We start from the raw sequence: 60,948 nt of genomic DNA on the forward strand, positions 1-60,948 counted from the left end.
TTCCTTCCATCTTCTTTTGGTGCTTCCTGGGTTGTTTAATATTCTCCCAATAGAATCCTTCAATATTGCAACTTGAGGCTTGAATTTTTTCTTCAGTTCTTTCAGCTTCAGGAATTCCAAGCATTTTCTTCTATTGTGGTTTCCCAACTGCAGGTCTTTGCACATTTCATTATAATACTTGGTCTTCTCAAGCTGCCTTTCGAAATCTGTTCAGCTCTCTTACTTCATCATTTCTTCCTTTTGCTTTAGGTATCCTTCGTTCAAGAATAAGCTTCAGAGTCTCTTCTGACATTCATTTTGGTCTTTTCTTTCTTTTCAATGACCTCTTGCTTTCTTCATGTACGATGTCCTTGATATCATTGTACAACTCTTCTGGTCCTTGGTCGCTAGTGTTCAATGCACCAAATCTATTCTTGAGATGGTTTCTAAATTCAAGTGGGATACACTCAAGTTCATACTTTGGCTCTGATGGACTTGTCCTAAGTTTCTTCAGCTTAAACTTGAACTTGCATATGAGCAATTAATGGTTTCTTCTGCAGTCAGCCCCTGACCTTGTTCTGACTGATGATATTGACCTTTTCCATTGTCTCTTTCCAGAGATGTAGTTGATTTGATTCCCATGTATTCCATTTGGTGAGGTCCACAAGTATAGTTGCCATTTACGTTGTTTGAAAAAAAGGTATTTGCAATGAAGAAGTCGTCGGTCTTGCAAAATTCTATCATGCAGTCCCTGGCATCATTTCTATCATCAAGGCCATGTTTTCCAACCACTGTTAACTCTTCTTTGTTTCCAATTTTCACATTCCAATCACCAGTAATTATCAATGCATCTTGATTGCATGTTTGATCAATCTCAGACTGAAGAAGTTGGTAAAAATCTTCAATTTCTTCATTTTTGGCCTTAGTGATTGGTGTGTAAATTTGAATAATAATCATATTATCTGGTCATCCTTGTAGGCATATGGATATTATCCTATCACTGACGGTGTTGTACTTCAGGATAGATCTTGAAATGTTCTTTTTGAAGATGAATGCAACACTTTTCCTTTTCAATTTTTCATTCTGAGCACAGTAGACCATACAACTGTTCAATTCAAAACGGCCAATACCAGCCCATTTCAGATCACTAACGCCTAGAATGTTGATCTTTATGTGTTCCATTTCATTTTTGACAATTTCCAATTTTCCTAGACTCATATTTCATACATTCTATGTCCCTCTTAATAATAGATGTTTGCAGCTGGTTCTTCTCATTTTAAGTTGTGCCACATCAACAAATGAAGGTCTCGAACGCTTGACTCTATTCATATCATTAAAGTCGACTCTACTTTGAGGAGGCAGCTCTTCATCGTCTTTTGAGTGCCTTCCAACCTGAGAGGCCCATCTTCTGGCACTGTATCAATGTTCCACTGCTATTCATAAAATTTTCATTGGCTAATTTTTTTCAGAAGCAGACTTCCAGGTCCTTCTTCCTAGTCTGTCTTAGTCTGGAAGCTTAGCTGAAACCTATATACCATGGATCACCCTGTTGGTATTGAAATACTAGTGGCATAGCTTCCAGCATCACAGCAACATGGAAGCCACCACAGTACAACAAACGGACATACCCATGACCATCTTTCAGTCAAGCCATAGACAGGCCCATAATATAAACAATAGCACCCAAGAGGAACATGCTCCCTAGAACAATCAATTATATAAGATCAAAACAGCAGTATTTGCCCCAAAGGAAAGGTAAGAAGGCAGGAAAGGTTACAAAATCAGTACAAAAGGATCAGAGAAGCTAGGGCAGAAATGGGGAGAGTGCTGACCCATTGTGGGAAATAAAGCCAATGTCATGGAACACTTCATGTACAAACTATCGAATGGGAAGTTAATTTGCTCTGTAAACTTTCACCTAATGCACAATAAAAAATAAAAACTTACCTATAGTTTAGAGTTGATTCCTCAGTAGCAGAGCAACCCACTATCCATCCGGTCGCTCTGGGTTAGTGTTATCCTGTGGGAAAAGGGTGCGGGGAGCTAACCCTGCACTGATCTTGCTGTGCCTGTCTAAGTAATAAAAAGAATCCACTTTGGCTTGTTGTCTCCTTAGCGGCCAAATCTATGGAAGTGTTACAAGCAGCTTTGGCAGCCACAACACTGCTGCTTCAAGAAGTCTCAACTTTCCAAAAAAAGGAAGTTCTCCAGGATGAAGGGAGACGATTCCAGATGGAAATTCAGGTTCTTGTTTACGAAAATAAAGCAGAAATCATAAATATCTGGGTAAACAGAAGAGACCATTTTTGTTCCTCTTAATATCTTAAATTACATAGAACTATTGAAAGCAAATACTATGGCATCGTCTTGCAAGCTTTGTAAGTAGATATAATGCATATACTATGTACATAACAGGAGTCCCTGGGTGGTACAAAGGGTTAAGCTTTGGACTACTGGCCAAAAGGTTGGTGGTTCAAAGCCACCCAGATGCACCTCGGAAGACAGGCTTGGAGATCTGCTTCTGAAAACCCTGTGCAGCAGTTCTTCTCTGGACACATGGGGTCATTATGAGCCAGAATTGACTCAACAGCAACTAACAACAACAACAGAATATATAATACATATACTATAGAAAAAAGGACAGAACACCTTTGACCTTTAGGGACTTTTTTTCCCCCTTTAGCCATGATGCCCTTGAACTCCATCCAGAATGTTGCATATATCACTATATCACTAGTTCATTCCTTCTTATTGCCGGCATGCCATGGTATGGATGTACCAGAGTTTATCCATTCACCCACTGAAGGACATTTGCATTGTTTCTGGTTTGGGGCTATTACAAATAAAGCTGCTATGAACACTCGTGTATACATTTTTATGTGTTCATGAGTTTTCATTTCTCTGGGATAAATGCCTAGGAGTGCAGTTGCTGGGTCATATGGCAATTGCATGTTTTGTTTTTAAAAAAATGCCATACTCTTCTCTAAAGTAGCTGTACCATTTTACATTCCTACAAGCAATGTAGGAGAGATCCAATTCTCCATATCCTCACCACTACTTTTTAGTTTAGGCATTCTAATAGGTGTGTAGTGATACATCATTGTAGTTTTCATTTGCGTTCCTTCATGGCTAGTGTTGTTCAGCATCTTTTCATGTCCTTATTTATCATGTGTACATCCTCTCTGGTAAAATGTCTATGTGTTTTGGCCAATTTCAAATTGGATTTTGGTTTTTTTTTTACTGCTGAGTTTTTTTTTTTTTTTTTTTTACTCTTGAGTGTTCTTTATATATTCTAGATATGACTTTCATAGCTAGAGAGGAGAAATCAATGCCTGGCTTCAAAGCTTCAAAGGACAGGCTGAGTCTCTTGTTAGGGGCTAATGCAGCTGGTGACTTTTAAATTGAAGCCAATGCTCATTTACCATTCTGAAAATTCTAGGGCCCTTAAGAATTATGTTAAATCTGCTCTGCCTGTACTCCATAAATGGAAAAACAAAGCCTGGATGACAGCACATGGTTTACTGAATATTTTAAGCCCACTGTTGAGACCTACTGCTCAGAAAAAAAGATTCCTTTCAAAATATGACTGCTCATTGACAGTGCACCTGGTCACTCAAGAGCTATGATAGAGGTGTACAAGGAGATTAATGCTGTTTTCATGCCTGCTAACACAGCATTCATTCTGCAGCCCATGAATCAAGGAATAATTTCAACTTCCAAGACTTATTATTTAAGAAGTATATTTAGTAAGGCTATAGCTGCCATAGATAGTGATTCCTCTGATGGATCTGGGCAAAGTAAATTGAAAACCTTCTGGAAAGGATTCACCATTCTAGATGCCGTTAAGAACAGTCATGATTCATGGGAGGAGATGAAAATACCAACATTAATAGGGGTTTTGAAGAAGTTGATATCAACCCTCATGGATGACCTTGAGAGGTTCAAGACTTCAGCGGAGGAAGTAACTGCGATATGATGGAAATTGCAAGAGAAGTAGAATTAGAAGTGGAGTCTGAAGAAGTGACTGAATGGCTGATATCTCATCAAAAAACTTTAACGGATGAGGAGTTACTTCTATGGATGAGCAAAGAAAGTGGTTTCTTGACATAGAATATACTCCTGGTGAAGATGTTGTGAACATTGTTGAAACAACAACAAAGGATTTAGAATATTACATAAACTTAGTTGATGAAGCAGCAGCAGAGTTTGAGAGGACTGACTCCAATTTTGAAAGACATTCTACTGTGGGTAAGATGCTATCAAATAGCGTTGCATGCTACAGAGAAGTCTTTCATGAAAGGAAGAGTCAATCGATGCAGCAAACTTCATTGTTGTCTTATTTTAAGAAATTGCCACAGCCACCCCAACCTTCAGCAACCACCACCCTAATTGGTCAGCAGCCATCAACATCAAGGCAAAAAGATTATGGTTCACTGAAGGCTCAGATGATGGTTAGCATTTTTTTTAGCAATAAAGTATTTTTAATTAAGGTTTGTACATTTTGTTTAGACTTAATGCCATTGCACACTTAATAGGCTACAGTATAGTGTAAACGTAACTTTTATATGTACTGGAAAACCAAAGAATCCACGTGACTCGCTTTATTGCAGTGGTCTGGAACCGAACTGACAATGTCTCTGAGGTATACTTGTATAGCCCTTTTGGAAAGCAATTTAACATAGGCATCATGAGCCCTGCATCATACCTTTATGCCGGTGATTCCACTTATAAGAACCTATCCTATGAAATGGAAACCCTGGTGGCGTAGTGGTTAAGTGCTACAGCTGCTAACCAAAGGGTTGGCAGTTCAAATCCGCCAGGCAGTCATTGGAAACTCTATGGGGCAGTTCTACTCTGTCCTATCGGGTCGCTATGAGTTGGAATCGACTCGCCGGCAACGGGTTGGTATCCGATGGAAATATTTCAAAAGCTAATAAAAAAAAAATTCAAGTAGATATTCACTGTAGTGTTATTGTAAATACAAAAATAAAGCATAAAACTCAAAATAAAAAAACTAATCATCCAACATTACGGGAACAGTAAACTAGATTACATCCAAAAAAAAAAGGATTGTAAAAATGTGATACAAAAATATATCTATGATTCCCACTCTGTTAGAGCTCATAATAATAAAAGAAAGGAAAAAGACGGTCTCTGTCCTTGCTTTCCATTTCCACTGCCACTCCAGTCCAAGTCATCACCACCCCCTACCTTGACTGTTGCAAGAGCCTCCTAACTGTCCCTTGGACTTTCATCCTGCTCCCCTACAGTCTATTTTCCACACAGCAGACAGGATGATTCCCTTCAAACATAAATCAAATCACGCTATCTTCCTATTTCAAACATCCCAGTTACTTACCATTGTGCTTAGAGTAAAATCCAAACTCTTCAGAATGGCCTAAAAGACCTGGTCTTTGCTGAACTCTTGGACTCCGCTGCTAACCCTTTTCCCTCTCACTATTATGCTCCAGCCTTCCCTGGATCTCTCAAATTGCTCGGGCTCCTCTGTCTCAGGCCTTTGTGCTTGCTGCTACCTCTGTCTGGAACACTCTTCCCTTGGTTTCTTGGTTGGCTGCATCTTCCTCTTCTTTCAGGCCTTTCTTTATAAGGCACCTCCTCGGAGAGACCCGAGCACTACTATCTAAAGGAATTCTCTATCTCAGCACTCCCATCACCTCCTTTAGACGTTTATTCCAATTTGAAATGGTTTTACTTATGTATTAGTTTGCCACTTTACTGTCATCTGTACCATGTGAATGTAAACTCCAGGAAGGCTTGGATCTATGGGCAAGGGACAATCCTTAGTCCAATAAATACTCTGTAAATGTTATTGTTGTTGTCAGGTGCCATCGAGTAGGTTCCGCCTCATGGTGACCCTACGTACAACAGAACAAAACACTGCCCTGTCCTGAGCCATCCTCACAATTGTTCCTATGCTTGAGCCTACTGTTGCAGCCACTGTGTCAATTCATGTCGCTGAGGGTCTTCCTCTGAATGTTAAAATATTTCTTTTGGTCAGGGGATTAATATATTTATTAAGGCTCTTTGAATCTGTAACAGCTTCCCTGCCCCTTTTTATACCATTTTTTTACTGGTGAAATCAAAACATTTGTCCTGTAGAACTCCCCACACTCTGGATTTGGTTGCTTGCATTGCCATGGGGCTGTGGGAGTGGAGGTGTGGATATTGGTGTGATATATGTCTTTGTACTTACTGTATCGAGATTTTTCCCAAAGGCATTAAATACAGCACTCAGTCCACTCCCATGATGGTGGGATAGTTTCTCACCAAGCAGTTCATTTTGAAGATCTACTGGTCTCAATCTACTAAAGAAACAAAAAAAAAAATCAAACCTGCTACTATCGAGTCAATTCTGTCTGACTCATAGCGACTATATAGGACAGAGTAGAACTGCCCCCATAGGGTTTCCAAGGCTGTACTCTTTACAGGAAGCAGATTCCCACATCTCTCTCCCCCAGAGTGGCTGGTGGGTTTGGACTGCCAAACCTTTCGGTTAGCAGACAAGTGCTTTAACCACTGCACCACCAGGGCTCCTTCCAATACACCAGAAAAAAAAGTGTTTTTTAAAGAAAAAAGAAACACAACCACCAAGAGTTGTGCAAATCACAGGAGTACAAAACCAAACATAATAAAGTGAGCATTTCTCAATCTTCCAAAAGGCCACAAGGTGCTGTCTGCTTCTGGCCCTCCATGCACAAAAACACTATTCTGACTGGCGTATACTGTAAAGCTAACGACAAAAATAATTGTCCACAAACACTGCACTCTAGCTAGTAAATTTATTTTCCACAAGGTTATGGATTAGTGATTCTGAAACTGCTGTGTGTTTATTAGAGTTTATCAAATATGTGGATATCTTTTAGATGATGAGTATCAGCTCACTATTGGAGAAAGGAGTTAAAAAATAAGCAAAGGAGAAACGCTGGAATGAGTTCTGTTCTGTTAGATTAAAATCAAAGGTATCAGCATAGGTAGATATGTATACTGAATAGGGAAAGGAGGGCATATAAGAGTATACCCACGTACATATACAGGTTAGGCTATGGATATTTTTACACACGTATTTGTATGTTGTTGTTGTTAGGTGCCACCAAATCGGTTCTGACTCTTAGAGACCCTATAGGACAGAGTAGAATTGCCCCATAGGGTTTCCAAGGAGCGGCTGGTGAATCTGAACTGCCGACCTTTTGGTTAGCAGCCAAGCTCTTAATCACTATGCCACCAGGGCTCCTATTTGTATGTACAGCATGTATATTGATCTATATAATAGATCACAAAGGGGGCAGAGTATAGAAGCTTCCTAGACACATGCAAACACCTTGAGGGACTCAGTTACTGAGGCTGAAGGCTGGGGACCATGGTCTCAAGGAACATTTAGCTCAATTGGCATTACATAAAGAAAATATTGCACATTCTACTTTGGTGAGTAGCGTCTGGGGTCTTAAAACCTTGCAAGCAGCCATCTAAGATACATCTATTGGTCTCATCCCACCCAGAGCAAAGGAGAATGAAGAAAACCAAAGACACAAGGAAAATATTAATCCAGAGGACTAATGGACTACATGAACCACAGCCTCCACCAGCCTGAGCCAGGAAGAACTAGATGGTGCCTGGCTACCACCACTGACCACTCTGACAGGGACCACAATAGGGTAGAACAAAATTCAAATTCACAAAAAAGACCAGACTTACTGTCTGACAGAGCCTAGAGGAACTCTGAGACTACGGTCCCCAGACACCCTTCTAACTCAGTAGTGAAGCCACTCCTGAAGTCCACCTTTCAGCCAAAGATTAGACAGGCCTATAAAACAAACAAAACACACAAGAGGAATGTGCTCCTTAGATCAATAAAGTATACAGAACCAAATGGGCAACATGTGCCCAAAAGCAAAGATGAGATGGCAAGAAGAGACAGGAAACCTGGACGAATGGAAACGGAATCCACAGTAGAAAGGCGGAGAGTGCTGACACAGTGCAGGGACTGCAACCGATGTCTACAAAACAATTTTTGTATAAATTATTGAATAAGAAAATAATTTGCTGTGTAAACTTTCACCTATAAGACACACACACACACAAATTTAGGAATAAAATATACATACTCCAAATGAAAAAGAAAGAAAGAAATTTAGCCCAACAACGTTGGGGTTAATTAGAATTTGACTTGGATTTTTCCTAGTGACAAGGTCATGTAATTCAATCTTTTCTAAAGTCTATAAAATAGCTGGGTTAAACGTGCTTTTATCCTTATTCACAATAAAAGCTATCATATTTTGCCACAGCATTTATTAACATATCTGGGGAAAGGTATTTCATATATGTATAGATTTTAATCCTTTTTGTTTATAATAATAAATGCTGTGTTCTATTAAAATGAATTAAAACAGAGACCCAAATATATCAAAAGATTTCCAAAAAAAATAAATCAAAGGTATCAGTGTAAACTCAGTTTGAAGGTAGATAGATGAATGGATGGATCAACACAGACAGAGCTCTAACACCATACTACAGGAAAAGGAATCAGGGCTCTTTGAGGGAGGTGGTTGATTCCAGGGCTGGGGCGAAGAAAGTACAAGATGAGCCTGGAACATTGTGTGGTGCCAGAAAGTAAAGAAATGCTATTAAAAAAAAAAGCGCCAAAAGGAGCCAATATGAAGGAGCTCTCAATGGCCAAATCTGGGACAATTTAAACAACAAAATAAATAATGATAGTTATCATCCATAAACTAAAATAAACATCTATGAGTCTACAGTGCTACAAAGGAAGGAAAGGAGGAGGGAGGGAACAAAAGAGAAGGGACAGCTCTTCTTTACCATAGAATTCCAATTAATAAATTCAAAAACAATGGAAAGAGAAACACCAGAGTGATAATTGTTGCAAGCAAGAACTGTCAATGGATGCTAAAATTACTGAGCAAAAGTATGGTGATAAAGAAGATATTTGCATAGTCCCAAACAATCTTTCCATGAAATTCTTATTGCCCCGCTTCACCATGTACAAAGGAAGAAATAGTAACTCTAGTGGAGAAACCTGGCAGACACTCCCATAAACAGGTGATCAAAGTTAACATCACCAATAATGAGACACACAGACCTCATGAACTCCCTAATATGATGCACTAAGAACACAACATCTCTTCCATGATCTTCCTGCCAGAAAAGCATAAATTCAATCTAATCGTAAGTAAACATCAGACAAACCCAAACTGAAAAACATTCTTCAAAATAACTGATTGGTACTCTTCAAAAGTGTCAAGGCCATGAAAGCAAAGACTGATGAGCTGCCCCAGGTCAGAATGGGATCCTGGATTGGCTCCTGGACTAGAAAAAGGACATTAGTGGGACAATTAGTGAAATTTGAATAAGGTCTGTAAAGTAGTTAATTATATTGTGTCAACATTAGTTTCCTGGTTTTGAAAATTTGCTCTGATTGTGTAAGAAGTTAACATTTAGCAAAGCTGGAGCAAAGGAGTTCTATCGACTAATTTTACAACTACTTTGCAAGCCTAAAATGAATTCAAAATAAAACATTTTAAAAGGCTTCCACCTGAATCAATTTCATTAAGGGCTCCACAGGTTCTGTTTCATGTGTAGGGTCAAAAACTAGATTGCTGCTTACAGGGTCTGCTACTAAGCATGGCACAGAGTAATCACTCAATACATCGGGACTACTACTAGCCCTAAATGAACCCTATGATTTCTCACCTTGTTACCTTCACTCAAGCTGTTCTTCTACCTCCAGCAATGCCTCTGCCTGCTGAAATTCTATCCATTATATCAGGTGAGTCCCCAAGGCCACCTGCTTTGAAGCTCCTCCCCTGGCCCTTCATTCCCAGTGCTCTGTGTACCTGAGCACTGCCCAGGGCTGGATCTGCACTGAGCAGTGCTCAATGACTACCGAATTAAATCTACATGGTGCCCAAATGTTACATGCTTTCCTGGAATTTTTAGTAAGGATATCAAGTACCCGAGCAGTTACTCAATTACTTACAGATGCCAGAGTCTCTGCTAACAATCTCAAATCAATGTGAAAAACACATGATCAAGAACTGAATTGGGGTGAGAAGGCATAGAGCAGAGGATGGTGGGAAGGAACCCTGCTGGCATTTACTGCTGATGATAATGTTGACCTCTGGGATGTACTTGTGTCATATATATGTTTTGGGGGCTTGCCACTGTCATTTTCTGTTCTGCTTCAGCCCCTTTTCTTCCGGATTTACAACAAAATGATAACTATGGAAAGGTTGAAAAATAGTTCACAGGAAAACACTTTAAACATATACAAATGCTTTTGAGATGGGTGTCAAAGATGGCATTTCCCTATGGAAGGGAATAAAGGAATAACTCTGATGCCCCTCTCAGTCCTGCTGTCTCTTGCTTTCCCTGTCCCCAAACACTAACAAATTATGCCAAGTAAAAGAAAAGTGTGGAATGCTATCCACTCAGGCAACTCTTCCCTGGGTACTACAGGTGTCTGATTCAAGGCCGAGTTGTTAGGGCTTGAATGTCAACAAGTGTGCATTACCCAGTGGGCACTCGTTACACAGTCACAGATGAGCAAAAATAATTGCCTTCTTGAAGAGTAAGGAAGGGAGATTTCCACCAGCTCTATAGCAAAGTTCCACTGCTATTCATAAGGTTTTCACTGGCTAATACTTTTCAGAAGTAGACTGTTGGGTCCTTCTTCCTAGTCTGTCCTAGTCTGGTAAATCTGCTGCAAAGGACCTCTTTAAAGTGTTGAAGAGCAAAGATGTCACCTTGAAGACTAAGGTGTGCCTGACCCAAGCCATGGTATTTTCAATCGCATCGTATGCATGTGAAAGCTGGACAATGAATAAGGAAGACCGAAGAAGAACTGACGCCTTTGAATTGTGGTGTTGGCAAAGAATATTGAATATACCATGGACTGCCAAAAAGAACGAACAAATCTGTCTTGGAAGAAGTACAATCAGAATGCTCCTTAGAAGCAAGGATGGCGAGACTGCGTCTTAAATACTTTGGACATGTTGTCAGGAGGGATCAGTCCCTAGAGAAGGACATCATGCTTGGCAGAGTACAGGGTCAGCGGAAAAGAGGAAGATCCTCAACGAGGTGGATTGACACAGTGTCTGCAACAATGAGCTCGAGCATAGCAACGATTATGAGGATGGTGCAGGACCAGGCACTGTTTTGTTCTGTTGTGCATAGGGTCACTATGAGTCAGAACTGACTCGACGGCACCTAACAACAACAACAACTATGGCAATGCATTGACAATTCCAGACAAAACAAAACCCTTGTGGATTACTTTTTCTTCTTACTCCTGCCTCGGGAATGTTGACTGCCATGCAAGCATATCACTTCCCATCTTGATTGACAGAGGAAGCTTGAGCTCCTGACACTATCATCACACTAAGTCCTGAAAAAAAACAAGTAAATCATTAATTCAAGTGGAGTCAAAATAATCAGATCACCTTTAATATTTTGGTGGTGAAATAATAATGCTCAGTTATCCTCAAGTCACTAACAGACTTAATGCGAGAGCTATGGTCCGCTGCTGTGAAAACTACTGACACACATTCAGATGTCACTCAACTTTTTGTACACAGAATGGAGAGGACAGCTATTCTCTTGAACGGAAGCAGCCCCAGCTTCATGATCCAGACTCAAAATTCTCTCCCTCCTTCCCTTCCTCCCATTCTCTTTCTTCCTTCCTTCATGCCACAGACATTTAGTGAAACCTACCAGGTACAGAGTCCTGTGACAAGCACCACTAGGAATACAGAAGTAAATAAATAATATCGTGTCCTCGGGTAATTCATAGGCTCAGCTGGAGAGATAAAGCTGTCAGAATAAAAGAAATGAATGACTTGAGGTTCCTACAAGACAGATACAAATTCAAGACACTGTCTCCCTCCCTGGAACTGAGTTCTGCAAATGCCACCAAAGTAAGAGGAAAGTTCATGGATCTGAGAAACGAACCGAAACACTTGTGAAAAGCTCACGTGGAAGTCATTTCATTTACAAATATTTTAAGTACTGTTTTATTGGGCTTAATTCAAAGAGAATCTTTGTCTCATAAACTTTCTGAGGCCTTGTATGCCTGAGAATATTTCATTCTTATGTTTAATGACATTTAGCTAGGTATAAAATTCTAGGTTCCAAGTTTTTCCCCTCAACACTTTGAAAAATAACACTCCACTTCTTGCATCTGAGGTGGCTTTTGAGTACTAAGATGTCAATCTAATTTTCTTCCTTTGTAGGTGATCTGCTTTTTCTTGCTAGGAACTCTTAGAGTCTTCTCTTTGTCTTTGATATTTCTAAAAATTTTATGTGTCTAGATATAGATTTGCCCCCACATGTCTGTCAGTTTGTCATACTGTGGGGGCTTGTGTGTTGCTGTTATGCTGGAAGCTATGCCACTGGTATTCAGATACCAGCAGGGTCACCCATGGAGGACAGGTTTCAGCTGAGCTTCCAGACTAAGACAGACTAAGAAGAAGGACCCGGCAGTCTACTTCTGAAAAGCATTACCCAGTGAAAGCTGTATGAATAGCAGCAGAACATTGTCTGATATAGTGCTGGAAGATGAGCCCCTCAGGTTGGAAGGCACTCAAAAGATGACTGGGGAAGAGCTGCCTCCTCAAAGTAGAGTCAACCTTAATGATGTGGATGGAGTACAGCTTCCAGGACCTTCATTTGCTGATGTGGCATGACTCAAAATGAGAAGAAACAGCTGCAAACATCCATTAATAATTGGAACCTGGAATGTATGAAGTATGAATCTGGGAAAATTGGAAATCATCAAAAATGAAATGGAACGCATAAACATCGATATCCTAGGCATTAGTGAGCTGAAATGGACTGGTATTGGCCATTCTGAATCGGACAATCATATAGTCTACTATGCTGGGAATGACAACTCAAAGAGGAATGGTGTCGCATTCGTCATCAAAAAGAATGTTTCAAAATCTATCCTGAAGTACAAGGCTGTCAGTGATAGGATAATATCCATACACCTACAAGGAAGACCAGTTAATACGACTATTATTCAAATTTACACGCCAACCACTAGGGCCAAAGATGAAGAAATAGAAGATTTTTATCAGCTGCTACAGTCTGAAATTGATCGAACATGCAATCAAGTTCCATTGATAATTACTGGTGATTGGAATGTGAAAGTTAGAAACAAAGAAGAAGGATCAGTAGCTGAAAAATATGGCCTTGTGACAGAAAGGATGCCGGAGATCAAATGATAGAATTTTGCAAGACCAATGACTTCTTCATTGCAAATACCTTCTTCACCAATGTAAATGGCAACTATACACATAGACCTTGCCAGATGGAGCACACAGAAATCAAATTGACTACATCTGTGGAAAGAGATGATGGAAAAGCTCAATATCATCAATCAGAACAAGGCCAGGGGCCAACTGTGGAACAGACCATCAATTGCTCATATGCAAGTTCAAGCTGAAACTGCAGAAAATAAGAGCAAGTCCACAAGAGCCAAAATATGACCTTGAGCATATCCCACCTGAATTTAGAGACCATTTGAACAATAGATTTGATGCATTGAACACTAGTGACCGAAGACCAGATGAGTTGTGGAATGACATCAAGGACATCATCCATGAAGAAAGCAAGAGGTCACTGAAAAGACAGGAAAGAAAGAAAAGACCAAGATGGATGTCAGAGGAGACTCTGAAACTTGCTTTTGAGCGTCGAGCAGCTAAAGCAAAAGGAAGAATTGATGAAGTAAAAGAACTGAACAGAAGATTTCAAAGGGCATCTCGAGAAGACAAAGTAAAGTATTATAATGACATGTGCAAAGAGCTGGAGATGGAAAACCAAAAGGGAAGAACACGCTCGGCGTTTCTCAAGCTTTAAGAACTGAAGAAAAAATTCAAGCCTCGAGTTGCAATAGTGAAGGATTCCATGAGGAAAATATTAAACGACGCAGGAAGCATCAAAAGAAGATGGAAGGAATACACAGAGTCATTATACCAAAAAGAATTAATTGATATTCAACCATTTCAAGAGGTGGCATATGATCAGGAACTGATGGTACTGAAGGAAGAAGTCCAAGCTCACCTGAAGGCACTGGCAAAAAACAAGGCTCCAGGAATTGATGGAATATCAACTGAGATGTTTCAACAAACAGATGCAGCGCTGGAGGCGCTCACTCGTCTATGCCAAGAAATAGGGAAGACAGCTTCCTGGCCAACTGACTGGAAGAGATCCATATTTATGCCTATTCCCAAGAAAGGTGATCCAACCAAACGTGGAAATTATAGAACAATATCATTAATATCACATGCAAGCAAAATTTTGCTGACGATCATTCAAAAACAGCGGCAGCAGTATATCTACAGGGAACTGCCAGAAATTCAGGCTGGTTTCAGAAGAGGACGTGGAACCAGGGATATCATTGCTGATGTCAGATGGATCCTGGCTGATAACAGAGAATACCAGAAGGATGTTTACCTGTGTTTTATTGATTATGCAAAGGCATTCCACTGTGTGGATCATAACAAACTATGGATAACACTGCGAAGAATGGGAATTCCAGAACGCTTAATTGTGCTCATGAGGAACCTTTACATGGATCAAGAGGCAGTTGTTCGGACAGAACAAGGGGATACTGATTGGTTTAACGTCAGGAAAGGTGTGCGTCAAGTTGCATTCTTTCACCATACCTATTTAATCTGTATGCTGAACAAATAATGTAAGAAGCTGGGGACTATACGAAGAAGAACAGGGCATCGGGGTTGGAGGAAGACTCATTAACAACCTGCATTATGCAGATGACACAACCTTGCTTGCTGAAAGTGAAGAAGACTTGAAGCACTTACTAATGAAGATCAAAGACCACAGCCTTCAGTACGGATTACACCTCAACATAAAGAAAATGAAAATCCTCACAAATGGACCAATGAGCAACATCATGATAAAGGGAGAAAAGACTGAAGTTGTCAAGGATTTCATTTTACTTGGATCCACAATCAACACCCATGGAAGCAGCAGTCAAGAAATCAAAAGATGCATTGCATTGAGCAAATCTGCTGCAAAGGACCTCTCCAAATTGTTGAAGAGCAAGGATGTCACCCTGAAGAGTAAGGTGCGCCTGACCCAATCCATGGTATTTTCAATCACATCATATGCGTGTGAAGGCTGGACAATGAACAAGGAAGACGGAAGAAGAGTTGACTCCTTTGAATTGTGGTGTTGGTGAAGAATATTGAATATACCATGGACTGCCAAAAGAACGAACAAATCTGTCTTGGAAGAAGTGTGGCCAGAATGCTCCTTAAAGGCAAGGCAAGACTGCGTCTTACATACTTTGGACATGTTGTCAGGAGGGATGAGTCCCTGGAGAAGGACATCATGCTTGGCAGAGTACAGGGTCAGCGGAAAAGAGGAAGACCCTCAACGAGGTGGATTGACACAGTGGCTGCAACAATGAGCTCAAGCATAAGAACAATTGTAAGGATGGTCCAGGACCGGGCAGTGTTTCGTTCTGTTGTGCATAGGGTCGCTATGTTTCAGAACCGACTCGACAGCACCTAACAACAACAACAACAGATATAGATTTGATCTTTCATATTCTGTTTTGTAAATTGTGAATGCTTTCAAACTAAGGTCTTTCATACTCCTTTAAGACTAAGAAATACTTGGTCTTTATTTCTTCAAATACTTTGTTGTTGTTGTTAGGTGCTGTCGAGTCGGTTCTGACTCATAGCGACCCTATGCACAACAGAACGAAACACTGGCCCGTCCTGCGCCATCCTTACAGTCGTTGTTATGTTCAATTACTTACCCCCTCATAAAGCATGTGATTTAAGAGGACCGATGCTCAGCAACATCTAAGGTTGTAACCACAGTTTTTTTTTTTTTTGAATGAACAGACAGGCCCATAAACAAAACAAAATAAGACCAATGGATGTGCCAACCCAGGGGCAAGGACAAGAAGCCAGGAGGGCACAAGAAAGCTGGTAATGGGGAACCTAAGGTCAAGAAAGGGCGAGTGTTGATACTTTTTTTTCCTCTCCTTCTGAGGCCCTTATTATACTGAATTAACACCTCTCATCCCATCCTCCATGTCTATTACCTTTTCCCCCATATTTTCCATTTCTTTATCCCTTCCTAGTGCCTTTGGAGAGAGTTATTCAACCTGGTATTCCAGTTTATTAATTCATTCTTCACATGTATGCATTCTGTTATTAATCCCCCCATCAAGGTATTTATTTGAAGTCTTATATTTTTAGTATTTTGGAATAATTCTTTGTAACTGTCCATTCCTGCTTCACGTTACCAACATCCTCCTTTAGCTCTTCGATGATATTCTAGCTTGTTTTCAATTATTGTTCTGACTGGCTCATTAATTCTGCTTTGTCAGGTACACTCTGTTCAGTTTGTTGTCATTCTTTCAGAGTAGTTGCATTCATCATAAGACATGTGATTTAAGAAGACTGACACTCAGGAACATCTAAGTTTGTAACTACAGTTTTTTTTTTTTGACTCAGCAGACCACCTCGATTATAACTTTTAATTAGATTTTTCACACTAATGTTAGTGACTCTACTTTCATTATATTGGGTTTAGGTTGTACATTCACCCTTCCAGAGGTATGTTCATCCATACAAAGAGATGAACCTACAATTAAGATAAGCCATCACCAAGTTGTAATAATCACCATGATAACAATCTGCAGTAGTATCATTTCTGTGTATGATTGCTTAAAAAAGACAAAAGGTATGTTTTCATAGGTATGTATCTCCAGATATTGCCTTTCTAAAAAAATCTGATTATCATAATATACATATATCAAGAAATGCCTCTTTAACCATATTAAGTGTACAATTTACTGACATTAATTACGTTGACCACCACTTGTCTGTCAGTTTGTCATACTGTGGGGGCTTGTGTGTTGCTGTTATGCTGGAAGCTATGCCACTGGTATTTCAAAAACCAGCAGGGTCACCCATGGTGGACAGGTTTCAGTGGAGCTTCCAGACTAAGACAGACTAGAAAGATGGACCTGGCAAGCTCCTTCTAAAAAATTTGGCCAACCCCAAGAGTTTGGCCCCTGGACACCCTTTTAACTCAGTACTGAAGTCACTGCTGAGGTTCATCCTTCAGCCAAAGATTAGACAGGCACATAAAACAAAATGAGACTAAATGGGCAAACCAACCCTGGGGCAAGGACAAGAAGGCAGGAGGGAACAGGAAAGCTGGTAATGGGGAACTCAGGGTTGAGAATGGGAGACTGGGGCTGACAACCAATGTCACAAAATAATATGTGTATTAATTGTTTAATGAGAAACTAATTTGCTCCATAAACCTTCATCTAAAGCACAGTAAAAAATAAATAAAACATTTTTTAAAAATTGGCCAGTGAAAACCTTATGAGTAGCAGTGGAATGTTGTCTGACATAGTACCATAAGATAAGCCCCTCAGGTTGGAAGGCACGCAAAATATGACTGGGGAAGAGCCATCTCCTCAAAACAGAGTCAACCTTAAAGACATGGATGGAGTAAAGCTTTTTGGGACCTTAATTAGCTGATGTGGCATGACTCAAAATGAGAAGAAACAGCTGCAAACAAGCATTAATAATCAGAATGTAGAGTGTACGAAGTATGAATGCAGAAAAAATGGAATTCTTCAAAATGAAATGGACTGCAAAAATATCAACATTCTAGGCATTAGTGGGCTGAAATCGATTGGTGTTGGCCACTTTGAATCAGAAAATCATATGGTCTACTCTGCCAGTAAGGACAAATTGAAGAGGTATGGCGTCACATTCATCATCAAAAAGAAGATTTCAAGATCTATCCTGAAGTACAACGCTGTCAGTGATAGGATAATATCCATATACCTACAAGGAGGACCAGTTCATACAACTATTATTCAAGTTTATGTACCAACCACTAATGCCAAAGATGAAGAAATTGAAGGTTTTTACCAACTTCTGAAGTCTGAAATTGATCAAACACACAATCAAGATGCACTGATATTACTGGCGATTGGAATGCAAAAGTTGGAAACAAAGAAGGATTGGTAGTTGAAAAATATGACCTTGGTGATAGAAACGACTCTAAAGATAGTATAACAGAATTTTCCAAGACCAATGACTTATTCATTGCAAATACTTTTTTTTCAACAACATAAATGGTGACTATACACATGGACTTTACCGGATGGAATACACAGGAATCAAATCAACTATGTCTGTGGAAAGGGACTATGGAGAAACTCAGTATCATCTGTCAGAATACGGACAGAGGACGACTGCAGAATAAACCATCAATTCCTTATATGCACCTTCAAGTTGAAGCTGAAGAAAATTAAATCAAGTTCACGAGAGACAAAATACAACCTTGAGCATATCCCACCTGAATTCGGAGACCATCTCAAGAATAGATTTGATGCATTGAACACTAATGACCAAAGACCAGACGAGTTGTGGGATATCAAGGATATCATATATGAAGAAAGAAAAAGGTCATTAAAACGACAGGAAAGAAAGAAAAAGATCAAAATCGATGTCGAGGAGACTCTGAAATTTGCTCTTGAACATAGAGTAGCTAAAGCAAATGATGAAGTAAAAGAGCTGAGCATAAGATTTCAAAGGGTGACTCAAGAAGACAAAATAAAGTATTATAATGACACATGCAAAGACCTGGAGTTAGAAAGCCAAAAGGGAAGAACACACTCATCATATCTCAAGCTGAAAGAACTAAAGAAAAAAATTAAAGCCTTGAGTTGGAATAGTGAAGGATTCTGTGGGCAAAATATTGAATGACGCAGGAAGCATCAAAAGAAGATAGAAGGAATACATGGAGTCACTGTACCAAAAAGAATTGGTCGACGTTAAACCATTTCAGGAGGTTGCATGTGATCAAGAACCAGTGGTATTGAAGGAAGAAGTCCAAGCTGCACTGAAGGCACTGGCAAAAATCAAGGCTCCAGGAATTGACAGAATACCAACTGAGATGTTTCAACAAAAGGATGCAGCACTGGAAGCACTCACACATCGATGCCAAGAAATTTGGAACAGAGCTATCTGGCCCACCAACTAGAATAGATCCATACTGGTGCCCATTCCAAAGATAGGTGATCGAAAAGAATGCAAAAATTATTGAACAATATCATTAATATCACACACAAATAAAATTTTGCTGAAGATCATTCAAAAGTGGTTGTAGAGTATATCTACAGGGAACTGTCAGAAATTCAAGCTGGATCCAGAAGAGGACACAGAACAAGGGATACCATTGGTGATATCAGATGGAATTTAGCTAAAAGCAGAGAACACCAGAAAGATGTTTACCTGTGTTATATTGACTATGCAAAGACATTCGACTGTGTGGATCATAAACTACGGATAACACTGTGAAGAATGGGAATTCCAAAGCACTTAATTGTACTCATGAGGAACCTGTACATAGACCAAGAACAATTCAAACAGAACAATGGGTTACTGCATGGTTTAGAGTCAGGAAATGTGTGAGTCAGGGTTGTATCCTTTCACCATACCTACTCAATCTGCATGCTGAGCAAATAATCTGGGAAGCTGGACTATATGAAGAAGAAGAATGCAGCATCAGGACTGCAGGAAGACTCATTAACAACCTATGATACAAAGATGACACAACCTTGCTTCCTGAAAGCAAAGAGGACTTGAAGCACTTACTGATGAAGATCAAAGACTACAGCCTTCAGTATGGATTACACTTCAACATAAAGAAAAGAAAAATCCTCACAACTGGACCAATAAGCAACATCACGATGAACGGAGGAAAGACTGAACTTGTCAAGTATTTCATTGTACTTGGATCCACAACCAACATCTATGGAAGCAGCAGTCAAGAAGTCAAACAACATAGTGCATTGGGCAAATCTGCTACAAAAGACCTCTTTAAAGGGTTAAAAAGCAAAGATGTCACTTTGAGGGCTATGGTGCGCCTGACCCACCCTCTATTTTCGTGTCCATTCAGCCAGCTTCTGTCCCCTTCTGCCTTCACATCTCCCCCCTAGACAGGAGTTGCCCACATAGTCTCATGTGTCTACTTGATCCAAGAAGCTCACTCCTCACCAGTATCATTTTCTATCTTATAGTCCAGTCCAATCCCTGTCTGAAGAGTTGGCTTTGGGAATGGTTCCTGTCTTGGGCTAACAGAAGTTCTGGGGACCATGACCTCTGGGGTCCCTCTAGTCTCAGTCAGACCATTAAGTCTGGTCTTTTGACAAGAATTTGAGGTCTGCATCCCACTGCTCTCCTGCTCCCTCAGTGGTTCTCTGTTGTGTTCCCTGTCAGGGCAGTCCTTGATTGTAGCCGGGCACTACCTAGTTCTTCTGATCTCAGGCTGATATAGTCTCCGGTTTATGTGACCCTTTCTGTCTCGTGGGCTGATAATTATCTTGAGTCTTTGGTGTTCTTCATTCTCTTCTTCTCCAGGTGGGTCGAGACCAATTGATGCATCTTAGATGGCCACTTGCTAGTGTTTAAGACCCCAGACACCATTTTCCAAAGTGGAACACAGAATGATTTCTTAATAGATTTTATTATGCCAGTTGACCCAGATGTCCCCCAAAACCATGGTCCCCAAACCCCCGCCCCTGCTACGCTGGCCTTTGAAGCGTTCAGTTTATTCAGGAAACTTCTTTGCTTTTGGTTTAGTCCAGTTGTGCTGACCTCCCCTGTATTATGTGCTATCTTTCCCTTCACCTAAAGTAGTTCCTATCTACTATCTAATTAGTGAATACTCCTCTTCCTCCCTCCCACCCCACTCTCGTAACCATCAGAGAATATTTTCTTCTGTGTTTAAACTATTTCTTGAGTTCTTATAATAGTGGGCTCATACAATATTTGTCATTTTGCAACTGACTAATTTCACTCAGCATGATGTCTTCCAGATTCTTCCATGTTACGAAATGTTTCCCGGATTCATCATTGTTCTTTATTGATGTATAGTATTCCATTGTGTGAATATACCATAATTTATCCATTCATCCGTTGATGGGCACTTTGGTTGCTTCCATCTTTTTGCTATTGTAAACACTGCTGCAATGAACATGGGTGTGCATATGTCTGTTCGTGTAAAGGCTCTTATTTCTCTAGGATATATTCCAAGGAGCAGGATTGCTGGATCGTATGATAGTTCTATTTCTAGCTTTTTAAGGAACTGCCAAATCTATTTCCAATTCTATTCCAATGCCATTTTACATTCCCACCAGCAATGTATAAGTGTTCCAGTCTCTCCACAACCTCTCCAACACTTATGATTTTGTGTTTTTTGGATTAATGCCAGCCTTGTTGGAGTGAGATGGAATCTCATTGTAGTTTTGAATTTCTCTAATGGTTAATGGTCGTAAGAATTTCCTCATGTATCTGTTAGCTACCTGAATGTCATCCTTAGTGAAGCCAAGGTCACTTGACCTTTGACAAGGGCCCAAAGTCCATAAAATGAGGAAAAGACTGTCTTTTTAACAAATGGTGCTGGCAAAACTGGATGTCCATCTGCAAAAAAATGAAACAGGACCTATACCTCACACCATACACAAAAACTAACTCAAAATGGATCAAAGACCTAAATATAAAACTATAAAGATCATAGAAGAAAAAATTAGGATCAACACTAGAGGCCCTAATACATGGCATTAAAAGGATACAAACCATACAAACAAACAAACTCCAGAAGATAAGCTAGGTAACTGGAATCTTCCAAAAATTAAACACTTATACTCATCAAAAGACTTCACTAAAAGAGTATAAAGAGAACCTACAGACTGGGAAAAAAAATTTGGCTATTACAAATCTGACAAAGTTGTAATCTCTAAATCTACAAGAAAATCCAACACTTCTACAACAAAAAGACAAAAATCCAATTAAAAAATGGGCAAAGGAAATGAACAGACACTTCACCAAAGAAGACATTCAAGTGGCTAACAGACACATGAGGAAATGCTCTGGAATGCAAATCAAAACCACAATGAGATACTATGTCACCCCGCCATTACTGGCACGAATAAAAAAAAAACAAAGAAACAGAAAATAATAAATGTTCAAGAGGCTGCGGGGTGATTGGAGCTCTTATGCACTGCCGGTGGGAATGCAAAATGGTACAACCACTTTGGAAATCGATATGGCACTTCCTTAAAAAGCTAGAAATATAAATACCATATGATTTAACAATCCCACTCCTAGGAATATATCCTAGAGAAATGAGTCATCACATGAATAGACATATGCACATTCATGTTCACTGCAGCACTGTTCACAATAGCAAAAAGATGGAAACAACCTAGATGTCCACCAACAGATGAATGGATAAACAAACGGTGATACATACACACAAGGGAGTATTACCCAGCAATAAAGAACAAAGATGAATCTGTGAAGCATCTTATAATATGGATGAATCTCGAGGGCATTATGCTGAGTAAAATAGGGCAATCATGAAAGGACAAATATTGTATGAGACCACAACTATAGAAACTCATGAAAAGGTTCACACACAAAAAGAAACAATCTTTGATGGTTATGAGGGAGGGGAGGGGTAGGGATGGAAAAACACTAAATAGACGATAGATATGTGGTAGCTTTGGTGAAGAGTAAGACAGTACTGGGGAAGGCAGCACAACTTGTACAAGGCAAGGTCATGGAAGCTCTACAGACACATCAAAATTCCCCCATGGACCAAATTATTGGTCGTGGGGAACATCTAGCTCAATTGGCGTAACATAGTTTATAAAGAAAATGTTCTACATTTTACTTTGGTGAGTAGTGTCTGGGGTCTTAAAAGCCTGTAAGTGGCCATTTAAGACACTCCACTGGTCTAACCCCTTCGGAAGCAAGGGAGAATGAAGAAAACTAAAGACACAAGGGAAAGATTAGTCCAAAGGACTAATGGACCACATCTACCACGGCCTGCACCAGACTGAGTCCAGTACAACCAGATGGTGCCTGGCTCCCACCACTGACTGCTCTGACAGGGATCACAATACAGGGTCCCGGACAGGGCTAGAGAAAAATGTAGAACAAAATTCTAACTCAAAAAGAAAGACTAGACTTGCTGGCCTGACAGAGGCTGGAGAAACCCTGAGAGTATGGCCCCTAGACACCCTTCCAGCTCAGTAATGAGGTCATGAGGTTCACTCTTCAGCCAAAGATTGAACATGACCATGGAACAAAACAAGACGAAAGGGGCGCACCAGCCCTGAGGCAGGGACTGGAAAGTAGGAGGGAACAGGAAAGCTGGTAATAGGGAACCCAGGGTTAAGAAGGGAGAGTGTTGACATGTTGTGAGGTTGTTAACCAATACCATATAACAATGTGTGTACTAATTGTTTGATGAGAAACTACTTTGTTCTGTAAACCTTTATCTAAAGTTCAATTTTAAAAAATTGCTGTTGACAAATGGAAATACTATGTCCAATTTTAAGTAGACTTTACAGCATAAGTAATCCAACATCAAATAGCATTCCAGTGACCAGAGGCCAAGCCCAAAGGGGTTACACTGGTGTGAAGACCCATGGGTTAGGGTGAGTTTGAACCACATCTCACTCGGTATAAAAGTTTTCCAATTGACACAAACAGATTTCATATAGTCCATTAAAAAAAAAAGTCTTAAACAGGCACACTTTACTCTAAAAACCCTTTGTTGGATATCTGTATACATACAAGGACACAATCAAGAGCAAGAAAGAGGCTCTATCTCATTTGCACAATACATTTTCCCCAACACGTCTCCAATCAGCAGTACTCTACCTCTGGAATTCCAGGCTCAACTTGTATCTAAGCACTTACAAAGAAAAAGGAGACAATAAAATTACTAGCGTGTTGCAAGGTGATTAAATTTACATAATGACTCTCAATTTGATTAAATGCCAGATCCTGCCTTCAAAAAAAAATTACCTGTAGAGCCATTAAATTGTACAGCCACACACACTTCACTGCGCTTACGCTTTCTCCAGAGAAGCTCCGGTGTATCTTTGCAGAGGTTACTGCCACCCCTCCGCAGGAACACAGCATGCAGGTAATGCCTGGAAATTCATTCAGGAGAGTGGGAGGGTCTCACGAGGCTGATATGCAGAATAAATATCAGAAAAATGTGAGCAAGACAGTCACTGTGTTCATCCAGAGAAAAGAACATGCCATAGGCTCAAGTGCAGACTTTTCTACTCCACTGAAAATAGAATGTCTTCTTAAAAGGCCATCCAGATACTTTCCCCTGAATCCCAAGGCTTCCCTCCCACTAACAAACGCAAGGAAGCTCACCATGGGCTCCCCCTTCCAGGAACACATTGGTGAGGAGTGAGGCCATGACGCGTCAGATTTGGAACCCATTCCTGTCAAGTTGGTAGGTAACTAATGCATGTTCTCTCATATTAAATATCATCCCAGTCAGGGATGACATAGTGTGGTATCTTCTCATTGCTCATTTGGTTGCTGCACGGCGTTGGATGGCAGGCTTTGAAATAAAAATATTCACAGTAACAAGTTGAAGACCTATGCATTATAGTCATGACACGCACCTAAAGCAAAAGGCATCATGATACGGCTTCCAGAGTATCTGCCACACCTATGGAAAAGAGCACATGACAAAAGCACTCTTAAACATCGTTTGCCTCTAGACAAAACCATTGGAAAGGGGATGGAGGTACCCGCTCAGAAAGGAAAGACGCCTTACCACTTTCCAATGAAACATCAAGGAAAGGGACTGCAGCATCAGCATGTTGCTCGCTGGATCCAAACTGCTTCAGGCGATGGAAAACTGATTACTCCTCTACCATGACTGATGGATAGTTGGCTGGCCCACACATTCTTAGCTTCCGTAATACACAGACTCTTGGCTAGGCAACTTTAGAAACCTAAACCCCACCAAAGCTCTTGGTGTTGTTCAGTGAATGCTCTATGCATCCGTCTCTTTCAAGGCATTCTACTGACTGCTATCAAACGCTCATTGATCTCTTGCCAGTCATTTCCAAAGACGGAGAGGTAGGTATAGCCCACCTACAGTCCACCGACAGTGCACCTGTACTGCATTCGGTGAGGGTCTCAGGTCAGTGCATTATTGGGGAGCTGGACATATGAACAGCAATTGCAAGCGGGTTGCCTCAGCAACCTGAAAGAGTACCTTAGCATATGGCCCACCGACAGTACTTAGAAAATAACCTTTTCAAAAGTGCCATTATTCAGCTGTTTTTCAACTGTGCAACAATCCGAATATAAAAAGACTCAATTTCCAGTTGCCAGCATAAAGTAAGGACTATAAACTAGTGGATTAACATTTTCTAGGCATCTGCATGACACTTAAAAATATGTATGAGTGCAATAAATAGTTTTAACAGGATGTCTTTTCATATTTCAAAAATAATTTTATTTGCTAATTTTTATAATAATCATTTGGAAGGCAAAAACTGAAATTGGTTTCCCTGCAGATTTGTTCTTCTTTTTCACACTGCTCTATTACGGTAAGAGTGGTGATGAGTCATGAAACCGCCTTGTTCCGTTTTTCATAAAAAAAAAAAAAGTCCTCAGAGAACTCAGGGAATTAAAGTCACAAATTTAATTTCAATATCTGGTAAGCTGTGAGGACAGTTATTAAGGCAGTCATTTATGAGTACCTAGGGAAAACCCGAGTGATAAACAGTAGTCAATACGGCTTCTTCAAACACAAATCATACCAAACGAAGCTCCTTCCTGTTCAAGACAGGAGGACAAGCTGAATGGTGAGAGAGGATGGAGCAGAGGTATCATATCTTATCAAGACAGAAGCATCTGATGTAATTTAGTCTGACATTCTTAGAGGAATAGCAGAGAAAGAAAATAGAGCTAGTAAACGAGACTCCCTCGTATCTGTCAGTTTGTCGTACTGTGGGGGCTTGCGTGTTGCTGTGATGCTGGAAGCTATGCCACTGGTATTGAGATACCAGCAGGGTCACCCATGGAGGACAGGTTTCAGCTGAGCTTCCAGACTAAGACAGACCAGGAAGAAGGGCCTGGCAGTCTAATTCTAAAAAGCATTAGCCAGTGAAAACCTTATAAATAGCAGCGGAACATTGTCTGATGTAATGCTGGAAGATGAGCCCCCGAGGTTGCAAGGCACTCAAAAGATGACTAGGGAAGAGCCGCCTCCTCAAAATAGAGTCAACCTTAATGACATGGATGGAATCAAGCCTTCTGGACCTTCATTTTCTGATGTGGCACGACTCAAAATGAGAAGAAACAGCTGCAAACATCCATTAATAATAATCCATTAAAAATACTGTTTGCGGATCTCTGAGAGAGTATAAAAGAAAAGACTCTTTACGTGCTGGGCTCCAAAGGAAAGGAGCAGAGCAGAGGTTAACTGCCTTCTCCTGCCCACGAAAGATCCATTGCCACGAGGCTGAGCCTGGGGAGGAGCCTGGGGATGCCACAGAAAGTGCAGAAAAACGCCCCACATTGGTATAATATACAGCGCTAGCAGAACCCTGCTTTTCCAAATATGATAGCTTATTAGAGAAATGCCTTTCCACTAAGGACAGTAGCAATGAGAGGTAGAAAACCCGACATCATCCACTCTCTCTTAGAGAGCCCAAGGCAGATGACATTCCTCCTCTAGAAATCCTAACGCTTCCAATGATGTATGAGGGAGATTTACACTAACAAGTCCTAAATGAGAAACACACAAGGCAGCAATACAGAACGCAAAGGGGAAAAGAAAAGAGGACCACCTTTACTGGCTCATCCTGATGCATTGCGAAGTAATTATGAATTGCCAGCACACTTTGCAATTTATATTTTTAAAAATAATTACAACTTCATTTAAAGTTTAACGGAGGAAGGTATCAGAGTCAAGTTAAAACAAATGAACATATACGCCATGGTCTTAGAGATCAATTCAATTAGAACGCTCAGGGGAGATGGCCACGTTCCAGGGCAAATACAGGGGAGAAATAAGGAAATCTGGTCCTACAGCAAGCCAAGCATGCCTTTGTTTTAACAAGGGCAAATGTTCTTTGGCCAAAGTGCTTGGACCAAGCACAGTGGTTTTTTTGCCAATAGAAAAGTCCATACGAGAGCTACTTTGCCCTTATTCAATGAAAGCCATTTATACCAATCATTTTCAATTTTGTGATTCAGCGGTAAGGGGCTCTTATAAATAATGTTTTCTATTTCATTTCTCCTTATTTTCTAGACTCTTATTTTTCTCTCCTTTCTGTCTAGATGTAAAAAAAGAGAGAGAGAGAGGATGCTTCCTAACTTTGGGCCGACAACTCATCAAATGGCCCATAAACAACATGCAAGAGGAATTCAGACATCTTCTCTTCATCAAACAACCTTTATGCCTTCTCTTCTCCTTTCTTCTCTTCCACAGCTATTGTCAGGAGATCTGAGTGCTAGGCCTGGCTGTGTCACCAGCTTGCTGTGTGGCCTGGGGAAGTGCTTTCTCCTCCCTCAGGCTCACTCTCCCCATTCATACAGTGAAGGGTCCCCCAAATGAGCACTAACATTCGATGGCCTTGTCTCCAGTAAGTCTGAGGCAGAGAACACTCAGGAGTCCTCCTCTCCCAAAGAGCAACAGGGATAGAGGCCCTCCCTAGTTGGACCCTCACCCCCTTCTGGAGGATGCCCGCCCTTCAGCGCTCTCCTCAAGGCAGTGAACATTTCCCAACATGAAGGTGAGGGTCTTCCACGCAAGCTCTAAATTGACATCTCAGGGATCTGAGTCAATAGACGTTGTGCCAACCAATGTGTCTGGCACAATAGACACTCAATTAGGAGAAACAGTAGAGGCTCAACTAATACATTGTGGTTGACTGACCACTTTGGTAAAAGAATTCCTCACAACACTTCACTCAAGGCTCCCATGATCCTGCAATTGTCTCTGCCCAGTGCCACGTTGCCGTCTTCATGGACCTGTTATGGATTGGATTGTGTCCCCAAAAAATGTGTGCCAACTTGGCTAGGCCTTAATTCACAGTATTGTGTGATTGTTCCACCATTCTGTCATCTGATGGGATTTGCCTATGTGCTAGAAATCTTACCTCTATGATGTTAACGAGGCAGGGTCAGAGGCAGTTATGTTAATGAGGCACGACTCAATCTACAAGATTAGCTTGTATCTTGAATCAATCACTTTTGAGATATGAAAGTGAATCGAGGAGGCGGAGCCCAGGTGGCAGAATAGACAGACGCTTCCGTTGAGCCCTCTTTACAACAAAGACCCTAAAAAAACAAGTGAAACAAGTATATTTGTGACAACCTGGGAGCCCTGAGCATCAAAGGCAAGCTTAGACAACGAACTGAGGGGCAGGGGAAGGAAGAGACCGTTCAGAAGCGGAGAGGAGTTACTGGACCTGAATCCCAGGAAGCCCTCAGGCACCGTTCCCGGAGCGGCGGCAGCGGGCTGGTCCTGGCGATTGGCTGCAGTTTCCTCGGGGAGAAGCAGCAGCCACACAGCCCGCTCACACCTCCGGGACCTGGGGAGAACGCAGGTTCCTCGGGGAGAAGCAGCAGCCGCACAGCCCGCTCACACCTCCGGGACCTGGGGAGAACGCAGTTTCCTCGGGGAGAAGCAGCAGCCACCCGGCCCGCTCACACCTCCGGGACCTGGGGAGAACGCAGTTTCCTCGGGGAGAAGCAGCAGCCACACAGCCCGCTCACACCTCCGGGACCTGGGGAGAACGCAGTTTCCTCGGGGAGAAGCAGCAGCCGCACAGCCCGCTCACACCTCCGGGACCTGAGAACACAGTTTCCTCGGGGAGAAGCAGCAGCCGCACAGCCTGTTCACACCTCCGGGACCTGGGGAGACCGCAGTTTCCTCGGGGAGAAGCAGCAGCCACCCAGCCCGCTCACACCTCCGGGACCTGGGGAGAACGCAGTTTCCTCGGGGAGAAGCAGCAGCCACACAGCCCACTCACACCTCCTGGACCTGAGGAGAAGGGCGCTCTCGGCAAAAGCTAAGGAATTGAGGATATTTTACCGCGCCCCCGCCCCACCCCCAAGCCAGCTTCAGCGGCAGAATCCCTGGGCCTGAGATAGACCCTGGTGAGCACCTAGAGCCGTCCTCCCAGCCTTGGTGAAGGAAAAAATTTGCATTTGGGGGAAAAGTCAATTTGCTAGCTCCACTACTAACCGAGGGAGCTCAGGTCAGAAGCAGCTCCTCTCCAGGCATAAACCGTCCATGGACTTTGAGCACCTTTCCTTTCTGCATGGACCTTTGTGGGCCTTTTTTGGGAGAATAGGCCCTTGTTGGCAGACTCCAACCATTTCAGTGGTGCAATGGAGAGGTGGGTGTTTGATGCTTGACATTGCCTTGCCTATAAAACAAGGTCCTCACCTACCCACATCAGAGACCTAAGGACTGGTAGCTCCACTCAGGTCACACAGCCACCCACAACAGGGGTCCAAAGATAACTGGTACCTCCCAGTCCTTACAACCAAAAACTCTGGGTGCCCATGGTCCATCTGCAGAACCCACGCACCTGCACACTCTAGGGAACAGGGACATGCTTTCCTCAGATACACTTGGGAGTCAGTTCTCAGCCCCCTGCCTTGTTCGGAGCATGACCCCCTGCTGCAATCAGATACCAGTATATACGCCAATCACCCCAGCCCCTCTAAGACTGTAGGACAAAGCCTATACCACACACTTGATGATCACCTACCTGGAAACCTGAGCTAAATTCATACAAGATAAATGAATGGACTCCTAGACTGATATACCTGATAACAGCTCTAGCCAGCTGGTGAGAGGACATCAGAGCTCCAAAGGTGAAAAAAAATCAAGCTAGCTCACTCAAGCAACCCACAGGGGTATACCAAAACAAAACAAAGCAAGAAGCTACGACACAGTAAGCAAGCATAAACTAATACAATAATTTATTGATGGCTTAGAGAAAAGAGTCAATATCAAGTTGCATAAAGAAACAGGCCATGATCACCTCAATAGGCTCTCAAAACAAAGAATCCAGTGATCTTCTAGATGAAAGTGCATTCCTGGAATTACCAGATGCAGAATACAAAAGTTTAATATACAGAACCCTTCAAGACATCAGGAAGGAAATGAGACAATATGCAGAACAAGCCAAGGAACACACAGATAAAGCAGCTGAAGAAATCAGAAAGATTATTCAGGAACATAATGAAAAGTTTAATAAGCTGGAAAAATCCACAGACAGACGGCAATCACAAATTCAGAAGTTTAACAATAAAATTACAAAATTAGATAACTCAATAGCAAGTCAGAGGAGCAGAATTGAGCAAGCAGAAGCTAGAATTTCTGAACAAGAAGATAAATCACTTGACACTAATATATTTGAAGAAAAATCAGAAAAAAGAATTTAAAAAAATGAAGAAAACTTAAGAATCATGTGAGACTCTATCGAGAGAAATAACCTACGAGTGACTGGAGTACCAGAACAGGGAGGGATAACAGAAAATACAGAGAAAATTGTTGAGGATTTGTTCGCAGAAAACTTCCCTGATATTGTGAAAGATGAGAAGATATCTATCCAAGATGATCATCGAACGCCATATAAGGTAGATTTTAAAAGAAAGTCCCAAGACATATTATAATCAAGCTTGCCAAAACCAAAGATAAAGAGACAATTATAAGAGCAGCGAGGGATAAGAGAAAAGTCACCTACAAAGGAGAGCCAATAAGAATAAGCTCGCACTACTCGGCAGAAACCATGTAGGCAAGAAGGCAATGGGATGACATATTTAAAAAATTGAAGCAAAAAAATTACCTGCCAAGAATCACATATCCATCAAAACTGTCTCTTAAATAATGAAGGTGAAATTAAGACATTTCCAGATAAACACGAGTTGAGGGAATTCGTAAAAAGCAAACCAAAACTACAAGAAATACTAAAGGGAGTTCTTTGGTTAGAAAATCAATAATATCAGGTATCAACCCAAGACTAGAACACTGGGCAGGGCAACCAGAAGTCAACCCATACAGGGAAATGCAAAAAAACAAAGCAAGATTAAGAAAAAAAAAAAAGCCCAACACAGGGTAACGGCGATTTTATTATATAAAAGAAGACAACATTAAATAATAAAGAGGGACTAAGAAATGTAATCATACACCTTCCATACTAAGAGGAAGGTATGGCGATACAAAGAAATAAAAGTTAGGTTTAAATTCAGAAAAATAGGGGTAAATAATAAGGTAACCACAAAGGAGACAAACTATCCTACACATCAAAATTAAATACAAGGGAAAAATACAGACTCAGCAGAAACAAAATCAACAACAAATAGGACGAAAGGACAATATATAAAGAAAATCTACTCAGCACATAAAATCAAGTGGGAAAAAGAAACTGTCAACACACAAAAAAAGATATCAAAATGATAGCACTAAATTCATACCTATCCATAATTACCCTGAATGTAAATGGACTAAATGCACCAATAAAGACACAGAGAGTGGCAGAATGGATTAAAAAACAAGATCCATCTATATGCTGCCTACAAGAGACACACCTTAGACTTAGAGACACAAACTAAAACTCAAAGGATGTAAAAAAATATATGAAGCAAACAACAATCAAAAAAGAGCAGGAGTGGCAATATTAATTCCTGACAAAATAGACTTTAAAGTTAAATCCATCAGAAAGGATAAGGAAGGACACTATATGATGATTAAAGGGACAATATACCAAGAAGATATAACCATATTAAATATTTATGCACCCAATGACAGGGCTGCAAGATACATAAAACAAACTCTATCAGCACTGAAAAATGAAATAGACAGCTCCACAATAATAGTAGGAGGCTTCAACAAACCACTTTAGGTAAAAGACAGGACATCCAGAAAGAGGCTCTATAAAGACACGGAAGATCTAAATGCCGCAATCAACCAACTTGACCTTGTAGACATATACAGAACACTCCACCCAAGACCAACCAAGTATACTTTCTTTTCTAGTGCACATGGAACATTCTCTAGAATAGACCACATATTAGGTCATAAAGCAAGCCGTAGCAGAATCCAAAACATTGAAATATTACAAAGCATCTTCTCTGACCATAAGGCCATAAAAGTGGAAACCAATAACAGGAAAAGAAATCAAACACTTGGAAACTGAACAATACCCTGCTCAAAAAAGACTGGATTATAGAAGACATTAAGGATGGAATAAAGAAATTCATAGAATCCGATGAGAATGAAAACACTTCCTATCAGAACATTTGGGACACAGCAAAAGCGGTGCTCATACGCCAATTCAAATCAATAAATGCACACATCCAAAAAGAAGAAAGGGCCAAAATCAAAGAATTATCCCTACAACTTGAACAAATAGAAAGAGAGCAACAAAAGAAAACCTCAGGCACCAGAAGAAAACAAATAATAAAAATTAGAGCTGAATTAAATGAAATAGAAAACAGAAAAACAACTGAAAGAATTAACAAGACCAAAGCTGGTTTTTTGAAAAAATCAACAAAATTGATAAACCACTGGCCACACTGACAAAAGAAAAACAGGAGAGGAAGCAAATAACCCGAATAAGAAATCAGATGGGCGATATTACAACAGACCCAACTGAAATTAAAAGAATCATATCAGATTACTATGAAAAACTATGCTCAAACAAATTTGAAAACCTAGAAGAAATAGATGAATTCCTAGACACACACCACCTACCTAAATTAACACAAACAGAGGTAGAACAACTAAATAGACCCATAACAAAAGAAGAGATTGAAAAGGTAATCAAAAAACTCCCAATAAAAAAAAGCCCTGGCCCAGAAGGCTTCACTGCAGAGTTCTACCAAACTTTCAGAGAAGAGTATTCCTTATTCATTGTTGAGTTTTCACATGCAAATGAGGCAACTGAAAACACCATGGCTCCAGTCAGGCTCACCTTAGTCCTTGAGGTGACATCTTTGTTTTCAGCACTTTAAAGAGGCCTTTTGCAGCAGATTTCTCCAATGCAATGTGTCCTTTGATTTCTTGACTGCTGCTGCCATGGGTGTTGAGTAAAATGAAATCCTTGACAACTTCAATCTTTTCTCCATTTATCATGATGTTGTTTATTGGTCCAGTTGTGAGGATTTGTGTTTTCTTTATGTTCAAGTGTAATCCATACTGAAGGCTGTGGTCTTTGATCTTCATCAGTAAGTGCTTCAAGTCCTCAGACCGAGGGTATACTGAGTGGTTTAAAGTCAGGAAAGGTGTGTGTCGGGGTTGTATCCTTTCACCGTACCTATTCAATCTGTATATGCTGAGCAAATAATCCAAGAAGCTGGACTATATGAAGAATGGGGCATCAGCATTGGAGGAAGACTCATTAACAACTTGCCTTATGCAGATGACACAACATTTTACCCATACCTACCCATTGCTGTTGAGTCGATTCCGACTCATAGCGACCCTATAGGACAGAGTAGAACTGCCCCATATGGTTTCCAAGGAGCGCCTGGTAGATTCGAACTTCCTACCTTTTGGTTAGCAGCCGTAGCTCTGAACCACTACACCACCAGGGTTTCCATTTTGCCCATAGAGTCCTTTAATATAGTAACTTGAGGCTTGAATTTTTTCTTCAGTTCTTTCAGCTTGAGAAATACCAAAAACGGTTTTCCCTTTTGGTTTTCTAACTCCAGGTCTTTGCAAAGAATGTGCAGAGAACTATCTATATGGGATCACACTGTCAACAGTAACTTGAAAGATTAGACAGGAACCTTAGGGGACAGTGAATTTACGTTAATGGGGAAGGAACAACTCAGAAAAGGAGGGTGAGAATGGTTGCACAACTCAAAGAATGTAATCAGTGTCACTAAATGGTACGTGTAGAAACTGTTGAATTGGTGTATGTTCTGCTGCGTATATTCTCAACAACAACAAAATAAATCAAAAAAAAAAAAAAAAGATAAATGACAGTGTTTCTTTAATGACCACAATGTGCTGTGAGGAAGGTGGAAGGTATTTGGAAAATGATCAGCTTTTGGGGAAATGGTGGTAATCCTTTTGCTGGCTTCTCCTCAGCCACGTATCAATGATGTACGGCAGCTCCAAATTCCTCCCAATGACAATTCACCCTGGAGACTCTTATTTCCCAGTGGACTACTGAGGGAAGAGAAAATTGTCAAAAAGTTAGAGCAGCCAGCTTTTGCTAACAAATCTGGACAGTTGGCTGTTTGGCAGCACACAGCATTCTATCTTACAGGACCCTGGCAAATCCCTTGTGGCTCCTGACCTTAAGGCTTCCTGGCAGGGGAGGCACAAAGTGTGACTTCACCCCAAGGGCACTCTGAGATGTCCCAGCTTCCCATGCAGGTGTGAGTGGACTATGCAATAAGGTGGACTACTTCCTCTATTTTCAGCAAAGGCTTTACAGTTCAAGTGGGGGGTTGGTGGTCCCAAGACTCAACGCCAGGTAAGCAAGAAAAGGGCAATGAGCCCGGACCAAGTAGACTCAGAATTTGGAGGGCCACAGAGTTATACCCAAAGGGGGTGAATGGCAGTCCAAGTGACAAAGATCAGAGAAACAGGACAAACGCAAGCTGGCTATTTCAGGTGGCAATCCCTTAGGAAAGCCACAGAGGAAGCAGCAACACTAATCATCAGGCAGGTGGCAATAGTAATCACCAGGCAGGTGGCAATAGTAATAATCAGGCAGGTGGCAGCACTGTGTGTCTATAGGTTTTACCGGATTGGACCTCAGTCATTATCTAGATAGACAGAACCCAGCACCCCAGGGAAAGGCCTGCCAAGGCTAGAATGTGTGGCAGGGCCCCAACCAATCACAAGGACCTCCAGATGGGTTCTGGAACCCAAATCAGATGCTGGGCCATCCCAGCTTCCCCCAGGCCTTAATGTAAGGAGGAAGGCAGCAGGAGCTCTTCCGGGGCACTTACTACTTAAGGTATGGGATGAATTCTAGGGGTCACCTACAGGTGTGTGGGGAATGAGAGGGCAGGAATTCCATTATCCTGCCAAGCTGAGATCTTGATGCCTCCGGCGCTAGGAGACATTATTCTTTCAGCCACTCATCTTTGGTACCTACCCCTGAGCATGATGGGGCAGCCAGGGGCTGGTCTGGAACGTGGGGGCCATCTTCCCACTGAGCTCTGCCAAGAAAATCACCCATCCACTGTGCCATGTAACGGACTGGGATTCAGCCTTGGGCTCCGTGCCACAGGGCACTAGCTCACTGTATGTCAATACCCAAAGGATACCAGTAGATGGAAACCTAACGTTAGCATGTTCATACCAGTGGCCTCAAGAGCACTTCAGCATAGGTACCAGATGGATTCACTCTCTTAGATTCCTCTCCTTTCTCACAGCAAACTCCTGCAACACCAAAGGAATAATTACCGCCCAGTGGAATATTGCAGGTGCTGGCCAAAACATAAACACTCATCAATTTAAACGGGCAAATACGGACTTTGGAAGAGAGAAGACTTCTCTTCCAGAGGCAATTATTTGTCTCTTTAGAATTTTTGGCCAATGTAGAACCCCCCACCCCCACCCATGGAACTCAGAAATGAGCATCACAGCAGTCTATCTGCATGGAAGGGGCTGGAGGGCGTCGGGCAGGGGACAGAGATGGCTTCGCCTTGTACATCGCTGCACTGGGAAATCTGCGATGCTAAGGACAACCTAAAACTAAAACTCAGGGGTCACTGAAGGCCCGCCCACAGAGGAAAGGTGGCAAATGGGGGACCCACCAGTTTCTTCAAGGGCAGCCCACTCGACAGTTTGCAAAACACTTTCATATCCATCATCTTACTAGCACCACCCAACATCACTGCAAGCTAGGCAGGGCAAGGACCATTAGACCCACTTTTACAGATGCAGAAGTTGAGGTGTGATCACCGGGACAGCAATTCGCTAGGCTACACGTCCAGCCTGCTTCTGCCCCACAACCATGGCATCATCCAGCTGACACTGGACACCCAATGGCGTCACCAGTCCACAGGAAACCCCACCCTGCCACACCAGCCACCGCTCTTACTTCATCAAGGGCAACTGCCTGTATCCTCAGTCCGGAGGATGTGGTTCAAAGCCCTCCACACCACCACCCACCTGTCTCCTGCTGGAGGCTGACAATCGGTCTATACCTTCTCCAGAGAAGTCGGCAAGTGTCCTCCTAGACACTAAAGAGTTTGCTCAGTCACAGTTCACTTTGGTCCCCTCTTAAAGCAGTAATGACCCCATCCCCACTACTTCCCCACACCCTATAGAGCCACCAAGATGCTGGCAGCTACCAGGACCTCAAGGAGCTATGAACGGCTCCCTCACCACCTCCATCCCCATGGACATTTAGGACAACTTGCAACGATATCACTCTTAGACCCAGGCAACCAGGTGCCTGCCCTAGGCCCCAACTTTAGAGGGCCTTACTCTGGCCCTCCAGCCACGCCCCTCCCCATAGGGCAAGAAGTCTACGGGGCCAAGGAGACCCACCCACTCAAAGCCCATGCTTCCTTCTTCTAGCCTGCTCACACAATACCAGGACCCTGAAATGCCCTGCCCATATGCCCCAAGCCTGTGTCCTAGTTCTGCCTTCCTCAGCATGGACCAAACCACAGGTGTGCACAACCCTAGGCCTACTGGGTGACTGAGGGGTGGCCACGGGGCAGCTGTTACCCCACCAGCAGGCGGTGCTGGGGCTTGAACATGGGGGCTACAGCACTCCTTCTCAAACTTTAACAGGCATGTGAATCATCTGGGAATCTTACGAACAACCAGACCCTGCTTCAGCGGGCTCACGGGTAATGCTGATGCTCTGGACTGGGGTTCATATTTTGGGGAGTAAGACTGGTGTCCACAGGCATGTGTGGAAAGGTCCTCGTGGTAAGGGGCAGAGCCAGCAGGATGGAGAGAAGGGAGAGTTGGCAGTGAGCTTCCATTGGCGCCCTTGCCCCAGGCCCACCCTAGTTAGGGGAGGCCCTACCTTTCCTCGGGTCAAGGAGAAGTATCAACTGAATGCCAGCCATCTCTGGACACTGTAGGAAAACAGTAGGTGGGAGGTACCATTTGTCCCTCCTTCAAAGCCTCTACATTCCTCCCACCACCAATTTGCATGCCAGAAACTGGGAGGTTACCACTGTGACTCTTCAAAATAACAAATGTCATCAATTTTCAACGCCAACTGCCCTCTTCCAGGGATAGTCACACAGTCTTTACCTACTCCATCACAATGTCTGGGCCTCGGAAATCATCTATTTCACCTTGCTCACCAACGGTCAGCATCAAAGACCAAAAATGCAGATTTCAAGTAAGCTGGAGTAGAGATACTAGTTTCCCAATGACAACGCACCTTCCACCAAGCAACCCCATGTACTCCTTGGCCTGAGAGGGAGGACCCCTTAGGCGGACCTGAGTCACCCATCCTAACATTTAGCCAGGAACCCATAAGACCCCAGCCTCAGGCACTGTTGCACCAACTAGATACAATCTATATTCAAATTGCCATGCCCTTATAAGTAAGCCTGGATTTTTATCATTGCAGAGAGAAAGGTAAAAACAAAAACAAACAGAAAAACCTCAGGAATATTGTTTAATTGGAGTATTCGACTTGAGGAGCAAACCACCAAATGCATTCCTTAGGCACGGTAGCATTCAAAACTTTTTTAACACCAAATCACTTATTTAAATCAAATGTCAGCGGAAGCCCATATAAAACAGATGAAAATGAAGCTGTCTGGCTGGATGGGGGCTGCCAGCCCAGGGCCTGCTTATTTGGCGTCCCACTGGTTGATATACACTGCATTAGTTTCCCATGGCTGCTGTAAAAAGTACCACAAACTGGGTGGCTGAAAACAACAGATATTTCTTCTCTCACAGTTTTGGGGGCCAGAAGTCCTAAACCAGGGTGTAGGAAGGACCATGTTCTCTCTGAAGGCTCTAGGGAAGATCTGTTCCATGACTTTTTCTTAGCTTCTTGGGTTTTGGGGAGGCGTGGTTGCACACTGGTCAAGAGCTCCGCTCCTAACCAAAAGGTCAGCAGTTCGAATCCACCAAGGCTCCTTGGAAACCCGATGGGGCAGTTCTACTCTGTGCTATAGGGTCACTTGGAGTTGGAATCAACTCAACGGCAAAGGGTTTAGTTTGGTTTGATGTTCCTTGGCTTGTAGACACATCAATCTGATCTCTGCCTCCATGGTCACATAGCCTTCTCCCGTGTGTATCACCAGTGTCTGCGTCTCTTCTCTTCTTAGAAGGACATCACTTATACTGGATTAGGGCCCACCCTAACACGAGTTCATGTTAACTGATAACATCTTCAGAGACCCTACTTCCAAACAAGGTCACGTTCACAGGTACCAGGGGTTAGGACTTCAATGTGTCTTCTGGAGGACATAATACACCAACCCACCACACACACAGAGGCCCCTAGGGCTGCGCCAAGAAACTCCGGGTGCTCCAAAGTGCCCCATTTGAAAATCACCACTAGGATATATGTCAACTGATTAAGGTCAGAGTTTCTTCCTAATCTCACTGATTAGCGCTCAGGCACACGAGAGCAGAAATATGGTCAGATGAAGGAAGGAAGCCATGCCGCAGTGGCCTCAGCTGCCAAAGGCTTTAATAATACCTGCAAATGAAGCCTAATGATACCTTGAGGAGCGTAGGGACTCGGGTCCAAGTCCTAATTCGGTAGCTAGCTAGCTCCCTCTGTGACCTGAAATAAGGCCCTTCCCTTCTCTGGGCCTCAGACACAGGACCCAGACGGCCTTTGTCCAGCTCTGACAGTCTGGGATTTTATGAGACTTCAGATTCCATCTTTAAGTAAAGAATCATGTTCACATCATCCATCACAGATAGATGCTAGAAGAACATAAAGGAAACCTTTATGTTGTTCCTGCTGGCACGGCTCTGTGCTTTCATTCAGAAACCCAAAGCACTTTAATAGCTTATTCCGTTGGATCCGTAGCAGAAAAACAAAAAGGAAATTAATCGTGAAGAAATCTTATGTCTACAATCTTTGAATACCTCTTGGTCGGGTTCCAGCTACTTCTGCAAACTGCCAGTCCTTACTGACTTCTGGATACGGGGAGAGAGAGCAGCGTTTGCTGTTTGGGGTCTGTAGGGAATAAGCCAAGCCAGGCAGCGAGACCATCAGGAAGCAGTTGCAGTAGATGGTTTCCCTGCCTGGCTGAGAGACGACAAGGACCTAAACCAAGCCATGTCAGCGGAGGTGGACAGGAGAGGACAGATCCAAGAGACATCCGGGATGGCACGGTGGCAAGACCAGGTGCTGAGTTGAGGAGGAAGAGGGGAGAATGAGAGCCAAGAGTCTTGCATGGGGTGATGGCATATATGATCCCCGTGGGGTATCAGGTGGAAATGCAACCACGAGATTAATTTGGAAATCCTCAGCGTATAGGGCCCCGCCCCGTAATTCCACCACATTGCCTCATCTGTTCACTAGAATATTTAGAGTGCCTACTTCCTTGGGCGAGCAAGGGGATATATGGCTGAATAAAATAGACACAGTTCCTGCCCTTGCGGAGCTTTTGGTCTGGCGGGGGAGAAAATAAGAAAAAAAATACAGGTACAATTTTAAACTGTGATAAATGTTATGAAGGAAACAAATGGGTACAGTGATCAAGGATACCTGGGGTAGGAAGGACAGTCTCTATGAAAAGGCCTTTCAACCAAGATTTCAAGGGTATTCCGGGACTAGGGAACGGCATGCGCGAAGGCCCCTAGGTGGCACAAAGAGTTTGCGCTGGGCTACTAACCAAGCGGCTGGCGGTTTGAACCCACCCAGAGGTGCTGCAGAAGAAAAGCCTGGTGATCTCCTTCCCCAAAGACTACAGCCAGGATAACCCCATGGACCTCAGTTCTACTCTGCAACACACGGGGTCACCAGGAGTCAAAATCAACTCCACGGCAACAAGTTTGGTTTTTTGAGGGGTTTAGAGGCAGGGAAAATTTAGCCACAAATTCTAATTGAAAATGCCCGCTACCTTGGTTTCTGTGGCATGCCTAGGATGTTGAAATGATAGTAATAAAGTTGCACAAAAAGACACGGTCATCAAATTATACCAAAGCCAAAGCACTTGATGCCTGCGAAGTGGTATTGAACAATTTTATGCCGTCACTGATGGAGCTGGATGTGGCTGGTTACATTAGTCAGATGTAACAGCAACTTAAACAAAACTTTCAATAAAACTGGTACGGAACTCTACGCTCCATAATTAACAGCTTTGATGGCCTCAAATCACACACCAGGACACTGAAGCCGCTCTCTGGGCAAAGCTGCCATTCTGTAGGCTTTCAGTCACACACTGTTATTGAGGAAGCACTGCTGAAAATAACATTCCTTTTAATGATTAAAGAGAGGCCTGGCACAAACTGCAGAGCAGAAAAACACAATCCTATCTAGCCATTATCAGGGAAAGGATAAGTAGGCTGTGTTTTGCAATTCCGTCCTGGTGGCCTTACAACTATGCCACAGCATGAGCGCTAAAATGCCTGAGAAGTCACTCACCTGAATCCCAGTCATAATTAGTCCCCTCTCCTTTGTATGTTCACCAGGAAGGAGTTTCGCTGATCTCTCCACATGGAAAGATGGAATTTACCCATTTACAGTTCATAGCCTTTATTCCTTGCAGGCAACCAAAAGTGAGCTGGGGTGGAACAATTATTTCCCGAGCAGCAGTGTGTATTTGAGCTAGGATGTCTAAGATGCATCGGTTGAATAATTAATGTATAAATCTTGGCCGGCTGGGTCACGACAATGAAAACAAGCTTTATTTGTTACAGACATAATTTACTTATATTAAAGTCTTTCTGGTTTCAAGATGAAGCCTCTATGTCAACAAGCCAAGAGACAGAAGTACTCCTGTTCGTAGCTCAACTATGAAGGAAATAAACACAGGCGGTTAATGTAGTGTGCTTGTCACTCAGCTGCAAACTGGCATTGCACGATCAGGATTTCGGAGTGGGATGGCATGCAAAAAGAGCCCAGCAGCACTTATCAATCAGCTATCCGGTTATTCTCCGGTTTGTGAACCTGCTCTGAAATCCTCGGCCTGCCTGTGCTAAGCTGTAACGAAGGCTGTTTCATCTTTTTTTTTTTTTTTTTAGAAACACGGGCTATTTTTTCAGTTAACATTTAAAGTCCCCTGGCACCCCTTAGCTCTTCTGTCCCCCACCAGCGGGTCCAACAGGGTGGGCCACTCAGAAGAGGCACTTCATCTTGCCACAGCCCCCGCAATGAGCCCTGGGAGATCCTGGCAAAGGATGGGAGGTCCCGCCTGGCTGGGGGCCTGTGCATCACCGGGGGCTATCAGCTCCCTCAGAGTCCCAGGAACACAGCAGCCCTCTGGTGAGTGCTGGTATGTCCTCTATTGCACCTGCTCACCCTCTGCAGCCTGCATCACGCTAGGTCCGCAACTGCTCAAAGGCCCCGCAGCGCACAGGCTGCCTTCCACACTCTGGGCTCTGGCAGACAAGCTTGATTGTGACTTGTGGGCTTTCCATCAGTTTGGTTCAAGGTCTTCCTAGGCTGTATTTATTGTTCTCAAGTCAAACAAACTCAGCACTAAAGGCCACCGAGCTCTTTTCTCTGCTGCAGAACTCACAACTGACCGATGGGCTGTGCATCTTTACCTCCTTGATCCTCATTTCCATATGGCAAAACTGAGGCCCTGGAAGACTGGATCCCTTGCCTGAGGTTCCATAGCCAATAAGTGGCAGAGCACTGACTAAAACCCAAGGCTCTCAGCCCCCAGGCAGGGGTCTCTGCAGCATACTATAACCCCATGATGGTGGAGTGGATTCTGACTCACAGTGACCCTACAGGACAGAGTAGAACTGCCCCTCCCCGCTATAGGGTTTCTAAGGCTGTAATCTTTACAGAAGTGGACTGCCCTGTCTTTCTCCCATGGAGAGGCCGGTGAGTTCAAATCTTTTTTTTTTTTTTTTTGCTTAACAGCCAAGCACTTAGCAACTGTACCATCTTGGCTCCTACAGCGTACTATATTGCCCCCGCTAAAGTCGGGCTGTTAGAAAAAGTGCAGGCAGCGAGTCAGACGTAGGAAGAAATTTACAGGCATAAAGAGAGATCTATGGGATTGAGGGAAACACTGGTTGCATAGTGGTTAAGAGCTACAGCTGCTAACCAAAAAGTCAGGAGTTCGAATCCTCTAGGCGCTCCTTGGAAACTCTACGGGGCAGTTCTACTCTGTCCTAGAGGGTTGCTTTGAGTCATAATCGACTTGACGGCAGGCAACGGGTTTCATTTTTTTCATGGGGTTGAAAGAGGACAAAAACTCCAAGGTTCTTCGAGAAGGGCCTGGATATTGAGCTTCTCAGCCTCTGCCCGAGGTCAGGTCAAAGTTTAACAACTTGCTTCATTAAGAGAGAAGCTCAGGGGTCCCCACCCCTACTGCTGCCCCACCCTGCCCCTTTGGGCCAGAATTCAGAGTCCAGGCCCCCACAGCCACAACACGCCCACTCTCTCAGGCCATCATTTCCTGTGGATGCCGACAAGGAGGAAGGGAGACAGGAGGCAAGGATATTTAAACAGTTTCCCTTTCTCAAAGTATCAGCAGAAGTTTCTACCCACCATCCTTCACCATAGCTACAGCGCGATGAAAAGCAAGCATCCAGAGCTGACCCGGGGGCCTTGTAAAGTCCCTAAAGGGCCTGCAGGAGCATCAGGAAAATGATGACCTTCGGTCCCACCCACCAATACAACGGAGTGCATTGTCTTCTATTTTTTGCTTTCACAATTGGTCACCTCTATACGGCTTTTTTTTTTTATATACGGCTTACGGTAACTTTCTCCCAGCCAGAATATTTGCGGAAACTTCTCTTCCCCAGCTTCGTACAAAATTGCCATCATTTGGGACAATGCTTTTGGTGATGCTTTTAAAAGCCAGAAAGTGTACTACCATCAGGATAATTCCCCATAAAACAGCATGGGTGGAGATCTTCCATTTACAAAAATAATTTCTATGTACAGAAAGTCAGGAAGAAAATGAGGCCTCGTTCAGCAAAGGTGCGTTACACCAGTGACTGGCAATGAAATAAGTACAGACAAATAGAACACGATGCAGACCATTTCGGAACGTGTGAGAATCCAGTCCTGGGCCAGCATATTCTACCTTTCCTCTTTCTGTCTGTTAGAAACCAATGACAACAGGTTTCTGAGCAAATGAGGCTGTAAACATGAGGGGATGTTTAACCCAGTTCAGAGAACAAACTGTCTCCAAGGTCACTGACAACACTCATTTGCATATAAATAATTAGCATGCTGATTTGCAATGATCCTTGCCCACTCATTACCCCATACGCAATCAAGACCTCTACTTGGCAATATTTTGTTAGCTGTTGATATTATCGTTTCTGCTTGAGAATAATAAAAATCGATCCTTTTACAGTAATCCACGGTTCACCATCGTGGCAACAGGCTCCCCACTGAATCCTCACTAAAGACCGTTTAGAAAACGTCCGCCAAGGCCCGATGCACGAAGACCTAGAGGCAGTTTGCCCAGTTATTACCAGGACCAGTTCCTGCTGAGTCGATTCCAATTCCTGGTGACCCACGTGTTGTCAGAGCAGAACCACGCTCCACAGGGTTTTCAACGGCTGATTTCTCAGCAGCAGATCACCAGGCCTTTCTTCTGAGGCATCTCTGAGTGGCCTCGAACGTCCAACCTTTTTGGTTAGCAGCTCAGTGTGTTGACCGTTTGCACCACCCAGGGACTCCTTCCCCATTTAGTAGGAATATAGGAACTAAGACTCTACTTAAGAACCAAGATGCCCGCAGCTTTAAGAAAGTGTAAAGGAAAAGAAAGAACCCTGTATCTGTGTTATTTTTACAATTTAAGAATAAATCTATCTAGCGTGAAAGTTCTCAGGAAAAGGGTAAAGACATGTTCTCCTAACTCCTGCAGTCCATAACCCCTGATATCTGCTCCATAGAAGGGAGCTCAGAGGCCATCTAGGCCCACTCCCACCCCAGGCAACAAAACGCTCAGCAGAAGTTCAGAAACCCCGCTTCTGCTTAAAGACCTCCAGAGCCCAGGAGCCTCCCGTGTCCCAAAGCTCTGCCCATCAACCAGCGGCTCAAAGCGTTACCCAGTCTTTCCTTACACTGGGGGGCCAAAACCAGCCTCCCTATAATTCCTACATATTGGTCCACGTTTCAAGGGGGACCCCTCAATGTTCCTGTGGCCCTCCACGTGGGACTTTTGGCATACGTGCTGTCACTGGACCATCTCAATGGCCCGGCCAAGCAGATGCTATGACTCTCCAGGTTTTAAAGCTGCGGCCCTGGAGGCTGAGAGAAGCGTGGCAGCCACTCAGGGTTGCAGAGTGGTGATGGGCAGAGGAAGGGTTTGACCCCATGTGGGCAGTCTCCACCTTTCATGTCATTTTCACTATCCCACCTTGCCGCTCTCACGCATTAGGGGGAGAAAAAGCTGCTCCTGCTTGCCCAGCGGACGGTTCATAAAGGTGGGAAGGGGGAGAGTAACTGAAAGCCCCCTCTACACACTCTCCCTGAGAGAGCCTGCTAGTCAGGTGACTTTAAACCCCCACACAGGGGGGCCCAGATCTGAATTTCTGACCCAAACTATCCCAAGTTCAGGGGCAAAATGGCCACCCTCGGGTCTGCATGCCCCACAAGCCCTCAAGTTCAGCAGGTACCAAGCTGCATTTACCAACTGTCCTTCATCCCTGATCTTGCTCAGAAATACTGTTCTCTACCCAGGAAGCCAGGCCAGAAACCTGCAGGATTATCCTAGACATTTCTCTTTCCCTCATCCACCTGCCCTGCTTTGACGTCTCTTGCTGTCTGCCTCTTACCCGCCATCCCCACCACAGCTGCCTTCTTCAGACCACCATGCGAGCTCAGTTAGACAAAGTCAACAGCTTCCTAAATGGCCTCTCCGCCTCCAGTCACATCCCCCTGCTGCCATGCGGACTGCCACCAGAATGACCCAATATGGCAACCTAGGTGCCTCCCCTGCTACGAATCTTTCCATGGCTTCCTGTTGCCACCAGAGGTGATTCTCAAGAAAATCACGAGGTGTGTGGCTGCGGCATCTGTACATTTTGAAAGCCCCCTAGGCAATCTGAATGATTCAGCAGTGTTTGGGAACTAAGGGTAAACGAGGCTAAGTTCACATCATCGGTGATCTGATCCCTGCCTACCTCTCCCGTCATTGTTCCTGCCACACCCCCCCTTGGTAACTACATCCCAGCGATCCTAGAAACATACAGTGTTCACTCCCACCTCTGTGCCACTATTGGGGCCGACCTCAGCCTGAAATGTTCTCTGTACTCTTGGCCAACCTGTACTAAGCCTTCAAAACTCCACTGAGAAGTCCCTTCTTCAGGAAGCCTTTCCTGGCCTGATCAGAACGGACCTGGTGCCCCTCCTCTGTGCCCACATAGCATCGCACAGAGGTCTCTATCACAGCACTTATCACGTTGGGTTGAAATGATCTGCTTATGTGTCTAACTCGCTGGCACACATATAAGCTCCTCGAGACCACGAAACATGTTTCTTCAACACTGGCAAGTGCCTGACACGTAACAGGTGCGAACCAAACGTGGACCTGAAATGAGCCTGATTTCAAGACCAGGCTATACACTGACTGACTGGAGCTTTGGGTTTCAGGCATGTCAACCCACTGCTGAAGCTCCGTCCCTGCATCTGCAAAGTCGGCATAACAAATCCCCACGTTCATCCACACACCAAGCTTTTCAACGTCTGCTAAGTGCCAGATACAGGCTTGCGTGCAGGCTGAATCAATGAACGCGCGTGAGGGTATTCTGTAAACTGTTCTGCAGTATCAGAAAGATAGCTGTGCAATTCCAGCCTTTGCTTAGTCTCTCTGAAACAGAAATAGCAATTTCATCCCAGAAAAGCAAGGTCTATGACGTGGAAGTCTCCATTAGCTTACTGCAGTTTCAGGGCAAGAAGGTCACTTAGCTCAAAGGGAACTGCTCGGGCCCAGAGGAGACGGAGGAATCGGACTCTGGGAAAGCCTGCGATAGTGAGAATCTGCTCCGACAGGGGCAGTGCTAATCTTCCGAGGGCACAGGCTTCACCGCAGAGCACCACTGAGGACAGGTCACTGAGTCCCAACCCTGTTGTCACTGACTTCTGCCTACCCTGCTCTCGGGTTTCCATGGCAATGGGTGTGGAGCCAGAGGCAGCAGACTAAAGCAGGCTCCACACGCCGGCTTCCTGAGGCTCCCCCAAGCCTTCCTGAGCTTTGTCTACTCAGTGGAGCTCTGGCTCCCCTGAGACCTGCTACTACCAGGGGTGGGCAGCAATCTTAAGGTCAATCCCACAGAGCCCAGGGGAACCAAATTGGTTTGCAAACTGAGGGGACTTTGAGCCTAGAGTAGCTCTGGGCTCTTCTCTACCCAACACTGCTGTCCCTGATATGTTGTATTCTGCAGGCTCAGGGAGGACTATATAATTCCCAAAGTCCTTGTACTAGAGGCTCTTAGGTCTGCTCTAAGCTCCCACTCTCTCTCCTACAGTTGCTCATCCTCTTGGGGGAAGTCCCAGTCCAAGGATTGCTCCTCAGAACCCAAGCTCTACAGGCATCTAGCAGTGACACCCTGTGACACCATGGCCACCCCCTCCAAAGGAATCTGATCTCTCATCCACCCAGAAGTGAACCAGGAACAGGGGAGCTATCAGAAGTTATGCTGAGAGCCAGGCAAGGAGAGGACAGAAGCACTTCCTTTATGTACAGAGTTCTCAGAAACTACAAGTCCACACTCACGGAACCAAGTTCTTATCACTCATCTCCTCTGGGTTCCACCCAGGCGATTACGCCTATCCCCAAGGAATCTCAAGGTTTGGTTAGGAGAGAAAATAAGACAGATGAAACTTGTGTGAAGTGGATGGCCATTAAGGCCCTAACGGCCCACTTTGCGGTAATCATGTCATTTCACACTCAGTGCCAAATAGAGTTAACCTTCAGGGATCACAATTTAGCCCATGGGGCACCTGAATTGCTCATTCAATAAATATTTATTGAGCCCCTACTATACAGGTGGAAATCAGCCACAGCCTGTCCTGGGAGAGCTTACAGCCTAGTATGGAAGACAGGCATTCACACAAAAGAATTGCATTCAAACAAAACAATTCTGTGCAAAATACAGAAGATATCTAGAGCTGGACATAGATCATGGTGCCTGGAAACAACAGAAAAGGATTTCTCGGGAGGGGACACCCGAACAGGCCTTTGAAGGGTGAATGGCGGGGTTATACGGGGCAGACAAGGCAGAAAGAGGAGTCCAGGCAGAGGGAACATGTTCAAAGTCCCAGAACAATGTCGCTGGAGCCTAGATAAGGTGGAGGGGGGTGCAGTGATGAGATGTGAAGTTAGAAAGGTAGGCAAGAAGCAGGTCAACCTGCCAGGCTAAGTAGCTTGAACTATACCCTTTAGAAAAGTGAGGGGCCACCAAGGCACCTCTAAAGATTTTTCTTTGTTGTTGTTGTTGCTATTCTTCTTTTTGTATGTTCTTTACTGAGAAATGGCATGGCTGAATTTTCAGTCTGGAAACCCCTGGAATCCCCATGGGTGCAGTTCTACTCCGTCCTATGTGTTCACTATGAGTCCAAACTGACTTGGTGGCAACAGGTTTAATGACAAAGAAATAATACTTTAAATTTATTTTGAAAAACATCTTTTAAGAAAATAAGAAGAATACCTATGCCAGAACAGAAAAATGGGCAAAAAGAAAAAATGTTCAGCCTTGCTAGCAATCAAATAAACATAAATTTTAAAATGAGACACTAAGTCTTTGCCAATCAAATTGGCACAGATTTTACAACACCCAGCGATAGCAAGGAACAAGAAAAAAGGGCATGCCCATATCCCGCCTCTAAAACAGTAATTGTTACTGGGTGATTCAGCAGTACCTATCAAAAGCCTCAGAGTCCCTGGCTGGTGCAGATGGTTAAGCACTCGGCAGCTAACCAAAAGGTTGAAGGTTCCACCCAGAGGTGCCCTGGAGGAAAGGCCGGCCAATCTGCTTCCCAAAAATCACACACTGATAGCCTCATGGAGCAGAGTTCTACTCTGACACACATGGGGTCACCATGAGTCAGAACTGACGAGAGGCAACTGGTGTTTTGATACCAAAAGCTTTCAAAATGTACATTCATGTGGAGCCAAAAATTGCACATCTAAGAATTCCTCCAAAGCAGACAATCAAGGATTTCTGCAGACACTGACCAATGGAATGATCGCCTCAACGCTGTTTACAGCAGAGAAAGACAGAGAATAACCTAAACACCTAGCAGCGGTGGATGGGTCAAGTAAATTCTGCTAGTTTCATACAATGGAAAGCTATCCAGCCACCGAAAGTGATACGGAAAAATAGTTAATTACAGGATGTTCAGAATCTATTATGTGTATAGGGCATGAAAGAGTATTATTTAAAATACACACATTTTTCATGTCCGTGTTTAGAAAATAAGACTGGGTTGTTGTCGATGTTAGGTGCGGTCGAGTCACCTCTGATTCATACGGCCACCGTTTGTACAACAGAACGAAACACTGCCCAGTCCTGCACCATCCTCACAACCGTTGCTATGCTCAAGTCCACCCTTGCAGCCGCTGTGTCAATCCATCTCCTTGAGGCTCTTCCTCTCTTTCGCTGACCCTCTACTTTACCAAGCATGATGTCCTTCTCCAGGGACTGGTCCCTTCTGATAACATGTTCAAAGTACTTGACACAAACTCTTTCTTGCCATCCTCGCTTCCAAGGAGCATTTCTGGCTGTACTTCTTCCAAGGCAGACTTGTTCGTTCTTCTGGCAATGTATCACTTATTCAATATTGTTCACCAACACCATAATTCAAAGGCATCAATTCTTCTTCAGTCTTCCTTATTCGTTGTCCAGCTTTCCTGCACTTATGAGGCGACTGGAAACACCACAGCTTGAGTCAGGTGCACCTTACTGCTCAAAGTGGTATAATTGCTTTTTATGTTTAAAGAGAACTTTTTCAGCAGATTTGCCCAGTGCAGTGCATCTTTTGATTTCTTGACTGCTGCCTCCATGGCTGTTGATTGCGGATCCAAGTAAAAGGAAATCCTTGACAACTTCCATCTTTTCCCTGTTTACCATGATGTTGCTGACTGGTCCAGGTGTGAGGAGGGTTTTTGTTTTCTTCGTGTTGAGGTGGAATCCATACTGAAGACTGAGGTCTTAGATCTTCATCAGTAAGTGCTTCAATCTTCTCTGCTTCAAACAACCTAGGCTGTGTCATCTGCGTATCGCACGTGGTTAATGAGACTTCCTCCAATCCTGATGCCACATTCTTCTTCTTCATATAGTCCAACTTCTCGGATTATTTACTCAGCATACAGATTGAATAAGTGTGGTGAAAAGATGCAACGCTGCCGCACACCTTTCCAGATTTTAAACCACACAGTACCCCCCCGTTCTGTTCGAATCACCGCCTCTTGGTCTAGGTATAGGATCCTCATGAGCACAATTAAGTCTGCTGGAATTCCCACTCTTCGCAATGTTATCCATAATTTGGTATGAGTCACACAGCTGAATGCCTTTGCATAGTCAATAAAATACAAGTAAACATCTTTCTGGTATTCTCTACCTTCAGCCAGGATCCATCTGACATCAGCAATGATACCCCTGGTTCCACGTCCTCTTTTGAATCCAGCTTGAATTTCTGGCAGTTCCCTGTCAATATGCTGCTGCAATCACTTTTGTTTGTTTGTTTTTATTATGCTTTAGGTGAAAGTTTACAGCTCAAGTTAATTTCTCATACAAAAACTTATACACATATTGTTATGTGACACCAGCTGCAATCCCTATAATGTCACAGCACACTCCCCATTTCCAACCCAGGCTTCCGGTGTCCATTCAATCAGCTCCTGTCCCTTTCTACCTTCTCATCCCGCCTCCGGACAGGGGTTGCCCATTTAGTCTCGTTTATCTACTTGAACTAAGAAGCACCCTCTTCACGAGTATTATTTTTTTGTTTTGTTTTACGTTTTGGAATTTATTTATTTAATTGAAGTTTAGATGAAGGTTTCCAAAACAAACTAGTTTCTCATCAAACAGTTAGTACACATATTGTTGTACGACATTGGTTAACAACCCCACGACATGTCAGCACTCTCCCTTCTCAACCCTGTGTTCCCTATTACCAGCTTTCCTATTCCCTCCTACTTTCCAGTCGCAGCCCCAGGGCTGGTGCACCCTTTTAGTCTTGTTTTGTTCCATGGGCCTGTTCAATCTTTCCCTGAAGGATGAACCTCAGGAGTGGCCCCACTATTGAGCTGAAAGGGTGTCCTCTGGACATACTCTCAGGGTTTCTCCAGTCTCTGTCAGGCCAGCAAGTCTGGTCATTCTTTTTGAGTTAGAATTTTGTTCTACATTTTTCTCCAGCTCTATCCAGGACCCTCTATTATGATCCCTGTCAGAGCAGTCAGTGGTGGTAGCCAGGCACCATCTCGTTGTACTGGACTCAGTCTGGTGGAGGCCGTGGTAGATGTGGTCCATTAGTCCTTTGGACTAATCTTTCCTTTGTGACTTTAGTTTTCTTCATTCTTCCTTGTTCCCAAAGGGGTGAGACCAGTGCAGTGTCCAAATGGCCGCTCACAGGCTTTTAAGACCCCAGATGCTACTCACCAAAGTAGAATGTAAAACCTGGAAACTATGTTATGCCAATTGAGCTAGACGTTCCCCAAGACCATGGTCCCCGAACCCCTAAGCCCAGCAATTCAGTCCCTCAGGGAGTTTAGATGTGTCTATAAAAAAAAAATTTTTTTTTTTTATACAGCTACCATGCCCTTGCCTTGTACAGGTTGTGCTAGCATCCCCAGTATTGTGTACTGTCTTACCTTTCACCAAGGTTATTGGTTATCTGTTGTCTATTAAGTGTTTTTCCATCTCCACACCTCCCCTCCCTTGTAAGCATAAAAGATCATTTCTTTTTGTATGTAAACCTTTCCATGAGTTTTTAAAGTAGTGGTCTCATACAATATTTGTTCTTCTGTGATTGACTTCTTTCACTCAGCATAATGTCCTCCAGATGCATCCATGTTATGTGATGCTTCACAGATTCATCGCAGTTCCTCAGCATTGCATAATACTCCATCGTGTGTATACTTTGTCTTCTCGAGCCACCCTTTTAAATCTTCTGTTCAGCTCTTTTACTTCATTATTTCTTCCATTCACTTTAGCACCTCTATGTTCAAGAGCAAGTTTCAGACTCTCTTCTGATATCCATTTTGGTCTTTTCTGTCTTTTTAATGACCTTTCACTTTTTTCATGTATGACGTCCTTGATGTCATCCCATAACTCGTCTGGTCTTCAGTCATTAGTGCTCAATGCGTCAAATCTATTCTTGAGATGGTCTCCAAGAATACTCAATAGTCCAGTACTGAAGGTTGTATTTTCGCTGTTGTGACAGTCATCTTCTGTAGAGATTTACAGCGTGTCCTACAGGTCACTAAGAGTCAAAATCAACTCAAGGGCAACAGGTTTGGTTTGGTTTTGATTTTCTAAGTTTTCTATAATAAACACATGCTATTTTGCTCAAAAAAAAAACATTCTAAGAGTGCCTTTAAATGGTTATACCCTTCAATTCAGAACTTTCAATTTTAGAAATTTACCCTGATAATCAGATATGGACATAAAGATGTGTGTACAAGACAATTCATTATTTATCATTGACCTCCAAAAGGAAACCAAATAAATGTCTACCAAATACCAATTATAAAGTATGATATATTATACCATGGAACACGGCAACTACTAAAAATCGTGAAGAAGAATATTGAAGAGAGAAAATGAAGCAAAAGAAGGCAGATCATAAAATAGTAAATACAATAATATGAAACTAACTTTTTAAAACCATGTAGAAGAAGTACTGCAGGTATATGTACCAAAATAAACATCAACTATGGTTTCTCCAAGTGATAGGACCACATGCGATTTCTTTATCTTCATTTTTCTCCTTTTCATACAGCTACACGGAAATTTTACATTCTAGGAAAAGATATTAGGGTTCCATTTAAGAAGTAAGGAGTGAGAACAAGTAGAGTAGTGTAAGAATTCTTTCTGCTGCTATTTTGCTGTGTGGTGTTTCTTGCAGGGCATGCTGGCACCCCTTCACAAAAACCAAGAATCAGTCCTGAATGAATGGGAAGTATATAAATTAAAACAAATGACAAATGGGCAATACATGAATATGTTGTCTGTGTAATATTTTTAAAAGTATAAACATACAGGAATCTGGAAACTAATATATCAAGGTATGAAGAATGTTTAATTATCATAGTTTAGCCTAATAAGTAAAGCTAGTCTGCCTTGAGCATTGTGTTCTTTTCAGAACTATCTATATGGAATCAAATTGACAACAGCAACTTGAAAGATTAGAGAGGTACTTTAGGGGGCAGTGAGTTTATGCTAATGAGGGAGGAACAATTCAGAAAAGGAGGGTGAGAATGTTTGCACAACTCGAAGAACGCTTTCAATGTGACTGAACTGCACATGTGAAACCTGTTGAATTGGTGTATGTTTTGCTGTGTATATTCTCAACAATAACAACAAAATAAATAGCATAATGCCTGTGGCCTTAAAAGCTTGCAAGCAGACACTGAAGGCACAACAAATGGTCTCTATTCGAAGCAACAGAGGAAGGAGAGTCAGAAATAGGAGGAGAAAATAAAATGTGGCTAATTGTCTCCATTAACAATTGCCTCTTTTGCCATGAGACCAGAAGAACTGGGTGGTGCCCAGCTACCATTACTGAACATTTTGATCAAAGATTCCGTAAAAGAATCCTGGTCAAAAGGGTAAAAATACAGAACAGAATTTCAAATTCTCATGGAATCCAGACTTTCTGGAGCCATGGAGGCTGGATGAATCCCTGAACTATTGTTCCAAGATAATCTTTACCTTAAAGCAAAGATATGCCCTGGAGGTGGGGCCAAGGTGGCGGAGTAGTCAGACACTTCCTGTGGTCCCTCTTACAACAAAGACTCGGAAAAACAAGTGCGTCGATTATATATGACAATCTAGCAGCCCTGAACATAAAAAGAAAAGTTGAGGAATCAGTCTGAGCAGCAAGGGGAGGGAGAGACAGTTCAGAAGTTCAGGAGTTGCCACGCCTGACCCATCGGGAAACCAGCACCCCGCAGGCCAAATCTGCTGGCACGAGCGTGGTGACACAAGTAGTGGCATTTCAAATGTGTTTTCCACGTTGGGAGAGACCAAGCGGTGGAGAGTCTACTCATGCCTCCAGAATCAGTGAAACAATGGTGCTCAATTGGCAAAAGATAAGTACATGTGTCTAACCTACCATATGGAGCAAAAAATATCCCTTGGGAAAAACCTTGCTCCCACTTACCTACCCCCTTCCTGCTCTGCACTGAGTCCCAGCTGGCTGCAACCTCTGGGCCGGAAGTAGAACCCGTCACGTGCCCTGAGCCATTCTCCCAGCCTTGGAGAGGAAATAAATTAACAAACATGGAAAAAATAATCTGCTGTCTCCCCCAAGCCACGAACTCAGGGCAGAAAGAGCTCCTTTGCCTAGGCACAAGCATAAGGGTCCACGGACACTGAATGCCTCCACCCCTGCATAGGCCTTTGTGGGCCCATTTCAACAGTGTAGGCCCTCATTAGCACAGTACAGCTGGGTATATACCTGAAGTTTAACTTCAACTGTTTCAGCTATATACCGGACAGGCAGGTTCATGACATTTGACACCGTTCTGCCTATTAAGCAGGGTCCTCGCCTACCCACATCAGGGGCCTGTGAAATGCTGGCTCCACCCACGCCACCTAGCTACCTGCGACAGGGGTCTGGAATAAGTGGTGCATCCTAATCCTTACAACCAACACCACTGGATGCTCACAGTCCAGGTGCAAAACCCACCCACCTATCCGTTCTAGGGAACACACTTTCCTCACAGATTCTCGGGGATGGTTGTCAGCCCCCTGCCTTGTTCAGTGTCTATACCCCTACTGCACCCAGATACCTGTGACTACACCAATCACCCCTACTCATCTAGGATTGTAGGCGAGAGCCTGCACCACACACTTGGTAACCGACTACCTGGACATCTGAGCTGAATCAATACAAGAAAACTAAATGAACTCCTGGACTCACATTCCTAGTAAAAGATCTAACCATTTGGCGACAGGACATTAGGGCTTTAAAGGCACTAGTAATCAAATTAGCTCACTCGAGCAGCCTATTTGGGCATATCAAAACAAAACAAGGACCTAGGACACAGTAAGCAAACATGAAATAAATACAAGAACTTATGGATGGCTCAGAGACAACAGTCAATATCAAATCACATAAAGAGGCAGACCATGATGGCTTCAGCAAGTTCCCAAAACAAATAATCAAGAAATCTTCCAGATGAAGAAAACTTCCTGGAATTACCAGAGGTAGAATACAAAAGACTCATATACAGAACTCTCCAAGGGATCAGGAAGGACATCAGGCAATACGCGGAACAAGCCAAGGAACACACAGATAAAGTAGTTGAAGAAATTAAAGAGGTTATTCAAGAACATAATGAAAAATTTAATAAGCTGCAAGAATCCATAGAGAGACAGCAATCAGAAACTCAGAAGATTCACAGTAAAATTACAGAATTAGACAACTTGATAGAAAGTCATAGGAGCAGAATTGAGGCAATGGAAGTCAGAATTAGTGAGATTGAAGATAAAGCATTTAAACCGACATATTTGAGGAAAAATCAGATAAAAAGAATTTTTTAAAAAATGAAGAAACTCTAAGAATTATGTGAGACACTATCAAGAGGAATAACCTACGAATGATTGGAGTACCAGAACGGGGAGGGGCATAACATAAATAGAAAGAACTGTTGAACATTTGTTGGCAGAAAACTTCCCTGATGTCAAGAAAGATGAGAAGATATCTATCCAAGATGCTCATCCAACCCCACATAAGGTAGGTCTTAAAAGAAAGTCACCAAGATGTATTATAATCAAACTTGCCAAAACCAAAAATAAAGGGTTTTAGAGCAGTTAGGAATACACAAAAAGTCAGCTACAAAGGAGAGTCAGTAAGAAGAAGCTCGGACTACTCAGCAGAAACCATGCAGGCAAGAAGGCAATGGGATGACATATATAAAGCCTTGAAGGAAAAAAACTGCCAACCAAAAATCATATATCCAGCAAAACTTTCTCTCAAATATGATGACAAAAAGCATTGCCCTTGAGAATGGGAACCAGACAAGGATGCCCTTTATCACCACTTTTATTCAACATTTTGCTGAAGGTCCTAGCCGGAGCAATTAGGCAAGAAAAAGAAATAGAGAGCATTCGAATTGGTAAGGAAGAAGTAAAAGTATCTCTATTTGCATACGATAAGATCTTATACACAGAAAACCTACAGAATCCACAGGAAAACTACTGGAACTAATAGAAGATGTCAGCAAAGTATCAGTATACAAGATAAACATACAAAAATCAGCTCCATTCCTCGACACAAAGAGAACTTCAAAGAGGAAATCACCAAATCAATACCATTTACAACAGCCCCCAAGAAGATAAACAACTGAGGAATATGTATAAGCAGAGATGTAAAAGATATATACAAAGAAAACTACAACAGAGGCAGGACCAAGATGGCTGACTAGGGAGAAGCTCCTGCTGACCCCTCTTGCAACAAAGACTTGGAAAAACAAATGAATCCATTACATACATGACAATCTACAAACCCTGACCATCAAACTCAGAACTAGGGAATTGACCTGAGTGACAGGGGTGCGAGAATCCACGTGCTGAAGGAGTGAGCAGTCCCGGAGACCAGCGAGCCACGCCCCAACCTTGAGCCCTCAGGGGAGCGAGAATCCGTGTGTGCTGAAGGAGCAAGTAGTCCTGGAGACTGGGACCCGCTTCCCAGCTCTTAGCCCTCAGGAAAGTGTGAAGCCACCTGCACTGAAGCAGTGAGCAGTCCCGGAGACTAGCGTGCCGCCCCCCAGCCCTGAGCCCTCAAGGGAGCATGAAGCCGCCTGTGCTGTACCAGCAAGCAGTCCCAGAGACCGACTAGCCGTGCCCCAGCCCTGAGCCCTCAGGGGAGTGAGAATCCACTCACTGGGGCACTGACCAGTTCCAGAGCCCGGCAAGCCACGCCCCAAACCTGAACCCTTGTGCAGCCTTGGGGCAAGAGCTGTAGAGATGATCATGGCTTCCTGAGACAAGGCAAACAGGGATGCAGCCCTAACCCCCTGGGGCAATCTCCCCGGGGACCCAGCCAGCACACACAGGCTACACACCCCTCTGGAATCTCAGATAAAAAGGTCCACACCAAACAAGATAAGTTGAGTTTATCTATTTTACTCTCTCCTATGTATCCGATGCCTCCCCTCCCTGCCCCAGCAGGCTTCATTAACACAGGAATTCCCTGGGGCAGAGACTGAAGTACTTTGCGGGATTTTTTTTTTCTAACCCATTTTCCTGGCCTGGAAAAACAGCAATTAACCATCAGGTGAAAAATCCTTTCCTGATTTCTCTAAACTGGAATAGCAGAACAGAACCAGCACCATCCAGGCATAAGATTTCCACCGTCTTTGGCTTTCACCCCTACACGGCTATTTAATGCAAAGCAATTCTTTTCGAGATCTGACTGTAATTGTTGTAGTTGAGCTGTGGAACAGCAAGTTTTGGAGGTCTGATACCACTCTGCCTATTAAACAGATACCTCACTGATCCACAGAAGAGGACTGAGGCTCCACCCACACCACCTAACCGACTGCTAAAGGGGTCTTAGGATTGTGACACTTACCAATTTTTAGAGGTACAGGCATTGGGTGCCTAAGATACAGCTACAGAGCCCACCCACCAGAGCACTCTAGAGAACATAGATGCTCCTTCCTCACTGCCACTTGGGGGAAGGCTGTCAGCACCCTGCCCTCCTTGGACTGTGACCCCTGCCGATACTAGAAACCAGTGCATACAGCCATCACCACAACTCCTCTAAGATAGGAGGGGAGAGCCTACACCACACACTAGGTGACCCACTATCAATACACCTGAGCTGATTCTATTCAAAAACAGTGAATGGACTCATAGGCTCATATACTGGGTAACAGCTCAAACCAGCTGGCAAAAGGACATAAGTGATTCAAAGGCTCCAACAATTAAGTTAGAGCACTCTAGTACCCATCTGGGTGTATTAAAACAAAACAAAACAAGAAGAAAAGACTCAGTAAGCAAACATAAAATAAATCATTACAATAACTTATAAATGGTTTGGAGACAGAAGTCGATATCAAATCACATAAAGAAGCCGACCATGATTGCTTCTACAAACCCCCAAAAGAAAGAATCAAAATCTTTGCCAAATGAAGATACATTCTTGGAATTTCCAGAAGTAGAATACAAAAAACTAATATACAGAATGCTTCAAGACATCAGGGATGATCTCAGAAATGAAATAAGACAATACCCAGAAAAAGCCAAGGAACACACTGATAAAGCTGTTGAAGAAATCAAAAAGATTATTTAAGAATATAGTGAAAAAATTAATAAGCTGCAAGAATCCATAGACAGGCAGCATTCAGAAATTCAAAAGTCTAACAATAAAATTACAGAATTAGACAACTCAATAGGAAGTCAGAGGAGTAGAATGGAGGAATTGGAATGCAGAGCGGGGGAGTTGGACAATAAAGCAATTGAAATCAACATAGTTGAAGAAAAATCAGATAAAAGAATTTAAAAAAATGAAGAAACCTTAAGAATCATGTGGGACTCTACCAAGAAGAATAACTTGTGTGTGATTGGAGTTCCAGAACAGGGAGGAATAATAGAAAATACAGAGAGAATAGTTGAAGATCTGTTGGCAGAATATTTCTCTGGCATCCAGAAAGACGAAAGGATATCTATCCAAGATACTCATCGAACCCCATACAAGATAGATCCCAAAAGAAAGTCACCAAGACATATTATCATCAAACTCACCAAAACTGAAGATAAAGAGAAAATTTTAAAAGCAGCCAGGGATAAATGAAAAGTCACCTACAAAGGAGAATCAATAAGTTCAGAGTACTCAGCAGAAACCATTCAGGAAAGAAGGTAATGGGATGACATAAATAGAGCTCTGAAGGAGAAAAACTGCCAGCCAAGAATCATATATCCAGCAAAACTCTCTCAAATATGAAGGTGAAATTAAGACATTTACAGATAAACACAAGCTTAGAGAATTTGCAAAAAACCAAACCAAAGCTACAAGAATTACTAAAGGAAATTCTTTGGTCAGAAAACCAATAATATCAGATACCAACACAACACAAGGTCACAAAATAGAACAACCTGATATCAACTCAGGTAGAGAAATCACAAAAACAAAATAAGATTAAATTTTTAACAATGCTCAAGAGGCGGGGCCAAGATGGCGGACTAGATAGACGCTACCTCGGATCCCTCTTGCAACAAAGACTCGGAAAAACAAGTGAATCAATCACATACATAACAATCTACGAACCCTGAACAACAAACACAGATTTAGAGACGGAGAACAAACAAATACGGGGAAGCAGCGATTGTTTTCAGAGCCTGGAGTCAGCGTACCAGTCAGGTAACCTTTGACGCCCGATTTGGGGCACAGCCCAGGGGAGCAGACGGCATAAACAAGGGGCCCAGCCCTAGCCCCCGAACTCACTCCAGGAGGGGGCCCAGACAGTTCGCGCGGGTGGTGTGGCGATGCAGCCAGTGGGAGAAGTCCCCGGGAGGCAGTGACAGATCTTGAGGCGGGGAGAGCAGCGACCCAGCCGGGGAACCGTTCCGCCGGGATTTTGCCTGGGCGCAGGCACGGCATAAGCACGGAGAGCTGCTCCACGCCCCTGACCTAACCCTGGGAGGGGGCCCAGCTGGTTCGCGCGGGCGGCGTGGCAACACAGCCGGTGGGAGAAGTCCCCGGGAGGCAGTGACTGGTCTTGGAGCGGGGAGAGCAGCGACCCAGCTGGGGAACCGTCCCGCCGGAATTTTGACTGGGCGCAGGCACGGCATAAGCAAGGAAAGCTGCGCCACCCCCCTGAACTAACCTCGGGAGGGGGCCCAGGCGGTTCACGCGTGCGGCGTGGCAACGCAGCCGGTGGGAGAAGTCCCCGGGAGGCAGCGAATGGTCTTGGAGCGGGGAGAGCAGCGTCCCAGCCGGGACACTCGGTCACGGCACAAGCACGGGGAGCTGCTCCACTCACCTGAACTAACCCCAGGAGGGGGACCAGCCAGTTCGCAGAGGTGGCACGGCGACAAGGCTGGCAGGACAAGAAGTGCCCGGGAAGCAGCGGCTGATTTTGGAGTCAAGAGTGCACCGTCCCAGCACGGGAACCTTAACGTTGGGCGTGGGGCTGGCAGCAGAGGATCTAACCGTGACTCCAGTGGGCCAGACCCGCCGGGGGCAATCTCCACACAGCCAGCACACATAGGCAACGCGCCCCGCGGGAATCTCAGATATAATAGTCATTCCAAGCAAGACAAGCAACCCTGGCTATATTCTGGGGTGCTACTCTCCAATCTCTCTGATCCCTCCCCCACCCTGCCCAGGCAGCTTCATTAACATCCGAATACCCTGAGCCAGAGGGAGAACTCTGATAGGGATCTGACTCCATTTTTTTTTAGCGGATTTTCTGGAAAAACTAGTTCCCCAGTGATGGCTCGGAGACAGCACTCCATATCAAACCACATAAAGAAGCAGACCATGACAGCTTCCCCAAACAAAAGAATCAAAATCTTTCCCAAATGAAGATACAATCCTGGAATTATCAGATACAGAATACAAAAAACTAATTTACAGAGTGCTTCAAGACATCACAAACGAAATAAGGCAAACTGCAGAAAAAGCCAAGGAACACACTGATAAAACTGTTGAACAACTCAAAAAGATTACTCAAGAACATAGTGGAAAAATTAAAAAGTTGCAAGAATCCATAGAGAGACAGCATGTAGAAATCCAAAAGATTAACAATAAAATTACAGAATTAGACAACGCAATAGGAAGTCAGAGGAGCAGACTCGAGCAATTAGAATGCAGAGTGGGACTTCTGGAGGACCAGGGAATCAACACCAACATAGCTGAAAAAAAATCAGATAAAAGAATTTAAAAAAATGAAGAAACCCTAAGAATCATGTGGGACTCTATCAAGAAGGATAACTTGTGGGTGATTGGAGTCCCAGAACAGGGAGGGGGGACAGAAAACACAGAGAAAATAGTTGAAGAACTCCTGACACAAAACTTCCCTGACATTATGAAAGACGAAAGGATATCTCTCCAAGATGCTCATCGAACCCCATTTAAGATTGATCCAAAAAGAAAAACACCAAGACATATTATCTTCAAACTCGCCAAAACCAAACATAAACAGAAAATTTTAAAAGCAGCCAGGGAGAAAAGAAAGGTTTCCTTCAAGGGACAATCAATAGGAATAAGTTCAGACTACTCAGCAGAAACCATGCAGGCAAGAAGGCAATGGGACGACATATACAGAGCACTGAATGGGAAAACTGCCAGCCAAGGATCATATATCCAGCAAAACTCTCTCTGAAATATGAAGGTGAAATTAAGATACTTACAGATAAACACAAGTTTAGAGAATTTGCAAAAACCAAACCAAAGCTGCAAGAAATACTAAAGGATATTGTTTGGTCAGAGAACCAATAATATCAGATACCAGCACAACACAAGGTCACAAAACAGAACGTCCTGATATCAACTCAAATAGGGAAATCACAAAAACAAACAAATTAAGATTAATTAAAAAAAATAATACACATAACATGGAATCATGGAAGTCAATAGGTAAAAGATCCCAATAATCAAAAAGAGGGACTAAATACAGGAGGCGTTGAACTGCCATATGGAGAGTGATACAAGGCGATATAGAACGATACAAGTTAGGTTTTTACTTAGAAAAATAGGGGTAAATAATAAGGTAACCACAAAAAGGTATAACAACTCCATAACTCAAGAAAAAAGCCAAGAAAAACGTAACGACTCAACTAACATAA

General features: G+C 43.2%; 1 long non-coding RNA gene across 3 annotated transcripts; it reads right to left on the minus strand.

Annotated features, from left to right (window-relative positions):
• Positions 1-13,710: 13,710 nt before the first annotated feature.
• Positions 13,711-60,030, minus strand: LOC111747699 (uncharacterized). Of its 3 annotated transcripts, none has more exons than XR_010319668.1 (3): positions 53,312-60,030; positions 32,852-35,280; positions 13,711-28,199 (listed from the first exon to the last, which is right to left on the minus strand). It is a non-coding gene; the product is annotated as an uncharacterized LOC111747699 (long non-coding RNA). The 3 variants fall into 3 exon arrangements; XR_010319667.1 differs by lacking the exon at positions 53,312-60,030 and having other exon boundaries at positions 32,852-34,053; positions 35,201-40,206; XR_010319666.1 differs by lacking the exon at positions 53,312-60,030 and having other exon boundaries at positions 13,711-24,067; positions 24,264-28,199; positions 32,852-40,206.
• Between the last annotated feature and the right edge of the window lie 918 nt (positions 60,031-60,948).

Source organism: Loxodonta africana, chromosome X (assembly GCF_030014295.1).
Source record: "Loxodonta africana isolate mLoxAfr1 chromosome X, mLoxAfr1.hap2, whole genome shotgun sequence".
NCBI lineage: Eukaryota > Metazoa > Chordata > Mammalia > Proboscidea > Elephantidae > Loxodonta > Loxodonta africana.